This window comes from Arachis hypogaea, chromosome 7 (assembly GCF_003086295.3).
Source record: "Arachis hypogaea cultivar Tifrunner chromosome 7, arahy.Tifrunner.gnm2.J5K5, whole genome shotgun sequence".
NCBI classification, from domain to species: Eukaryota; Viridiplantae; Streptophyta; class Magnoliopsida; order Fabales; family Fabaceae; genus Arachis; species Arachis hypogaea.
In genome coordinates, this window is record NC_092042.1 from 44668105 (window position 1) to 44740193 (window position 72089).

At 34.8% G+C, this 72089-nt stretch overlaps 2 protein-coding genes and 1 pseudogene across 2 annotated transcripts; all 3 read right to left on the reverse strand.

The window, feature by feature from the left end:
* Positions 1-18900: 18900 nt before the first annotated feature.
* LOC112704069 (pyruvate dehydrogenase (acetyl-transferring) kinase, mitochondrial-like) lies at positions 18901-22185 on the reverse strand (annotated as a pseudogene).
* A 519-nt stretch (positions 22186-22704) lies between these two features.
* LOC112701428 (uncharacterized) lies at positions 22705-24941 on the reverse strand. The gene is made up of 2 exons (XM_025752186.1): positions 24566-24941; positions 22705-24383 (listed from the first exon to the last, which is right to left on the reverse strand). The coding sequence occupies exons 1-2, from the start codon at positions 24939-24941 to the stop codon at positions 22705-22707; spliced, it is 2055 nt and encodes a 684-aa protein (XP_025607971.1).
* A 243-nt stretch (positions 24942-25184) lies between these two features.
* LOC140174348 (uncharacterized) lies at positions 25185-29620 on the reverse strand. Its single transcript, XM_072198791.1, has 8 exons — positions 29518-29620; positions 29220-29306; positions 27828-27891; positions 27443-27567; positions 26927-27095; positions 26604-26820; positions 25887-26520; positions 25185-25774 (listed from the first exon to the last, which is right to left on the reverse strand). Exons 1-8 carry the CDS (start codon positions 29618-29620, stop codon positions 25185-25187), a joined length of 1989 nt encoding a protein of 662 aa, XP_072054892.1.
* Between the last annotated feature and the right edge of the window lie 42469 nt (positions 29621-72089).

Below are 72089 nucleotides of genomic sequence, written 5' to 3' on the forward strand. Positions count from 1 at the left end.
AGATTCCTTGAGGTGTCAGAGGAAAAGAAAAATAGAAGGAAGAGGTAGAAAATTCGAACTTATCAAGGAAGATGGAGTTCGAATTGTGCATTAAGGAATAGTGTTAGTCCATAAATAGAAGGATGTGAGAAGAGGGGAAGAAATTTTCGAAAATTAAGTAAAAGATTTTGAAAACATTTTGAAAAACACTAATTGATTTTCGAAAACCAAGGGTGGAAAAGAAATCAATTGATTTTTGAAAAAGATTTTGAAATTAGAAATAAAAAAGATATGCTTGAAAACTATTTTGAAAAAGATGTGATTAAATATATGATTTGAAAAGTTATGGTTTTAAAAAGATGTGATTGACAAGATATGATTTGAGAAACAATTTAAAAAGATTTGATTTTGAAAATTAATGACTTGGCTAACAAGAAAAGATATGATTCAAACATTAAACCTTTCTCAACAGAAAAGGCAACATACTTGAATTGTTGAATCAAATCACTAATTGTTAGCAAGTATTTTTGAAAATGGAAAGAAATTGATTTTGAAAAAGATTTGATTGAAAAGATTTGATTTGAAAAAGATTTGATTTTGAAAGATTTTGAAAACTTGGAAAAAAATTGGCATTAAAAACAAAATCTTCCCTCTTGTGCCATCCTGGCGTTAAACGCCCAGAATGGTGCACATTCTGGCGTTTAACGCCCAAAGCACTACCCTTTTGGGCGTTAAACACCCAGCCAGGCACCCTGGCTGGCGTTTAAACGCCAGTTTGCCTTCTTCACTGGACGTTTTGAACGCCCAACTTTTTCTGTATAATTCCTCTGCTGTATATTCTGAATCTTCAATTCTCTGTATTATTGACTTGAAAAGACACAAAATAAAAATATTTTTGGATTTTTAATGATGAGGAATAATCGAAATGAAACTAAAATCAAATAAACAATGCATGCAAGACACCAAACTTAAAAGTTTGTATACTATTGACACTAACAAGTTGAGAATGCATGTGATGAACAACAAAACACTCAAGATAAGAGAATTTAAAGATCAGGGCAAGTAAATCATCAAGAACAACTTGAAGATCACTGAAGACACATGAAAAATGCAAGAAGAACAGAAACATGCACTTGACACCAAACTTAACATGAAACACTAGACTCAAACAAGAAATATTTTTGGATTTTATGATTTTGTAATTTTTTTGTGCTTTTTCAAAAATTAAGTGGAAAAGAAAATAAAGATATCAAAATTCTTAATGAGAATTCCAGGAATCATGCAATGTTAGTCTAAAGCTTCAGTCTAAAGGGATTAGACATGGCTAGCCAAGCTTCAGCAGGACATTGCATTCAAGAGCTAAATTGATGAAAATCAATCAGCTTTGGTGATGATAAGAACGTCACCTTGAAACACTAGAATTCATTCTTAAGAACTCTGAAGAAAAATACCTAATCTAAGCAACAAGATGAACCGTCAGTTGTCCAAACTCAACAATCCCCGGCAACGGCGCCAAAAACATGGTGCACGAAAATTGTGATCATCAATGGCGCCATCAACATGGTACGCACAATTGTAATCCCAGCTCTTTATCACAACTTCGCACAACTAACCAGCAAGTGTACTGGGTCGTCCAAGTAATAAACCTTACGCGAGTAAGGGTCGATCCCACAGAGATTGTTGGTATGAAGCAAGCTATGGTCACCTTGTAAATCTTAGTCAGGCAGACTCAAATGGTTATGGATGATGTAGGAATAAAACATAAGGATAAAGATAGAGATACTTATGTAATTCATTGGTGAGAATTTCAGATAAGCGTATGGAGATGCTTTGTCCCTTCCGTCTCTCTGCTTTCCTACTGTCTTCATCCAATCCTTCTTACTCCTTTCCATGGTAAGCTGTATGTAGGGTTTCACCGTTGTCAGTGGCTACCTCCCATCCTCTCAGTGAAAATGTTCAACGCACCCTGTCACGGCACGGCTATTCAGCTGTCGGTTCTCGATCATGTCGCAGTAGAATCCAGTGATTCTTTTGCGTCTGTCGCTAACGCCCCACAATCGCGAGTTTGAAGCTCGTCACAGTCATTCAATCATTGAATCCTACTCAGAATACCACAGACAAGGTTTAGACCTTCCGGATTCTCTTGAATGCCGCCATCAATTCTAGCTTATACCACGAAGATTCCGATTAAGGGATCCAAGAGATAAACATTCAAGCCTTGTTTGCTTGTAGAACATAAGTGGTTGTCAAGCACTCGTTCAGAAGTGAGAATGATGATGAGTGTCACATAATCATCACATTCATCATGATCTTGGGTGCAAATGAATATCTTAGAACAAGAATAAGCCGAATTGAATAGAAGAACAATAGTAATTGCATTAATACTCGAGGTACAGCAGAGCTCCACACCTTAATCTATGGTGTGTAGAAACTCCACCGTTGAAAATACATAAGAACAAGGTCTAGGCATGGCCGTGAGGCCAGCCTCCCAAAACATGATCAAAAGATTCAAAGATCCAAATATTCAAAGATCTAAAGATGAAAATACGATAGTAAAAGGTCCTATTTGTAGAGAACTAGTAGCCTAGGGTTTACAGAGATGAGTAAATGACATAAAAATCCACTTCCGGGCCCACTTGGTGTGTGCTTGGGCTGAGCATTGAAGCATTTTCATGTAGAGACTCTTCTTGGAGTTAAACGCCAGCTTTTGTGCCAGTTTGAGCGTTTAACTCCCATTCTTGTGCCAGTTCCGGCGTTTAACGCCGGGCAGTTTTGAGCTGCTTTGGAATGCCGGTTTGGGCCATCAAATCTCGAGCAAAGTATGAACTATTATATTTTGCTGGAAAGCCCAGGATGTCTAATTTCCAACGCCGTTGAGATCGCGCCAATTGGGCTTCTGTAGCTCCAGAAAATCCACTTCGAGTGCAGGGAGGTCAGAATCCAACAGCATCTGTAGTCCTTTTTAGTCTCTGAATCAGATTTTTGCTCAAGTCCCTCAATCACAGAAAAACACACAAACTCATAGTAAAGTCTAGAAAAGTGAAATATTAACTAAAAACTAATAGAAATATACTAAAAACTAACTAAAACATACTAAAAACAATGCCAAAAAGCGTATAAATTATCCGCTCATCAATGTGTTAAGTGTTTTCAGATGTTATAGGGCAGGAACGGCTTGGAGGATGGAAAGGAAGCATGCAAAAGTGGAAGGAATACAAGAAGTTGGAGAAACTGCTAAGCTGTCCAGCCTGACCTCTTCGCACTCAAACGGCTATAACTTTAGCTACAGAGGTCCAAATGACGCGGTTTTAGTTGCATTGGAAAGTAAACGTCCGGGGCTTCGATTTGATATATAATATGCCATAGTTGCCCTGACGCCTAGGTGACGCGAACGCGTGATCCACGCGGACGCGTCGCAACTGCAAACTTCAATCCGCGTGGTCGCGTGGGCGACGCCTCCGCGTCACTTGCCCGCGACCTGTACGGACCATAAAGCGCTGGAAGTGACTTCTGGGCTATTTCTGACCCAGTTTTCGGCCCCGGAAAACACAGATTAGAGGCTATAAAGTGGGGGAATGCATCTAGTCATCACCATGCTCTCATAATTCACTTTTCATGTTTTAGATGTAGTTTTTAGAGAGAGAGGTTCTCTCCTCTCTCTTAGGATTTAGGTAGAGTTTTTAGAAATTAGAATTTAGGACTTCTCTTAGTTTTAGGAGTGACTCTCGATCCCAGGTTCAATGTTCTTTTACCTTACATTTATTTCTTATTTTCAGATATTTGAATGCTTATATTAGTTATGTTGCCTATTTAGCTTATGCCATATTCATGATGATTTTCTTATTTAATGTTATTTGAGGTATTTCAGTTTAATATTGCCTTCTTTTATTTATGCCATTGACTATTCCCAATCTGAAGACATTTTTATTCCAGTAGAATTAATTTACTTTTCCCTTTTTGGTCTTGGTTTAGAAATCAGTAACTCAGGAGTTATCTTAGCTTAACATAATTGATAATTGTTATCTTTGCTAATTGAATTGAATTTTAATAATCCCAACCTTTTCTTAGGAAATAAATAGGATTCGAAGGTCAAATTAATTAGTCCCTTGACTTTCCTTTGTTTTAGCAAAAGGTCAACTTAGTGGAATTAAGATTCAACTTTCATTATTATTGATAAGAATAACTAAGTCTGGACTTCCAATTTCTCATACCTTGCCAAAAGTTTGCTTTACAGTATTTATTTATTTTAATTGTCATTTAAATTATTTGCCATATTTATTCCTCATTCTCAAAACCCCAATTTTACCTTTTTCATAGCCAATAATAAGAACATACCTCCCTACAATTCCTTGAGAAGACGACCCGAGGTTTGAATACTCGGTTATCAATTTCAAAGGGGTTTGTTACTTGTGACAACCAAAATGTTTGCACGAAGGGATTTATGTTGGTTTATAATCTATATCTACAACGCGACTATTTTTATAAAATTCTTTACTAGCAAAAATCCTAACGTCAGTCATCCACGCGTGTGCATCGCTCGTCTCATGCACCAGTCATGCGTACGCATCGTCTACGTGTGTGCATCGCTGCCAGCTTCTCAAAACTTCAATTTTTTGTGTTCCTTCCACTTTTGCATGCTTCTTGTCCATCCTCTAAGCAATTCCTGCCCTATAAACTCTGAAAACACTTAACACACATATCACAGCATCGAATGGTAATAAGAGAGGATTAAAATTTGCAAATTAAAGGCCAAAGAAGCATGTTTTCAATCATAGCACAAAGCTAGGAAGGAAAATGTAAAACATGCAAATTATATGCATAAGTGTGAGAATAATTGATAAAATCCGCTCAATTCAATACAAAATAAACCGTAAAATAACGATTTATCACTAATTGGAATAAAAAGATGCAGCATTCTGTGCTTCAAACTTAGGATTTTAGGATACTTCTTATTAAAAATTTATTAATCGTAATCGTGTCTTCTAAGAACACATTTATTTAGTTAAAATAGCTTTGGATTGATTAGGCCATTTTAATTTTGTTTGAAGTACAATTTATCTTTATATTTTGGACTATTTAGATATATGTTGATCTTTTTATTTATAATCATTTATACGTTATTTATTTTGGTCTATTTATATATATATATATATATGTTGTTCTTTTTATTTATAATAATTTATACGTTATTATTGCAGCAATTGTTTCATTATTATCGCTTGATTGGATATACTTTTGTCTGAATTTCATTAGTGTTTTCAGGAACAAAACCTGATTAATAGCTTCACCAAAGGCCACAAACTTGTTCATCTGAGACAAGACTAGAACATTAGCTTACATATTCTTGCCTTATCCAGTAAAGTTTGCGTCCAGTGGTCATATTTATTCTTGCTACATAATCATCTTGTCATACGTTTCTTCCATTACTCATTTAATTCAATGGTTTATAAAGGGGATCCTAAATAGAAGAGCTTGCATTGCAAACTCATACATCAAACTGTATAGAGTGCAACTGAATAACTGCTATCCTCCGATGTATTTACACCAGTGACAAATCTCATGTAGGAATTAATCTCTTGATAAATTTAGTCCTTAACTCATTAGTCTCTTCAATTACCTTAAGCACATAATCCTGTTTGCCAAATTTTAGTTTATAATAGAATTAGACCAAAATAGGGCATTTACCATGATATATCAATTATGACAATGCTGCAGCTACTACATGTCGCACTTTTTTCTTTCATGTTATTGATTTATTTTTCCAGAGCCATATACTAAACTTAGGAAAATAAAAAAAATAAAGGGGGCTATTGAGAAGGAGCTATAATTGCTAAATATTGATAGGTATTACCAAAATCTGTGCCAGCTGATTGGACCAATTTTAAACAACAGAATTATGGTTATTTAGGTCTAGGATACCAGCACCAAATTGTGCAGTAAGTGAAATAGAAAGACCACTCCAAATTTAAATCTTAAGGGTAATATCAAAGCTTTCCCTTTTTGGTATCCTGCTTTATGGGAGTATATAGCTCATCAGTTGCGACCTCTATCTTTGCATTATCATTTTGGTATTTCAACAATATAATTGAAGACACCATCACCTAATCGCAATAGAATACCATGCCAAGGAGAAACCTGCATATTTTCACTAAACCATTTCAATGGGTTATGGGTACAAGGATACAACTCATTCTTACAACATTCTTCTTTCCATATCTAGTCATATAAGAGGTTTCACATTTCCTAATTTACTTGACCACGGTATGCAGAAATTATAAATGCAATTTTCTTGGTTGGAAAGTATTCAACGCATTTCTGTATAACATGATTCCCATTTTGATCACGTACACATCTCATAACATGTCCATCTTGCTCACGAACAAGCTGGGCTTTTTGTTCAAGTTCAATGACCTCAAGTGCCTGCATGGGAGTAAACCAAAATAAAAACATGACAATACTATTAAATTTGGAACAGAGACAAGGTTAAAAACTTGTTCAAAACTTAACAGTAGCCATTACCCTTCAAAATTCTTGTACAACTTTTTAAGGTAAATAAAACTAGTTACCAGGGACAACCAAGTAACAGCATTGTGGCTTAGCACTTGTGCAACAATGGAGTTTCCTGTAGCCTAAAATAAATAAAAGTATAATATGCTTATTATGCACAATTCTCACCATGTCCAATAAAATTCTTTGACAAAATTCCTTCTGTTTTGCCCCTTTCCATTCAAATGAAAATCTCTGATTTTGAGATTCTTTATGACTTAACCATTTTGATGTGTTATAAATTCTAATAAAGCAGCTGAAGAATAGATGATGCTGAAGCAGACATATTTTTCTCAACCCTCCGATGTAGAATACAGGGTAAGCAGAAAAAGAAAGAATATCCAATTAAAAATGTGGCCTTTCATCCATATTACTAAATTAATGCATACTAATGCCATAAAACTACAAGAATCAATATGAATTGCATACTTTTTGGATTACATGGCAGCCATATATCTGCAACTTAAAGGCAATATCTGACCACCTAGTCAACTAGCAAGTTCCCTCCTCTGCTCAGGGCTTCCATACTAAAAAAAACTACGTCAAGGGTGGTGACCTTAAAGAACCTCTTTTCATCATATGTCTCTGCCTTCTCGAAAACCTCGGCAGCAATGGAAACAGTGGAGTTCATAGGATTGCTAATCATGTTTACAAGGGCTTGATTGATAAAAAAAGTAAAAAACAAAAGAATTGGTAATCTTCCAACTACTTGTATACAACCAATCCTTTAGTACCAGTTCAATGGCCAGAAAGATTTTTTCAGTTCTAGAATGAATTTCTGGCAGGATTAGTATGTATATATGAAGCAAAATTCACAAAAGCATTGTAGTACAAAGAAGAATTGTATGAATTCTATCAATATCTGAACCTTATTCTATTTATAGAGAAAAATGGAGGTTTGTTTCTTGAGTTGTTCTACAGATATCAAACTTCACCAAATTTGGATTCCTAAAAAAAAGACATTATCCATTTTTTAAAAATAAAACAACAACAAAAAGAGAAAAGCTAGCTATCAGAATCGAACGGATGACCATCGCATTACAAATGCGATGCTCTAACCTCTGGGCTAAGCAAGCTCATATAAAAGAAAATGCGCATGCATATGAATTAAATAAACTAATAGGATCTTAGTTATTAACAGTTTGGAATTTGCTATTCCGAACATAATGAATATGTCATAATTCAATTTTTACAAATAGAATATTAAAATAAAATTAGAAAAAAAATATATTTCATTTCTTTTATTTATTATCATTTCGAATTTGTAATAATTCTATTACAGTTACAGTAATTATATTAATACATTAATATAGTAATATATATATATATATATATATATATATATATATATATATATATAATATTCTATAGCAGATAATATATATCATATAGGTCTCTTTATATTTCAAGTCCCATTTCTCTCCAAAGTTTATCCTATTAACTTACAGAAATTTCATTAACAACTAACAAGATCAAGAGAAGTTCAGGAGCAATTTTGCAACAACAACAAATGAATTAAAACTCTTTCAGAAGTTTTAGCCCACCTTAGAGTGTTCCAGTGGATACTTGACTTTAGCCAAATTGATTTGACCGTACAACAATAGTCACATTTTATAAGATGTCCACCAATGGAGAATATAATATTAAGAAAACCCAATGCATGAATCAGATATGATATAACATGACCCATGGTGTTAAAAGTATGCAGAATACTTCTAATTGTGAAAAAACTCTGATACTTTTTATTACTCCTAATCTATTGGTATTTGGCACAAAATCTACTTAAATGTCAATGACAAAAACAAAAATAAAAGAGAAAAAAAAGTAGCTACAAGAGTACCACAAAATAAGTAAAACAGACTATTATCCTTCTCTACATGACACATATAAACAACTACCAGCTAGGAAAGAAATATAACCAGGGACGGACCCACGTTGGTTTGTGTGGGGACAGTTACCCCATTAAGTTTATAGAAAAACAATAATAAGTATATATGTATGTTGATAATTGCTCTTATTATTATAATTCATTTGTCTCCTATACATTAAAAAAAATTGTGTAAGAAAAAATTGTTATTAAATATTAATACAATGATAAAAGTTATTATATCATATATATTCAAAACAAATAATAACAAAAATAACAATAATTCAATTAGATAAATTATCTAAAGTCAAATATAGCTTTTTAAATATAAATGAGATTATTAGTATTTAGTAGTTTTTTTTATATATAATATATATATTACTTACTTATTTATTTTTTATTATTTTATTTAATTTAATTTAATTTTGGTCTTACACTTACATATAATAATTATTTTTGTCGAAATTTTTTTACCATAAATATTAAAAATGGCAATTTTGCAATTAAATGCTAACAAATTATTTGAATATTTGCATAATATAAAAAGAAATATTATCTTATCTATACTTATATATAAAGAGAATTGTAGTTGTTTGATTTAAATTTTTATTTTTCTCCCAATTTTTTTGTCTCTCACACAATTTTTGTAAAAATGTAAAATTAGTTCATTCGAATTATATTCCTGATAGATTCTTTAATTATTGAACTATAATATCTTTTGTATTACATAAAAACTAATCAATAAAAATATAATTTGACAAATATGAAATAGCATTGGTATTAATAATAAACATATCACGCAATAATGTGCCAAAATATTAAAATGAGAAAAAATACTATATAAGTTAATATGTTTTTTAATGTGTTAATTATATTTATTAAAAAATTGACTAACTAATATCCTCCAAGATTTAAATATCTAAATACATTGATATTTTTTATTATTTTCATATATTATTTTTCCCCACTATTATAATTTTCTAGGTCCGTCATTGGATATAACTATCCTATTAATTTTTGAAACTAGCATGGATGTAATTTTCAATACTTAACACTTAATAATATTTTTTCTTTTTAAAAAAATTAATTAAAAAATTGATTTGCTCCAATCACTGAATCATATTCAATTACTAACCTAGGCGTGTATTTCATCTTTCTGAATTGAATTCAATGAAACTAGAGTAGGCAGAGATTGTTGGGCTTCCTCTTATTTTCGCTGCTATGTTGGAGTTTGTTGGGCTGCCTCATATTCCCTCTCCTTTCATGCTCGTTATCTTCCTCTAGATTCATGATATTGTTTTACAAGTGAAACGGGCTCCCGCCCAAAAATTTTTTAACTAGCATACCTTGCTAATTTTCAACTACATTTTAAGTTTCTAACATTCTAGTTCCCAAACTCAATGATCCCAATAAAAAATTAAAACCAATACAAAATACATACATTATATGACATACAAAAGCTTAAGAAAAAAATTGAAAATCTAGTGATTATTTTCTTATCACCATAAGCATTTGTAAAACTAGTAAGCAACAAACATCTGACTTGCAATATAAATACGTTAACATACTTTTTGAATACAAATTCGGATTGTCATTTTCGAAAATTATAAGTTAATAAATATGAATTAGATAAACAACACATTAACCAATAAAAAATATCTTGTCTGAGTAAAATAACTAGATTTAGTTGATTCCTTGGAAATATTCTATCATCATCAATATACTACTAATTAAAATCTAAATTTAAATAACATGTCAAAATAAACAGTTAATGCTACTGCATGCCGTTGAACATCGGATATTGTCCTTGTTGTACAACCTGTTCTCTACGGTACAAACAAATTTGAAAGAAAAGAAGTATAATTTCAGCGAATCAAAATTTGATATGCAATATTTAAGAAATTACTAGTCACTAAGTTTTAACAATTATTTTTGTCGTTATTATTCATACCTGTAATAATCACCGATGACTTTCATATGGTGGGATGGGAGTCTCATGGCTATTATTCAATCCTGAATTACCTATTTCAAACCCTAGCTATACATATGCATCTACTTTTGTATTTGGCTCTGCTGATGTCCCTTGAGAAGCCATAGGGTATTTGGAAAGCTCATATGAGAAAAGAAGGCATAAAGTCAAACTTGCTATCAAGTATAACTATAACATAGAATTTACCAGTTTATTTTAATTCAAGTAAAGCATAATGCAATTTTGAATCTTACTGACCTCTTCTGTACTAAAGCTAGCCTGCATGCCACCACCAATCTTATCACCCGAATTGTTATCGTCATTCCTCACAGGACAATTCTTCTTGACATGACCGGCATTGTTGCATTTATTGCACCTCCGTTTCCCTCTCTCTTTTTTTCCCTTGGGTTCACCTTTTGTATTGGCATCCTTGGACTATCTTCTCAAAAGAAGACTTTCTGGCAACTTTTGTAAACCTACCTTTTCATGGCATAAGACATCTGGCTGCAGAAAATGCCTTCACTACTCCATCTACTACATTCACACTCCATATTCTTAGTGTTGCGATCATACAGTACGGTGTATATATGTTGCCTTCTATCACTCTCCTTAACTTTTAACACAACAGTAATTGATATGTTTTCCTCATCTATAGCATCTAATGCAACCACTTCTTCAATCTCTATTTTTACTTTGCCAAAAATCTCCCTTGTGTAAAAATTTGCAGCACATAGCTCCAATGCAACTAAATGAGTTGTTATAACAGGCTCTTCATACACCGTCTTAAATTGAGAAACTAATTTATTGTGTCTATAATCCCTAAGAGCATGTTCAAGATTATGGCCCATCTCTAAAAGACTTTGGAGAATGCCAATAAACCTCTTGATAAAGTTGTTTATTTCCTCACACCTTGATGTTGTTCTAAATCCAGCACATAATTTATCTTGCAAGTAGGCGCTTGTCCAACTTTTTCTCTTTTGATATTCATCTAGTACCCAATCATTTTTCTCTAACCCATATTTTTTTATCATATTCTCTTAATATTCTTCCAATTCATCTAAATGCCATGGAGCATAGAAACATCTTCTGAAGTCATCAGAAAAAACCTATGTTTTTATGTTTGACGTTACATTTTTCTGAATGTGCCAATCAGATAATCGGCGAGTTGCATTTGGGAAGATTTCTTGAATTGCTGTCTTCATGTCCTCATCACCGTCTATGACCACAACACTAGGAGACTTATTCAGCATAACTTCTAGAGAGTTTTGCAATAACCATGTATATGTTGCCGTTTTTTCGTCCTCTATCAAGGCAAAGCCAAATATGCATGTTTGACAGTGATGGTTACAATCCGAGAAGATTACCAACAACCTTCTGTACTTATTATTTTGATAGGTTGTATGAAATGCAAGCACATCTTCAAAGCACTTATAATCGGCCCTACAAATGCCATCTGCCCAAAATAAATTCGCCAGTTGACTTTCATCAGTAGCACTGTACCTTGCTATGCCCATGGGGTCAACATCGGCTTTTGTAAGTAGATAGCTAATTGTCGCATTAGAATCTCCACCGATGAGCTTTGCACGATGATTGGTTTCAATGTGGTTATCCAGATCCTTCTTTGTGAACCCAACATTAGCATAACCCTGACTTGGCCTACCATTAGTCCCACTATTTTAGAGGTTGGTAGACCATTATCATGCATGGTGTTTGCCTGAGGTTTTTGAGCCTCAGTTAACCCACGGTGATTTGGAATTAGGTGTACCAAGCATTGGGGGACAAGATCGTGGTTGTGCTTCTCAACTAATTTTTTAATTCTCCAAGCTGAAGTTTTGGTGTCAAACTACACTGCAAGCATGGCTTTATAACCATTACGAGTCAGCACTTTATGCTTCCTCTTCCTATTCGATTTAGAAATGTATTTCTCGGCTCTCTTTCCTTCCTTGTTGCAAAAAAATTGCCTTCTGCGTTGTGTTCCATCTTTTCCATGCGTTGTATCACCCTTGCAAACTCCTAACCCGACACACCTTGCATAACACACATAAAAGTTTTAAGCAGCATCCGATGTTTCAAATGTCTGGTTTATAATATCATCAGCCGTCACAACAACACACTTGCTACTACTGTCACCGCAATCACAAGTGCAATTCACATTCTCTTCCACAGCAATCATCATGCAAACTTCAATGTTGTCTTGTGAACTAAGTAGTTCCGAATCAACATCCATTGCCCAAACTCGTTTTCTTTCTAATTCTATATATGTAAAAAAGCAAAAATTTTACCTCGTAAACAAGAACAGGTTGAAGTAGGAGATAGCTACATAAGACATCTTAACCTAAACTAAAAGAATAAACTAAAATGAAAGTTAACGAGAGCTCTGTATGCAACTCAAACTTTAAAGCAAAAGTTTATAAATTAAAACCTAGTTATGGAGAGAAAACGCAACATAACAAGAGCAATTGTAGCCCAAGGGGTATGAAAGTAACAAATTCAAGGTTCAATCTCTAACAAATTCAACTCATTAATGATTTTCAGCTAAAAAAGGATTTAATTAAGTAATTATTTGAGTAGAACAGCAACAAATTTAAATTTCAGTGAATGTTATCAATACCAAATTAATCTCAATGATCTTTCAGCAAAAAAAAATAGCTCAATCAATTTTCATCAACAAATTATTTAAGGTTCAATGAAGTTACAAATTCAATATTCAATCACTAACAAATTCAACTTAGTAATGATTTTCAGCAATACAAAGATTTAGCTAAGTAATTACTTGAGTAAAATAGCAACAAATTCAAATTCGACAATAGAATATTCAATAAAAATGGCAAAAAAGCTGGGCATGTTAACTCCTTATGGTAAACAAATTATTGTGTCTAGAAGCATTTTCCATATAATATTAAGGCCGATGTTTGTGTTTATATTATCAAAGCTTTTTCAAATTTAAGATAGCAAACATTACACGTACAATTTTTCAGATAGTATATGCATCAAAACAAAGGTTTCAAAGCAATCAGTTTTGTAATACTACTAGTAATATCCTATGAAAAATCCAGGGCAGCATTTTTAACATAGTAATCATTTGAGTAGAACCGCAACAAATTCAAATTCAGGTGAATGTTATCACGTCAAATTCATCTCAATAATTTTTCAGCAGCAAAAAGAACTAGCATAGTGTATTTTCACCAACAAATTATTTAAAGTTCAATGATGTAACAATGTGACACATTTGGGTTTAACAAATAACGTCACATATTTCATTCATTTGTGTTAAGCTCCTCTTCATACTTCATACCCAAGAACCTTTGACGCTGTGTGCATAACAAACACAAATGTATTCATCATAGATATATCTCCATAACCCCATGCATAAATTCCTTAACAACATTGTTAGTTACTCGCGCCACTACTTTTTCAAAAGTCCTTTTTAATTTCAGTTACCAGTTTTCTACATAACCCATTTAATTCTGTTTGATCCCAATTATATAATTATTAATAAAATAGTAAAAATCTCAATTTTGGCTTCAATCATTGATAAAGTTCATGGTTTTATGAACACTCATTGGTGACCTTCTCTCAATGTGATTATTTTCAGCAACAAAGAGACTAATTCATTGATATTTTCAGCAAAAAAATCAAAGACAGCAATAAAATAAAAAAGGGAAGAACAGAAAAATTTGTTAGAACTCACCAAATTGGGACCAGGTTGTGCGAAGGAAGTCAAGGAGTTGCTGAAGGCGAGAGTTAATGAAGGCAAGGAGGAAGTTTAGGGACCTGCTGCTTCTGTCTCCGACGACGAGGGGCGAAACGACGGCGCGAGACTGACTGCAAGGCGGTGATAAGACAGGGAGTGATGATGATGTCCAGTTCCAAAAGCTGCTGCTATTGCCACTAGCAACGTCGTGGGTAGGGAAGGCACGCGAGATCAGAGACCGTAGGAGAGCAACGACGAGCTTGTCGAAGACAGTGAGAGAAACCGATGCCGATAGAGGGAGAGAACTTGGGTTCGTGTCAATGAGGCATAGAGGCACAGTGAAAGATGAGAGAACTGTTGTGACTGTAATGCTAAGGGAGGAGAAGAAGATTGTGAAACCATGTAGTTTCATAGATATAAAGGAGAAAAAAGACCCGAACCATTTTATTTAAACCGGACGGATCTAACCGGGTTTAAAGTTTCTGGTTTGGAAACAGATTTCATTAAATGACTTTTAATAAACAACCAATCATGGAGTGACACGTCAGCAACTTAAAAAAAAAGTTGTTTCAGCCATCTTTCTGTGAGTCTCTTGCTAATCACAAAATGATTAAGCTAATGAATACTATTGTTAAAAAAGGTAAAAGGAAAAAAATTACAAACTCTTAGAATTTTTAGTGCATTTATATAATCTAATTAATTATCAGAAATTATTAAAAAAATAACAAATGAGACTTGTTAACAAGTATTTTAAAAATATTTTGAGAGATATTATAAATAGAAAATATACATATATTTTCAAGTTTTCAATATTTTAAATGCTCTGAAAGAGTAAAGCTTTGCATTTTAAGGATGTATTAGGTTTGTGATTTTTTATTTTTATTTTCTGTTTTTATTTTTAGTGTTTTCTGTTTTTTTTTTTATTTTGTGAAGAAAAAAATGAAAATAATAAAATTCTATTTTCTGTTTTTACTTTCTATTTTTACTTTTTCCTTCATAAAATCTAAAAAACATAAAATATTAAAAATAAAAAATAGAAAACGGAAATACAAACCAAACACACCTTATGTTTTTTAACTTTTTTAATCAATATTTTCAGGGTATTCTTTAGTTAATTTTAAAAAAGTTTTGAAATTTCCAGTTCATTTTTTTATGTACAAATTTGTTGCTTGACGGAATAATCATCAAGCAAGATGCAAATACACAGAATAGGTTTATTATTATTATTATTATTATTATTATTATTATTATTATTATTATTATTATTAGAATTTTCGGTAAACACGAACTATTAGATTTTTATTTGAATGATTGACAAAGATGGATATATGTATTTGAAATCTTGAACCTTATAATATATATTTTTGTTTGATTATGTTATTTGTACACTAAAATCAGTCACAAAAATTAGTCATTAGTATAAAATACATATTAAAATATAAATACACATTGAAAATAAATTAAACTACAGATTTCTAAAATGTAGAGATGAGAAGCATACCGTCGTGGGGCTGGAGAAGTGTTCTTGAAGGACGCAAGGTGATCGAGAAAGGCTTGATATGAAAAATTGGGTCTGGTGCTAATGTCCGCATCTTCTAAGATTCCTGGCTCCACCACCATTGCCCTTTAATGTCCCACAAGCTGCAACCACAATCCCACCGAATCTGCAAGTGTATTATGTTAGTGTTCTACTAAATCCTAATAGAAACTGGAACAGGAATCCGATTGAATCAATTTTTTCAATTTGATATATGCAATAAAATTTTTTCAATCAAACCAACAGAGGAGGAGGATGAAGTTGATTGGTGTTAGACAAAATCTGAAATATATGAAGTTGGGTCAGGATACAAGATTACTTATGGGTTCTTCTATTCTCTTACTTTACTGAGGCCTCAAAACACCCAAAATAACAGAGTATGGAATAGCATTTGAAAATTGAAATTACCTCATAAGATTAAGGCTTTTATGTAGAAGAATCTTCATGAAAAGCTTCTGGTGTTGCAACAAATTCACCGATCCCCACTACTTGCCCAAGATGCATGGTGAAAGATGAATCAATTTTTCATGCCTTGTTCCAATGTCCTCTGTCTTCAATAATCTAGAGAATAAGCTCAATAACTCCTGATCTATGGCAGAGAGAAGATGAGACCTTTTTCAACTGGTGGCAACGAGCCTTATCTTGGACAGCAGCTCAATTTGAGGGTAGCCAACAGATCCTCCTCATCGCGACTATGTGCTAGAGAATTTGAAAGGCGAGAAATCGAAGTGTCTTTGAAAAGCTTCTATTTCCACTTTACTGTTACTTTACTTCTTTTAAGCTAGTTGTCATCCAATCACATTTGGTGATAATTGGGAATACCCATTTTCTTTTGTACTTAGTTATGTTAATACTTTTATTTTATTTATAATAATAAAATAACATCTATCTTAGAAAAAAATAAATTAAACCATACACATATTTATACATAAATACATTGGTGGTTAACTTTAATAACTAATTTTAATATATGAATAGCATTTTTTATTTTTATTTGTAAATATTTTTTCTCTTTTTGTAATTTTTATTAGCATGCACAAGTTTATTGGATGGTTATTAAATATGTACTTATAGACAATTTATATATGGTGAGTTTTATGGTGCCTTTTATTATAGTGCTTAAATTATTTAACTTGCTTTTAAAGGTAAAAAATAAAATATTTAAAGCAAAAATTAAAATATTTAAAATTTATTAAATATTATCTATTTGCCTTTTTTAATAAGTTCGGCACAATCTCAAAAGCACCATAGTATTCACTTTTATATTATAGGAACAACAATCCATGCTTTTGGAATAAGATGTGACTATTTCATCTTTAATTTTTGTTTTTTTTTTTAATATTTTCATGAAAGAGCAACGTGATTTAAGGGTGGCATATTTAGTGAAAAACTATGATGCACAACTACGGACATAAGATACAATATGATATAGAATATGCGGACATACAAATTTTAAAATCTTATAAGATAGGGAACACAGCATATATATAAAATATAAAATATTTTTTAGATAAATTACAATGAATTTTTGATATTTTATTGGTATTAAAATATAAAATATTTTTTAACTGTTTTTAATGTCATCTTTTAATTATATAAAAGTATTTAAAATATTTTTTGTTTTAATAAATAATAATATATATTATTTTTAAAATAATTTCAAGAATACATGTTAAGAATAAGGTTGGACACGCTAACACGTGATGCCATATAGATATAGTTGTCAGAACCGAACCGATGATCAAACCGATTAGACTACTAGGTCACTTGATCACTGGTTGAACCGGTGGATTACCGGTTGACCCGGTCCTATGTAAATAAAAAATAAAAAATAGCCAAAAAATTAAAATTAAAATTTAAAATACATATTTTCACTAATATTTTAAGAATATCTAGCTATTCTAAAATAATATGGAACATGAACAATAAGTATTTTGTTAATTGTACTCTATCATAAATATTTTATTTTATTTTTATATTAAAATAACTATTATTTTCAAATTTTAATAATTTATTAATTAATTTATATCTATTGTACTATTATATACTATAAGTATTTATTGAAAAATAATATTAATAGATATTATATAATTATGAAAAGAAAAAATAAGTGAATTTATAATCATTGTTAAATAAAAATATAATTAATTTAAGAATGAGTGAGTTTATAACTAAAATTAAAATAAATTAAATAGAAGTAAACTATTTGATAGAAGATATCTATATGTATTATAATTTGCAAATATATTTATAAGAAGTATGATAGCTTAGTGCCTATGAATGGCATTTCTCTCATTAAGGAGAGGGGTTCAAAACCCCTTATACGGTTCAAGTATTAGACCGGATCGGTATAGGATTCGTTTAATCGATTTTTTGTCGAACTGATCGGTCCGGTCCGGTTCTAATAACTATGCATAGATGTGTGTCCGGAGAAGAATTTCTTATTTTTTTATTAAGACATGGTTGGACACGGCAGATACGCGTGTCGGACGAGTGTCGATGAGTGTCGTATCTGACATGCGAATACCACAACTCAACGAAGTGTTCATGTTTTATAAGTTAAAAATAAAAAATATGATGGCGTATTCAATTGAAAGAGCAATTCTTCATGCTTGTTTAGGTGGATTTCTAAGAAAAGATCTTGTTTTCAAGTTATTTTTTTAAAAGATCTTATAGAAAAGTAAAAATAATTTTATGTTTAGATATCTCATACCAAAGGATCTTTTTTTCTATCAATTATGTTTGGATATAATAATATAAAAGTAATTTTTTGTTTATTTATTATGTGAAAAATATTTTTTTAAAGAAAAAATCTCTTTTAAAAAAATGTAAATTGTAGCTTCTCAAAAAAATATTTTTTTGATTTTTCTAGTGCTTTTACTTTTACTACTAGAATTTTATTAAACACGCTAAAAAAAATCTTTCTGTAAGTTCCATATTAAAAAAAAATAGACAACACTTTCACCGGTTGTATATTCAAAAGAATAGGTAACACTTTCTACTAGTGGCTAGAGCAAAAACAATAGGTGAAAAGTGTGGTCTAAAACTCTGCTATGAAACATTGTTTTTCGAGAATAGGCAACATTTTTAAAAAATTGTCTTAATAAGCGTGGTCTTCAAAGCAAACACGTTGCTTTTGACCTAATACAACAACTGCATCTGCAGGCTACCAAAAACATTGCCTCGGACTTCAAAGCGTTGCTCTAGATCAAAAGTAACCGTTTTCAATTTTTAGTTACCTTTTTCTAATTGTTGTTTGGCAGATAAAAATGTTGTAGTGTACCCAGAAAAAATATAAACAAACTATAAATCAGTGTGACATGATCTTTACTTTTAATGAAAAAACTTCAATGAAAAAAAAATCAAGGCAGTGCGGCTGAGTGCTATACGCCTATAGACCTATTCACAAGAAAAATGCCTAGTTATCAATTACATAGCTCTCCATCGCAACTTCTTGTATAGGATAAAAGAATACGAAAACAGAGAGTTTTCAAGGCAGAGGTTCTTCTGAGTCTCCCAAACGACATAAATGCAGATATGCATCTGTGCCTGCAAGTAATACCCTTGAATTATGAGAGTTCTCAATAATGAAAAGCTAAAACAAAAGCTAACAACTAACTAAATTGCTGATGAATTCCAATCCAAAAAATAGAGATAAAAAAATTATAATACAAATGGATACTAAAATTTAGCCTCAAATGGAAATTTGGGAGTATATACAATAGAAAATATATAGTTGAGAAAATTCAAAGCCTCACTCTAAAGATTGTAGAAATGCTAGGAAAAATAAATTACATTACACATAGAAAGAATGAATATTGAATTGATGTACTATACATAATAAACAACAAAATGTGGAGAATTGAGGTCGACATAGTTGAGATAACTATATATGAAAAGTAAGCAGAAATGAGACATTATTACATGGAATTAAGTTCAACAATAATTCATCTTCAATGAAAATAGTTCCAAATTATGATAAAATGATGGAAATAAATAAGTCCACTAAATGAAAAATATTGTGAAGGAAAATGAAATGGGAGTAGCAAAATTTAATTAGTTAGTTAGTTAGTTATAGTTGAGCTATACAATACCATATCCTTCCATGGACAATATTTGAAGGTCACCACCAAAATACTTAGCATACAAGCGGCTAATTGGGAGGCCATGACCATAGCCAGCCATTGTGACAGTATTAGCAATTCCAAGGTCTGAATCTTCATCCAATAATGGATTTGTTCTTGCTGTGCTATACAGATATGTAAATAGCTTTGGAAGTCAACTTCTTGGTATGCCTCCTCCCTCATCTGATATCTACAATAATTAATAATTTAATATCATTCACACCAACCACTTAATAATTAAGACAAAGAACCTCATCAATAGCACCAATAGCATGCAAAAATTAAGGTCAAAATTCAGATAATAAATTTTAGCTTGTGGTACACCCTGTGACATGGGTTTTGCATTGGTGATCATCTTAGAAGTTTTGCTAAAGAAACTACTTAAGGAATAAACAAGAGAGTTTGTATGGTAAAATAAAATAAGTTCAACTGATCAATCATTGAATAGCATAAAAGTTTATAGCTCCTTCATATTCCCTAACTAGCATGCTAAGCAAATGCTTCATTTTTAACAATCATTTGGCAGTTGACAATAACATTGCTATTAAGCTAGAGTTAAGATTAAAGAATAATTTACAAATTAGATTAAGTCAGTTGAGAATCATCCCTTCATCATTAAGTGCACATTTTTGCTCCTTATCAATAAGAGACTTTTGCAAAGGCCACCACGTTTAATAATGCTTCCTTTCGCTTTGATTTGTTCAATTATAAATATTTCTCACAAATATTTCAGATTTCACTTGTTATATGTATATTTTAAACATTCAGTGTTTTAAAGTTTCATCATTAAAGAGAATAGATAATTTTTATTACTTTTATGTTAAAATTTTATAAAGTCGTATTATATCTTTGGAAAATATTGTCATTAACTTAATAACAACTATGCTTGGGGACAATAGCTATTCCTTCTTAGTTCTTATCTTAAAATCGTTATATTCAACTTTCTATGATCTTCTATTCATTAGTTTTTTAACAACCAGAAACATAAAATAATATCCTATTTTATACATACAAAGTTAGACTTCAATCATGAAAAGATGCAATGAAAAAGTCCAATTTGGAGAAATAATATATGATAACTCATGCATTCTCATAAAAAACATGTGTGACTAAGCATTATCCAGAAAGTAGGAATCACATTTTTCAGTTGAATTCATTGAATTTGGCTAAATACCTTTATGGTAACATCTTCTATTCCATCAGCAATAATGATTCTAATGGGAGGTGCAACTCTGTCATCATCCATAAATCGCTCTTGGATAGCTCGCAATGAATTCTTAACCAACTCAAATACCATATGATGCAAGTGACTTGGAACATACCTGATGTGAAACGAAAAAAGAAACAACAACAGCATTTCTATTGTATAAGCAGAAAATAAACAAGAAAATTGAATCCACCATTGAAGTAAGAAGGTAGTTACGAACGGAAAAGTAAAATCAGGATCGCCATATATTGTTACTTCTGGTGCGTTGCCATATTCGCGATAACACATAGCTCGTGCATCTTCAATGGCATTCCTAGTCACATCCAAAGGAGACATTTTTTTGTGTATACAACCAACACAATTTGGATTTGGATTAGGTTTGTGCAATTCTAAATGTTGCCCTGTTCCAACACGTTAAACATGAAAAAGGGACAGAGATAAACATACAATATTTTACTAGATTTTGAACCACTACCAAATTTGGAGCAAACAAAACTTAAAAGAAATTAAATATTTTTTGAATTAGAACTAACCAATAAGCATACGGATTCCAATTCTTGACAGGAAAAAACGGTCAAGGAACTCATGAATCTCAGTATGATCTTCAATAGCAGTATTTGCATTCATAGTTCTCTTTAATTGCGAAACACCCAAGGCCATTGTTGGCACCACATTGTCATGCCTCACCTTAATAGCCTTGATAATCTTAGTGAATTCTTTTTCATCACTCATGTCTTTTATCTCACGAAAAGATCTAAGATCACGGAACGAATCCAAGTACCAATCTCTAACCTAAAAATCACAAAACGCAGCACAATCAAAAATGAAATTGAAGATCAATAATTACCACAAAGTAAGAAACCCTATTATGCACAAATAATATATAACACTTATTAAATCTGCGACTTATTTTTGTTAAAATTGTCGTATTTACCTACCAACAAGATTCATATTGGTATAAATGCAACATAGAAGAAAAGTAAAAGCAACGATAGTGTAATGTGCCTTGAGAACAGCAGGTTTTTTAGATAAGCCACAAGGAAGATTCTCGAGCTCGATGGATCTTCGTGCAATTCTAACGGGAAGCTCACTGTGAAGAAACTGAGCAGAGAGGAGGAGGTTCTTGTCAGTAGGGTTGGACCCGAATTCCATCATGTACTTTAAGGTCACACCGTGTTGTTTCATGGATCCCCACTGGTGCACCTCTTCCATCACTTTCTTTGAGATTCTCATTGCCATGCATGGTAGCTCTGTAGTCCTGCTTCTTTTGCAACAAAAAACAAAAAATTTGCTCAACAATACATATGGTTACAATTATTTATAATCAGGGCTAAAAATAGTAATTATTACATGTTTTATAGTGTAATACTAGTTTTATCTCCCGTGCCAAGCACGGGCATTAAGATTATAATTGTAAATAAATATTATTCAATAAAAAAATGAATTAAATTATTTTCAAAAAAATGGTTGTGGCCAGCAAAGTTTATGATTGGGAACATCAAATAATCATCAATGATGATTTAATGGTGGTGGATTGGAGTGAGATTTCATAAAATGACTCAACGTTCTCGACGGATTACATGCTATCCAAAATTAAATAAAATTGCTAACCCACTAGAGTTTTCCTTTAAAAATAATTGTTTGTATAGATATGTATTATATAAAGAATAATATTTAATATGTAATTAAGTAAGAGAAAAATGTTCTTTATTTATTCTTTAAGAGTTAGAAGAACTGCGTACCGAAAAGATTACAAAAGGAGCACATGAGAGGTCAACTGATCAAGGGAGAATGTTAGGTAGCATCCCGGTAAAAACTTCTCTATAGACCACATTAATAGTATGATCTGAAACTTTGCTGTTAGAATCAACGGATAAAATCTTCAGTCCAAAATGCATGCTGACCCGAGAAAGCGCAACATAAAGCTGACCATGAGTAAAAATAGGCCTCAAAAGATAGATGCCAACGGTTGACAGCGTTTGGCCTTGGGACTTGTTTATGGTCATCGCAAAGCAAAGAGCAACCGAAAATTGGCGTCGAGTAAACCTGATTGGTAATGTATCGTTATTGGGTGACATGTTCATCCTAGGAATAAATACAACATCACCAGTATTACGACCTGCTAAGATGACGCACTCAATGATATGGTCACCAAGACGTTTAACCTGCATGCGTGTACCATTGCATAGTCCATTGGATTGGTCAATATTGCGAAGAAGCATCACAGGAACACCGATTTTAAGAACTAACCAGTGTTGGGGAATTCCTGAACAATTTAGCGCATTCAATGATTCGGTGCTCATTGTATATAATTCAGATTCCAGGTGACCATCTTCACTAATTAGTGTATCAGAGCTCAAGTATACCCTCTCGTTGCCAGGGATCAAAGACATCACATGATTGTTTACTTCATTAACGACATCAAGTGTTGGTGCTAATATACTCCTACCCTTAAAATAATCCACGCTAGAAGAATAGAGTAAGATGTCAGGATAAACGAACAACACCAAATCATGCAGACAGGGATACTCAACATTAAGCAGCAAGTTGTTGGGTATTCTGATCACTGATTCGCCATCGGCATTGTCTCCGATTAACCCGTCACCAACTTGAAGCAACCATGTAGCAAATTCCTTCAATTGTACACCATGGATATCTCGTGAACCACGGGACAGTCTCATGTTTTCAGTTAACTGCAACACTTGGTAAGATTGCCACAAGTTCGAAGCATTAATACACGAATGAACGATCTTTTCCCGAGAACCACGAGGAATCACAGGCAATATCTGACGGAAATCACCTCCTAGAACAACAATTTTCCCACCAAATGGGGCATGAAGAATATATCCACGATCAAATCGAAGAACATCCTTAAGGCATTTGTCTAGCGCTTCGAAGCAAAATTTATTTAACATAGGTGCCTCGTCCCATATAACTAATTTTGCAGATGAAATAAGACGCGCGAGGGGTGTGGCTTGCCTTATATTACAAATAGAGTCCTGGTTAACACTAAGCGGAACCTTAAAGCGTGAATGAGCAGTTCGTCCATTAGGCAACAATAGAGCTGCAATGCCACTGGATGCAACATTGAGGACAATATCACCCTTAGACCTTATCGAAGCAGACAGCGCATTCCATTGAAAGGTCTTACCAGTTCCACCATAACCACAGACAAAGAAAAAACCACCAACGTCACGACGAACTGCATTTGCTATTGTGTCGAACGCAATGCGCTGGTCTCGATTCAACCAGGAAATCAAATCCACGGCGACACTTGCCAATTCTGTCCTGTCGAAATTTAGCTCATCAGAAAAGATTGTGTCGGAAGGTTCAGGTAAACCAGCATAATCAAGAAACGGCATGTCAGGAAAGTCTTTCAAGCTCCGACCATTCGGCTGCAAGAGTTTTTCAATTTCGGCAAGCGTGATAGACTTAATCTCATGAACAGAATGCTGAAAACCTAAAAGAAAAAAAATGCAACGTAGTTACATAAGAAACAAACTGGACACGATGACGAAGGGAAAATAAAATAAATGCATAACAAACTGCAAGAGATGGAGAAGACCGGACGTTTTTGAATGGAATGGTATGAATTTATTGCGAAACAGTAACTAGATAGTAAAAGCAATCCGGAAACTTTACCTAAGTGATGTCTTCCAGAAAGAAGCGAGTTGTCCACGCAATGTTGCCAACATTTCTCCCACACCATGTCAGGACGCACAATGTTGTTCGACATCAAAAGCATTGCAAACAATCTCCTGATATAATTCGGCGATGCCCATGAGCTGGCTTCATTAAGTGCATCAATAAATTCCCTATCATCCTGCAATAACCCTAGGGCATAACAGGCATCTTTGAATGTATCGTACACAACCCCGCCAATGGAACGCACATCAGCAAATGTCTGGCACCCTTTTTGATAATTCAATAACATATGAAGGTAGTACTCCTCTCCATGCGAGTGAGGAATATGTGTGAGACGACCTATGACATTCCCTTGCTTCTGTGGCCTCCACATATACCCCTGCTTATCCCAGACAAAAAATCACGGCATCTCCGCGTAAGTCAGTGTACGGGCCAGATCAAAATTCTTGTTAGCCTTAAACCAACCAATAAATATACTATCCTTTGAGACCGCAGCGTCAATAACATTCTCAATAAGCTGGTGATCTTCGTACAAAACATTCTGTTCATTTGGAAGATGGAATGGAAGGCGGATGACGTTAGGCTCTTTGTACTGAATCTCAAACCCGAATAGCCGCTAGGATGCCTCACACGCTGATATATACCGACAATCATAGTAGTTTTGGATTTCATCTACAGTGACATCAGAATCAGCTGAATCATGCGATCGGAAGAACGAAGCTGTGACACGATCATTACCTTTGTGGACATACTTGAACAAATACTTAATAACAGACGTCTGGCAAGTATACTCAACATTTATGTGGCAGCCATACTTAAGGAGCAATGTTGCATTGTATGGGACAACAAATCTATTATCGAGATTAACATTCCTCTTGCTTGTTGAACGACCATTATCTGACCGTTTATACCTGGGAAAACCTGCACTGTCTATGGATGTTTTCTCACGGAAAGGTACTGGATAAAACTTGGAACACCTCCCATTAACCATACACGGGCTACTCATGTTCAAAACCCCACATGGTCCGTGAATCATGAATTTTTGGACTAAGCTGTACAGCTTAGGTTGTGTGTGTTCGTCGGGTATCTCAGCCGATATATGATGGTCGATATCCTCAGATGATCGAGGCTTCTCGGTTGGTTGAACAAACAATAAAATATGACAATGGGGAAGACCACGCTTTTGGAATTCAACTGTGTACACAACTGCAACAAAGAAAATGGGAAAAAGCAAAAAAATATGTTAGGGGGCAAGTCGACGTTGATGGGAAAATAACAAATGTGTTAGCGCGACATTGTAAAAAGTGAATGAAAAAACTCACTTCCTTTAGGCTTTCCGAATATGACCCATCCTTTAAGTCTTTCATCAAGACATCTAACTTGATTTTGAAAACCCTTGATATGATATCTGGCCTGTCACTTGGGTTTAATGAATCGGCCGCAACGCAATCTTTAATCTCGGTCCACTCTGGGTTACATGTGATAGTAATGAAATAGCTAGGGTATCCGGCATACCTGCAAATAGCAAATGAATCTTTGCAATTGTTGTACATGTATCGGGGACCACCGACAAATGAAGACGGCAAGATAACTCGTTTTCCAGTTCTTGCAGCCTGTCTTTCACCCTGTATGAGACACTCGTGTAGGCCTTGCGGTTGATGGGAACGAAACTTGCTCTGGTGGAACCTGTGATATTGTAATCTTTCCGCTTCTACCATAGTGTAACTATCAACCAAGAATTGTTGGAACAAACGTCTTGACTTGAGAAGCACTTGCGACTCATGTGATCTCATTTGGATTCGAAAAGACAAGAACTCCCTCATGCTAATTGTTTCTCGCTTATGTAACTGTTGCTTAGATCTTTCATCGGATATTAAGATATCACTCTGAAAACCATCTTCTCCGTACGGAAAAAGCAAGGGGTACTGTAGTGCAAGATATCGCTTATGTAACTATTGCAAGATATATTCAGAAGGTTCGAATGTGTCTGAATAACAACGTCCCTCGAAAGGTTGTCGAAATCAAAGTCACCTACAATAAGAGCAGCAACTTCAGACGCTGATGGCAGATTATATCTTCTACCATCAGTATTTCTCTTCTTGATAAGACGGAGCTGCAGCGGAGTCGTTGAATCTTCAGTGAACCTTTGCCTAGCATATCGGAAGCACTTAGCAAGAGAGTTGTGGGAATCAAGCATGCTGGTTAGATCCGCTACAATGGTATGATCTATAGCTTGGTGTTGATTAGACATGCTACATTAACCCAAAAATAAAATTAAACAACATAAATCCAGGTCATGCAAGAATCATATAATACAGACATTAAAATACCAAGATACCGTAACAACCACCTACTTACCCAATTGCATTAATCCGGTTCTGGACTTCATTTTCTGTATCATAAAAGTAGAGCTGAGCAAACTTGGGCTTGCTAGACTGCTGTGGCAACAAACTTCCAATTGAATGGTAATTTTGGCCACTTATAACAAACATGGGGGGGCGGAACCCTTGTTTAGTGTGTACTGAACCTTGCCAGCCATAGATGTGAACGAAAACATACCATTAAAGGCCCTGATATGTTTCTGGTAATGCAAAGCTCGTTGATCATCACCATTCAACAACACCCACAATAATGGTGGCGGAACCGGCAACAAAGGGAGAGTGACCTTTCCACTCATACAACAAATAGCAAATAATATTGTGTTATTGGCTCCACCTTTCGCAAGGCGCTCGTTCATCCACATTTTCGCCCCACAAAAAACACAACTTTGGGTGGGTTGCCCGATTGACCAAACATCTAGGGAACATTCAAAATATATAAAAAAATCAAGTGTCACATGAGTGTAATAATAGGTCAAAATATATATAAACTCACAATCATGTTCATTGAGAATGACACCTGGTTCAATAGAAGATGCATTGAAAGCTTCTGGTTGGTCATCGCTAGCCTGAGCCATATGCAAAGGTGAAGACGGAGAGAAATGCGAATAGCCAACCAGACTGCATGTTTGATAAGAACAAGTTATCAAATATCAAAAATAAGTAGCAAAAATTTAGAGGATTGTGATTAAAGGGGAGGAAATTTAGGGAAAACACCCGTGCCCAATGGTGCCTACAGGTGAGCCTCAGCAAAAAGGTGCCATGCCAAGGAGGAAAAACACCGCACCAACTTATACGGGGATATTGGTTAAGTCTTTAATTGCAGCATAATCCCCGGTTCCAGAGTTTCAAGTAAAATGGCACTTTCAGGCATTACTCACGTGGTAGGTGTTACATAACGATGTTGTTTGTCACGGGATGTTTCGACGTTGCATGGTGAGGAACCTGCAAGGAAAAAAGAGGTGTTATCCATGGAGGGAGGATGCAATACCGTGGTCTAGTGCAGATGCAAAGAAAGTAATTGAGTGTAAAAAACAAAACAGAACAGCACTGGTGATCCCAAAAATAAAGAATAATAAAAAAAGTCGTTGCTGTAAGTGTTTTAACTGTGAGATATAATACCGTTATAATAGAAAAAAGTAAAAAATACTTATTTTAATAATAATAAAAAATATATAAAATAGTAATGCCATTTTTAATATTATACGTCAAATATTTGTTAAGCAGGTACTAATTTAGTTCTCAGGATTGACTATGCTTGCCTAATCCTTGTTTTATGTGCGATTCCAAAAGAAACGATGAATTCTGAAAATAATAATTTTAAATCAGCAATAATGTTTCCAAAGTTAAGAGAAGGTCAAACGAAAAAAAAAAAACTAAATCTGAAAAAGTTAACAATATTTAGCGTGTCATACCATGATTAATCATGATAATGACCATAATATAATATACAAATTATATAAAATTGAATATATCATACATGGCATGTTCTCTATTCTTTATAATGACCGTATGCTTCTTTATAATATACTATTCTATCTATATAATGACCATAATGTAATATATATCTATAAATTATATAAAATTGAATATATCATACATGTCATGTTCTCCATTCTTTATAATGAGTGTATGCTTCTTTATAATATACTATTTTATATTCTATATTCTATATTCATATTTATAATATACTATTTTATATTATATATATATATATATATATATAGATATGTATTCATGAATATAAAAATATAATCTTAAAAATAAGAAATATATATATATATATATATATATATATATATATATATATATATATAGATATGTATTCATGAATATAAAAATATAATCTTAAAAATAAGAAAAAATATTAATGATTTAAGATGAATTAAATTTACTAAATAAAACATTCCAAATAATAGGGAAGATAAACGGTTTTAAATGAGAGAAAAAATTAATGATTTAATATAGTTAGATAGATAAGCATTTTTAATTCATTGGCTAATAGATGACTGAACATATTACGTAATTTAAAATTAGCCATTTACAATCAACACATTATTTTTAGACGACTTAATCTATTTCGATTAAAATTAAAATTATAAAATTAGAAATAGATAAATAGATAAATAAATTTATTTTTAAGAAATCGCTCCCTCATTTTTTAACAAGTTTAAATAGATGAGAAGACTAAACACGGACCATCATTACCGTACTCATTAAGAAATAATATATTGGAAAAGGCACCCAACGTATATTGAAAAGTCAGAGCTCACCTTGGCCTGTAGCAACAGCGACGAGATTTTTTGGGAGCAGGCCGATGTCCTGTTGGAGGGGCTCAGAAACCCCTGTGTTGGGGTTAACTGCAACAACAGGAAAGCTTAGATCAAAGTTAACAAATAATGCATAATCAGACCAGCAGAGCAGCAAGGTTAAGAGCACGCAGGATTGTCAGCAGAAAATGATATGTCTCCTATCAGGCGAAAGTATGGATAACGGCGAAAAATAAAAACTGTAGCGAAAAATTGTCGCCAAGCAAGCGGAGAAGTATGCATGGCAGAACGACAAAGAAACCATTCTCGGGGCCGGATGGGCTAAGCGACACGTTGATCCGGCGCCTCTTATGACCAAGCAATTTCATCCGTCGTTGTCGTGCGAGCCTGGCTTCGGGTTCCATGGAATCCAGGCAGGCAAACCGCCTGCCGAGGGCGAGGTTTGTCGGATAAATTTGTTTCAGCTAATCAAACTATTTGCAGACATGTTCAAAATAGGATCCCGGCAAGCATGACAAGAAAGTCCACATGCAATGACAGAGGTCTACATAGATTTGGGGATATGGAGGAAGAACAGGATAGGTATATCATGAATAATGTCAAAGTTCGACTATGAAAGGCACATGTGTTCAATCACTTGAATAGTCATTGACCATTAAGGAAAATAGACCACATCACAAAGGTATATATTTGTTTAGGTAATGTTTATGAAGAAGATTGTCATAATAAAATAATAAGACGAAAGGTAATTTTCACTTTATTGTACCCAATTATTGCCGAGAAGTATTCAACAGCATTATTCATTGGCAGTCCATAAAATTAGTCAAACATAGGTTGTTTTATCTATTCTGACTATTCAAGGAGTGTTAAATGAATAGGATGCTGAAGTTAATTTTTTATAAAAAAAAAAGGAAAATATTTTTAAGACTCCTACTAACAAAAACTGTATAAAAAGAACCATGAAGTTAAAGAAAATTTGGCAAGGACCATAGAGCAGGCAAAATAAAAGGTCTGGACTATGGAGGGATGAGAGGTTAAAGCGCACTGAGATGGAGGTCTAAGTTAAAGGATGCGCCGGCCCACCATAGCAATGTTGGCCCCAGCCACATGCAAAGCGTTGCCGGTGATAAATTGCAGTGGTCACGCTGGGAGGATCCTGCACCATTGCACTCACCCGTCCCAACCTGATTCCGCACTCATTACGGAACCTTTTTTTTTTGCAACCTCTGTTTCCATTTCCCGGATACACGCTCATTTGATCAAATTTTATCATTTATAATCATACCTTATGTTCCCTACTTTGTGGTTTTTTTAAAAAAGTTTAGAATACTAAGGAATCCAAATAAAATTTGACTTAGATTCAAACTGTAAAATATGAAGTTAAATAAAGAAAGAGGAAACCAAGTTAGCTGTGAGGGGAAAATGCTTATTACAGAGTCATAGTTATACTTACTTGTAACATAAAATAAGAGTAGTGGAACATGAAATAAATTAGAGAGGTTTTTTAGACCCTGTTTTGATATAGGCAAGAAAATAGAAGAAAAGAAAACAACATGCAAAATTTGAGAATTAATAAATAAAGATAAAAAGGTATATTCATGAATTTAATATTTAAAATTGAGAGCTAAATTTTTATTAAGAAGCAAAGAGAAGATTTTATAATTTTAATCGCCTAATAATAAAACAATAAAGATCTCGTAATTATTTTTGTTTTAGTGCATTTTATCAATATAATAAAAACTTATAATTCTATAGATTATTAATCTAATACATATATAATGTTTAAATGTAAATCTTTATTATAACAATGTATTTAATCAATTCAGAATAAATATAAATCAATAGTTATTAATTATTCATCATAATAGATTTAGGGGTAATATTATAAGTAGACAAACATATTATAAAAAGATAAAAGAAGTCGAGCAATGTGGTTTAGCTTAATATCCAAAACGGCCATTGGAACTCATTCTTCAGGCTCAAAAGCAATAGCGTGAATTCTGCATTGTTCGGGGAGAATACGAACTCTTGATTCATGCAGAGTTCCTTGGTGCATTTGGGTTAATATATTTTTTTATTGTTTTTTAGTGCTTAATTACAATTTGGATGCTACACCATAAATAAGAGTTGTTTATGTTGGCATAAATAGAAGCTCAAACATCTTGTTCTAGTTAACCCATGGAAGGATGAAGACTGCGAACAATCCTCCCACGTGGAGACATACAAAGTGCATAAACACTAATAGGAGTGTACAGAAAGAGTTGGTGACGGAAAAAGACATAATGCATAACATGTTAAACACACCAATAAGATTTTGATTACCAAGCAAAGTAGTGACATGAAACATAAATGGCATTACAAATCCTAATGGAAGCATAAAAACAACAACCGATAAACCAAAGGAAGCGGCAAAGCGCGGCAGCAATCATGGAACGAGGCGAGAAACCCTGCCAAGAGCTGCCATTATATATAACACCATGATCGACCAAAGTAAACCACAATGATGACAACGTCACAATGGATCAGCATGTCAACGTCTGAGTCACATTGCTAGTGTGAGGGTGGAAAAAAATGAAATGCATCAGTTACAACGTAAATTAAGTTGTTATCATGTTGATATAACGAAAGAGTCAGAGCGGTTTATTAAATGCTAAGCAGCTGGGGTTTTGCTGTTTTTATTTTAGACGCTCTGGTATGGAAGGATGAGGGCCTCATATGTCCCCTGCATCAGGGTTGGTGACATTCCCTGGGACGCAGCTCTCAAAGGCAGGGAGGAGACTCTTGGAGGCAGAGGGTGTGGCACGGGATGAGAAGTCGCCGCCGGATCTAATGCAAACCCGCTTAACAGGAGTATGTGTAACCACGTGGGCAGCCCCGTGACTAGAAACTGCATCAAAATTTGGGACTCGGAGTGGTGGTGGATCCAGGGACGCCGAGTATGCTCTCAGACCCAACCAAGTCACTGCTTCGAACAACCGCATCCGTGGTCAATTTCTGCAGTGCATCCTGGAACATATGATATTGAGATTGTAAAGTGTTAAGGAATACAAAAAGCAACAACATTTGAATAAGCAATGGTAATTGAAAGTCCTCTGTGGAGCACTCAACGACACACACCAATTTAATGTTCTTTTCTAAAGCAAGTGAGGAGATAATGTCTGGGTCAGAACATATCCTTGAAACGGTAATCACGCACGGCTGAAATTTATTTAAGCTATCATGCCTAACAGTAAGCTTGAACAGAAGTGTCCTCCCAATCAGTGCATTAAGCTCATCTGGGAAATGGTCTCTTCCATATCCCTGGTTGTTGAACAGAAAAAGCCAGTAAGTTGGCAGCTTAAAATATCACAAAATATCATAGCAAGAGCAAACGAAGTAAGAATAAATAACCCTAGCAAGCAGTTTGGTGCGGATCTCAGCGGCAGTTAGACCTAAGAACTTTGACGCACAATTCTCAAATAGAACAAAAGTTGCGGTATCTAATTCATCACCAACACGAACCTGAATACAGAACCTTTATCCGCATTTACAGAGCAACAACAAAAAAAGAGGGGCATGTTAATGCGCCAGCAAATAGTCAGTCCATATTCAACAACAAACACGTAAGTGCAACCGGGCTGTTAGATGGAACAAACCCCAAATTTAAGAAACGCATCCAACTGACAAGAAAAAGAAAGGCTAATGTTTGTGAGTTTAATGAATTAACACAAGAATAAACCAACCCCACATGAGGGGATACAAACCTGGGGGCAAAAACTGTAGAGTAAACATCGCACTTTGCACAATAAAATTGGTCAGTAAGTGCCTCCAGTCCCTGTGTGCATTGCCTGCAAGCCTTGTACCACCATGCATGATCCCTGTCAATGTCGATTACCGTTCCACATGTGACGAAGGTTGATTTCTGGGAGTAGAAAATAGTCACAATGAAATGAGCGGTGTATCACACTAAAAAAAGGAGTCATGTATTTAATTGTTTCATGATGGTAACCAGAATGAATGTATTTAAGTTGGTGTCGCAAAAAAGCCATCGAGTTCAAAGCACCCAATGAACACACCTCAAGAGTTTCCTTTATTTGATGTATGGTAGCATAAGGGGTAAGGCTGAGAAAATCTTCAGATGGAGAATGCCTCACTACCCGGCCAATAACTTCAACGCTGGTGCTGTGCTTGCTACCAAGTCGAATCAGCCTAGCATCAATCAAATTAACAACATTACCATGTCACAAACAATACAGGAACAGTAAAAGTTGATTGGGAAACAAAAAAGGTGGGGAACAAATAAATAAAGGCTTTGTTAAAGAAACAAACTTTTGACGGAATTTCTTAACCACTTCAAGATCAGGATTAACCATGAGCCTTATGGTGTAGTTTGTGTTGGTTATAGTCATAACACCTGAAAATAAAATGAAATCTGATTAGATAAATAGATGGTTAGATATAAAGAGGTTCGTATATAGTGGGGCACTGTTAAATATACCATTGTAGAACTTCATCTTGGCAAATTGGAGCACAATTATAAATTCAGTGGCCTTGTTCGCATCAAGAAGAGTTATCAATTCAGAGGCATAATTTTCCCACAAGGTGCATGAAAGCTTCTCACTGCCACTTTTGGGTGCACACGCATTTTTTTATCGGGTTTTACATAGCACAATGATGGTCATTAGATGACACAATTTGAGGAAAGTTTCAAATGCAACGTGGGCAAGGTATATAAGTGTCTATGCATAATGAGATGAAAATACTTACCTCAGATCATCAAGCTCGATTTTCATGTAATGTGACTTCCGATTCCTATATTCAAAAGGAATCAACTCACTCTTTGCGGACAGTAGACCAACAAAATCTGCTCCAGGAGTAAGTAGACAGTTAGCAAGGGCAAAAAGATGTTATGCTAGGTAAATGACGTAGATGTGAGTGGCACAATGACAACATCAAAGTGCATACCAATAAGATATAAGTCATCCTTAACGGATGATAAGATTTCCTTGGTTGCCACGAAATCAAATGACTCAATTGGAATATCCATGTCATCAGCACCAGACACCAATGTGTCCCTCTTAAATATGATCCGCATGCTATGCTTGGTGGGTCTGTATTTCTGTGTATTTGAGTCCATTGCGAAGTTGCCCACAACAAACACCTTTCCCTCCTCAAGGATAGGTTCAAAAAGCCGGTAATGGACAGACCGGATGAAACAATGGATCCGAGTTCCCTGACAACGGTGCAATTAAAAAATAATGAGATCAATGATATCAGGAAGATGAGAAACTTCTGAAAGGAATACCATACATGACTCAACAAAAGGCAGGAACCTACATCTTTGTCAATGACAACCAACTCCATTAAAGGTTGCGAGTAGCTCTTTTCATATGACGGAACCTTCCACATCCTCAAAATTCTTACTTTAATGCACCAGTTCTTCTCTGAAATGAGAGAAAGGTCTTTCACAGAATCAAATTTCTGATCCATTTGGTGGATTGGATTTGGGTCTCGAAGAAGCACAAGAAGAAAATATGAGTCCAGCAGCTGAGTAACTACAGAGAATTGTAGATGCTAATTAAAAAAGTAGACACGAGGAGAAACAAATACAAAGGAAGAAATCACCATCAACTGAGACGGAAGTACAAAAAGCAAAAATATTTATAAATATAAAACTAATAAAGTGTGTTAAGTATATAACATACACTAATGTTTTTAACATTAATGAGTGGGGGTTCCACCGAAGCCACCAATGAAAATCTATTAAACACGTGTTGTGCCATAGCAAAGGACATGTAAAGATCACAACACCATGTCCATAACCCAACAATAACAACAGTGTAGCCCATGTTTCTAACTATCACATGCCAAAAAAGGAAACGGTCAATGTAGAAATTGGGAATAAACACATAAACACTCAGGAGATGTCACGGAGTGTGCATTACTTGGGTATTGCAAAAAGATCAACTTGCAACGAATGTGGCACGATGAAAGTCAAAGCAATAGAAACCAATATAGTGAAAATGGCGGCAGAATGGCATGGAAAACAAAAAAAATAGATCACAGTGCGAATAATGAATGGAATAAATATGTGATATGTGATGCATGTATGATTAAATCTAAGGAAGTAAAGGAAAAACTTGAATGCATGTGCATGTAGCAGTAGCAATAACAATATCAATCACAATAAACATATGTCACATGAGATAAGGACATCTTAGAACGAACCAGTATTAAAAATGCAGATAAACTCAGTGTGCAAGGATGTTGGAAAGAAGAGAAGGCTTTATAGAGCACCAGGTCCCAGCATTAACCAATTGCAATTTAGCAAACTGGAAACGGGACTGCGGTCGGCATCGTCTGACGCTGGTTAGACAACAGTTTACTTTAAATTGAAAATAAAATGAAATTAATAAAGAATAAATAATAAATAAATTTACAGAGACGACGAAATAAACCACTATTGTAAAAACTAGAACCCTTACTCGATATACATCTTGAAAGGTAGCATACTAATTCGGCCGAGCAATTAAACAGTTTAAGACTTTATTTTTAAGATTTAAAGATTATAGATGTAAAAATTAAAAGATTTAAAGAATTTAAAGAAAGTAAAAAATAAACATTATTTAGTATGTGTCAAATATAATATTATTGTACAGTTATAGAATTATAGAATTATTATACTATACTATTATAGTAAAGTATTATAGTATATAGTATATACAATTATACAACTATACAATAATAATAATAATAATAATAATATAATATAAGAATAGTATAGTATAATATAGTGTTATAGTGTTATAGTTTTATAGTATTATAGTATAGTATAGTATAGTATAGTATTATACAACGTGAAATCTGGAACCATTATACAATCTTAACTCATTAAATCATATTAACTATATTACATATTACATATTTTATATTATATTAGACAATTGTGATAATAATATTATAATATCAGTGTTATTATACAGTTGTTATTATAATATTCGTGTTATTAGAACTATGACCACAAGTATTAGTATAGCAATAACAAATATAACTAATATCTAATTACTAATTAAATGCCAAATGAAGATTTACTTGAAGATTTACTTAAGTATTAAATCCAGGAAAAAGGTGATTAAATAATAGAGTAAATACCAATTAATTAGGAAACGAAATAAATAAAAAGCTAAATAATTGACTAATAATAAATACTATATAACAAATAACCTATAAATAAGTTTGGGGCTGAATAGCTTGCGGGAAAGGCGTTACCCAACCGAATAATCAAAGCTTGTGTTTGATGCTTTTAATTGAACTGAGCACGCCACAGAGGAAAAGAATTGATCCATAGAGAGCAAAGGTAACATGTTAAAAGGATTTGACCGTTTTAGGTTAAAGGGAGGAATGGATGAAAACTTATTCAGTTAGTCAAAAATGGCTGCTCATGTGTCAACAGGGGAAGTTAACAGCAATGACAATAACGCGTGGATAGATTCACACGGAGAAAAAAATTGGATCAATTGCAACATAGCGAAGATGTGGCGGTATTTTTTTAACCATTATACAACTAATTCGATAATATCCATAAACGTCATTATAACACTACAATAAAGAGATCTGACCCCTGATAATGTGTAGAAGAATTAATGTATATGCATTGTTATGGGAAGAAAGAAGCATGAAGGCTTTTTTATGTCATGTAAGAATAATGCATACAGACCACCCAAAAAAACCATTATTGAAAAAACAAAAAATTTTCTAGGTATAAACTAAATAATAGACATATTAGTAAAAGGTTTTGTAATATGAAAATACAAAAACAACTATTTAATGGTGTAAAATAATGGAACCAAATGAATTAAAAACTAACTGGTTAAATGGTTTTTTGAAGGTAAAGTTTAATATAAAAAGACTAAACCTTTGGTTAATGGGTGATTTAAAGAGTGAGAAAAGTTCTTTAATGCAAGATGGATATAACATTACTTAAAAGGAATGAAAAGTTGTCAGAAGTATCAAAGAACTAATTTTTTCCAAACCATCACGGGGAGTCATCTTCGATAAACCCATAGGGTGCGACAGTGCGGTCCTAAATCCTATAATAAAGTATAATACAGTGGCTATTATATGAAAGGGGATAAAAAAATAAAATGTTTGTCATCAGTCACGCAGCAGAATCCTATTCAATTACATAGGCAGCATTGTCCAAGTGTTTGTATTCAAGAACGAAAGAACTTCTGACTAAATGTGATTAAATTTATCTTATCAATATGGATAGTAAATCTTAAGTATGCTAATTTAATGGGTTAACCCACAGCACATAATAAAATGCATATTGCACATTGATGAAACACCAAGTTCGATATTTGATGGTGGGAGCACAGTTTTCGGCTTCAGGGAACAAGGCATCAAATACATAGGACATGACAATAGCACACGCCAGTTCTTAAAGGAATAAACCATTAGCCTAATGGCGCTTCCAGTACGTAGCATGTGGTGCTGACTAAAAGGCCTCCACCCCTTAGCGAAATAGCACACTCGAGGCCGACTTGGCTTCGAGCGAACGTGGACCTTGTAACACACACCAGCATCATCGACAACGTCGACTTGATCAGGTTTAATCCCAAAGGCCCTTTGAACAAAACCGATAGGAAGGGTCTACAAAACAAATGAGAGAAAATGGTCTCAAAGTGAGTTAGATGCTGTTACTTCGTACATGTAGACATTTAGGACAAAAAACCCACATCAACCAAACACGGACGCATCGAAGGGCTGAATAAATCCTTACCAAAATATACTCCGTAGCTTGGTATTTTAAAATCAGTTTGTCGACAACAACAGCTTCACGGTTTGGGAGCATACTGTGAAGTGCTCCGGGGCAGAAATTTGAGTAATGGCCAAGCATTGAAGCAAAGGCGCGATAGTCAAGGGGTTTGGCTTCATAATCAGTAGCAAAAGTAAAATAAATATTGAGAAGCAACGAAAGCATGGGCAGATTTTGTATGGTGGAGGCAAATTGGATGGTGTATGTATCACCCATGGGATATATTACTGATGGCAAATTAGAGTGGATTGAATGTGGTAGCAACAAATCCTCGTCCTGAGACAAAGCGGGCACAAAATAAGCAGCAAGATTGCCACAAGCATTCCCTAATAGTTCATGTACGGCTAAAGGATACATGGGTGAAACCCCAGCAGCTGGGAGGGGCGCATTCACCTCTAGCACATGGAACATAAGGAACTCAGCATCACCCAGGTAGGCCATAAAGAACCAGCATCTTCCCTTAATGGTAAAGGCATTAATTAATTGTGGAAACCCCGCCACTATCAGGCAAAGAGCAGGAGTCTTGTGGAGCAGCATGGTAAACTGACGGCCAGAGGAATCGACAAACCTAACCTCATCTGGCAGTTCAGAGCGAAATTCACGGTAAAAAGTTGGGGGAAGAGCAACCGTGGCCTGGAAGCAAAATTTATGGTTACTACAATGATTTTTTAATTCAATCACATATAAATTCTGAATGATACGCTTAAGGGATGGAAGAAAGAGACGCACCAAGCAAGAGTCCAAACAAAAAAAAATGCATCTGCGTGCAACTACTGAGAGGAATAAGTTAGACATGTTCCTGATGCATATAACGGGCAGAAGCAAAAGGAGAAGTCACCCCATTAGCCAGGTAAATAGAGGAAGTCACGAACAACACAGGAAATGAACGATTGAGTTCTTGAAAAGCAAAGGTCAGGTTTCCAACGTACCCAGTGTGAAACAGGCAATCAAGAGTGACCCAGCCAGACGGAGACGATGCTTGTGGGAGGTTGCGGAAGAAAACTAACCGAAAGGAGCTCCAATCTCGTGGGCAAATGAACGGAAAACGACCGGGAAGAAATCAAAATTAGCTTTTTTGGCCGATGATAAGCATTAACCACGAAAAAGTTATTGAAAATGCAGAAGAAAAGATTAGCAATTCACCTTTTGTTAGAAGGAAACCACCATGCGAGCAAATGAGATTGAACGGCAAAAGATGAATAAGCAAAATTGAAGCGAGAAGGAAGTAGACAATGCTCTTTTTTTATTTAAGGGAATAGGAGAGAACAACGTCAAAGTCAAAGAAGTAGATGGAATTATTGAATGGAATCAGCTGTTAGGGTTTCTAGCTCTAACAAAATTAATTAAACGGCCGAACAGACCAGAACCGTGCATCGAATGTAGTGTTAAATATGCATATATACAAATAACACAAAAATAAAATATATATATATATATATATATGTATATATGTAGTATATAATATTACTAATACTAATAGTAATACTATACTAATATTTATATAGTCAACTATTACTAACAGTTATTTATAAATAAAGTATACAACGTACATTATATGTATATACGCAGGCATTTACATGAACATGTGATCAAAATAGAGAATAGTTTATATATATATATATATATATATATATATATATAATATAGATATGGAATAGTATATAGTATAGTATATAGTATATAGTATAATATATAGTATATAAGAAGAAGGTATTAGAAAATGTATAATAATGATTATAAAGCATAGACAATAAGACATATAAGATATATATGACTTGATAGTATAGTTATAATATAATACTAATATAATACTAATAGAATAATATAGAATATAGATGTGTTGATTCTATTATAAGGTATAAGGTATAAATTATGAAATTTTGATTTATGAATTTATCAGTTAAGAATCCAGATATCAATTATCAATGAATATCAATCAATGTATCTCACCTACATAAAATTAACAACGAAATCAGGAGGGTACATTGTTTACATAATTAAACAGATATCTACAATCTACAATTGCTATGATTTATACAATGATGTATATTACAATTCTTGTCCATGCATATGCTTGGATATTTATCAGCATGCCGACCATCGATGAAAACACGGTGGGGACGAAACTAATACGCAACTAATTCATGTGGCAGATTGCATGATAATAACAAATAATATAATAATATAACATATAATATATAACATTATAGCATTATCGTATAATATATATTAGGTCGGTAAGATACATATATATATATATATATATATATATATATATATATATATATATATATATATAAGAAATTATAAAACACCAAGCATAGTTACATATGAGCCTTTCTCAAACTGCAAAGGTTTAAAAAAACAGTGGCACACACGCCCGATAGTGAATTAACAAAGGAAAAGAAACAAAAGAGGCTGGAGGGACTCCCAAACTACAACTGAAGAGAAGGCGAGGGGTCGAGACTAAATTTGGAACATGCATTAGATATGGTAGGAGAATCATGGGTCAGAAGGAAAGGTCGAGAACAAATCTAACGACGAATCCACTCGGAGAAACTGGCAGCATCTGCAACTAAAAACATGGTCAGATTATTCTAGTGCTTAGATACCCATTGAACTGAGTGAGGAAGAAAAATATTTGTGGGAGTGAGAAAATTTCCCTAACACGATTGGATAATATTAAAATAAGTTGGTCGTTACCTCCTGCATGTGTCGGACTAAGTGATCGGATCTGCGAACGAAGATCAACACGGCCCACGGGACTCGCGTGTGACGTAGTCGAGGCAACATACACAGGACAGCCGAGGCTATTGGTTGAGATCAACGGGCTGCCGAAGGCGTTGTTACAAACAGGAGAAGTCGGGGGAGTGTATTCAATGAAAAATGGAGCTATAACGTCGCCGGTATGCATCACATCACGAGAAACGACTCGGGTTCGATGATGATTAACACCACTGCTTGCTAGAGCAACAAAGCTGCTCTGAGAACGTGGCTTTGGGTACACAATGCGGGATCCATCAAGGTTCCTTATGGACGTGCATAGAGTGCTGTCACCTTCATAGTAGGCGCGCAACCAAGCCCCATGCCTTATGTTGTACGCGGCAACCATGGAACGAAAGCCCTCGGAAAAAAAAAGCATTGTTACCAACCTTGTCTAACATGACGCGAAACTCATTACCATGGTTGTCCTTAAACATCATGAAATCACCAAGTTCATGACGAAAAGCGCGAAAAAAAGGACCAGGGACCGGAACTCGTCTCTGAAAAAGATATGGAGAGAGCATAGACAACCTCAGAAAAACTCGGTGTGTGTATATATATATATAGTTATCAAAGACACACCTCGTCATCATCAAGAAATTAAAATAGCTAAATAAACCTACGTGCATGAAGAACTCTTTGGACTCAGAGAATATCTCCATATATAAATAACTATTTAAATATACAAAAAAATGGAAAAAAATTAAAACATAAACATTTATTTAATTCAAAATAAAAATTAAATTTTTAATCCTAATAGTCAGAACTTCCCAAGTCATGGACATGGAGACAATATAATAAACATGTGAGAAAAACTTTGATATGTACCGTATTTTTTCATGTCACGTGTATATATATATATATATATATATATATATATATATATATATATATATATATATATATATAATAATGTGCTATAAATATTGATAAATTTCATTATAAATGTAGGATACAGATTAAAAGATTGGGAGAATATATGGCATGCGGGCATTCAGCCAAAGGAAAAAAAGGCTACGAATTTGACAACCACAAAAGATCACGCTTCAGTTGACTATCTTCATATTACAGTTACAGTATGTGAAATAGATAGCAAAAAACGAATATATGTTTTATTAAGATATGAATAACAGAGGTATTGAGGCAAAAGGAAACGTACGGCCACGGGATCCAATGCAAGGAAGAGAAGCCTATAAAAATCAGGGTTGGGATCACCGTTTTCACCGGAGTCAGCCGTTGGTCAAAGGCACATACCTCACAAAAAAGAGCAAAAGTGTCAGATGCTATGTACGGACAGCAAGAGCTCATTTTGCCTTAGCTTGTAAATAGAAATCGCTATAAAAGGAACGCATAGGCTTGTGCGTGTGAACATAAATAGAAAGCAACATATATATTGGTGACTCACCCATGGTCCACCAAGCCGTAAATAAACTTTTGGAACATTTTAGAGAATGACCGCATGGCTAAAAACAAAAAACAACGTTGGGGAAAACAGCGGAATCCTGTGGAGTGGGGGGGAGAGTGTGGAATGTGGTGGGTTGAGTAAGTGATGTAAGGTGGAGCGGGAATGCATGTATATATATATATATATATATATATATATATATATATATATATATATGTGTGTGTGTGTGTGTGTGTGTGAGAGAGAGAGATACGATCATGCATATAAGTGGGGTTCTGAATGGCCTATTCAAATATTTGTATTAAGTTAGTCATATTTCGTATCTTTATATTTATGTATTTATATCTATATATCTATCTATTTATATCTATTTATCTGTTATCTATTTATCTATCTATTCTTGTATTTACAAAGTAAGTAATATAATATATAGTAAGCGGTGCCTAGATAGGTGTGAGGGTAACAAAAAAAATACTAATAATATAAAAAATAGTAATGATAATCGTTGATGCAGTTGATCAAAGATAGAGAGATAAATTATAATTATAAATGACCAAAGCAATAATAATTGTTGAAATTGGCCAAAAGATGAGAAATAAAAAAAAGAAAAATTTCTTCGACTAAAGTTTTGGAACAAAAAAAAATTGACAATTAAATAATTAATTAAATTAAATTAAATTATTATATCTAACAACGGAAGAAACCCAGTGAGGTGAGGAGATGGTGTCATAATTGATGGTATTGTTATTGTTATAAGATACATGGGATCCGTAGACGTGGGAAGGTGTGTTATTTGGGCCACCAGGCCCGGATATCGAAGGAGAGATTGGATTACCTATACTAAAGGAAAGGATTGGCATAAATAAAAAATTGAAGAATTAATGACTAAAGCAATCCCTGAGTGAGGTGGGTATGACAGATGTGATCACTATGAGTTTTTTCATGATAACAAATTGCGCAAGTTAAATTCAACACTTAAGCAAAAGGTAGTATGACTAATTAACCGAATAAAAGGAGAGACCAAAGTTATTTAGATGTTAACAATGCTAGGAAACCAAAAAATTAGGGCGCAGTTGTTCAATAATCAAAGCAAGCAAGCGGTGTTCATTAAAAAACTTTGGGCCCCCTGAAGCATAGTTAATAGAAACCCAGCTGATGTGATGATCAGAGGGCTTATTAAATAACCCATTAGAGATATTCAGCATGTAATACAAAAATAAATAAACATGATAATGACCAGCATATATATATATATATATATATATATATATATATATATATATATATATATATATATATATAATTGGTGCACGAATTTGTAATCCGCACAACTAACCAGCAAATGCACTGGGTCGTCCAAGTAATACCTTACGTGAGTAAGGGTCGAATCCCACGGAGATTGTTGGATTGAAGCAAGCTATGTTTATTTTATTTGTCTTAGTCAGGATACCAATAGGATTCTTTAGCCTCGTATTTTAATAAAGAAAAGGGTATAAAATAAATAATTATTACTTTAATAATGGAGAATAAAAGCGTTACTTGTTGTGCAGTAATGAGAAATATGTTGGAGTTTTGGAGATGCTTTGTCCTCTGACTTCAACTCTTCCTTGAAATCCTTCTCCACACGCAAGTCCCTTCCATGGCAAGCTCTATGTAGGGTGTCACCGTTGTCAATGGCTACTTCCCATCCTCTCAGTGAAAACGTTCCTATGCTCTGTCACAGCACGGCTAATCATCTGTCGGTTCTCAATCAGGTTGGAATAGAATCCATTGATTCTTTTGTGTCTGTCACTAACGCCCAGCCTTCAGGAGTTTGAAGCTCGTCACAGCCATTCAATCCCAGAATCCTACTCGGAATACCACAGACAAGGTTTAGACTTTCCGGATCCTCATGAATGCCGCCATCAATCCGGCTTATACCACGAAGATTCTGATTAAGGAATCTAAGAGATACTCATTCAATCTGATGTAGAACGGAGGTGGTTGTCAGGCACACGTTCATGGATTGAGGAAGGTGATGAGTGCCACGGATCATCACCTTCTCCATGATTAAGCGCGAATGAACATCTTAGATAAGAACAAGCGTGTTTGAATGGAAAACAAAGGAATTGTATTAAATCATCGAGACGCTGCAGAGCTCCTCACCCCCAACAATGGAGTTTATAGACTCATGCCGTCAAAAAGTATGTAATTCAGATCTAAAATTGTCATGAGGTACAAAATAAGTCTCTAAAAGTTGTTTAAATAGTAAACTAGTAACCTAGATTTACAGAAAATGAGTAAACTAAGATAATTGGTGCAGAAATCCACTTCTGGGGCCCACTTGGTGTGTGCTGGGGCTGGGACTAGTGCTATTCACGAGTTGAGGCCTTTCTTGGAGTTGAACTCCAAGTTATAACGTGTTTTGGGCGTTCAACTCCGGATCATGACGTTTTTCTGGCGTTTAACTCCAGACAGCAGCATGTACTTGGCGTTCAACGCCAAGTTACGTCGTCTATCTTCGCGCAAAGTATGAACTATTATATATTGCTGGAAAGCCCTGGATGTCTACTTTCCAACGCCGTTAAGAGCGCGCCAATTGGACTCCTATAGCTCCAGAAAATCCATTTCGAGTGCATAGAGGTCAGGATCCAACAGCATCAGCAGTCCTTTTTCAGTCTAACTCAGATTTTTGCTCAGCTCCCTCAATTTCAGCCAGAAAATACCTGAAATCATAGAAAAACACACAAACTCATAGTAAAGTCCAGAAATATGATTTTTGCCTAAAAACTAATATTATTCTACTAAAAACCAATTAAAACATGCTAAAATCTACATGAAATTACCCCCAAAAAGCGTATAAAATATCCGCTCATCACAACACCAAACTTAAACTGTTGCTTGTCCTCAAGCAACTAGATAAATAAAATAGGATGAAAAGAAACTAAGAAACAATAATATCTCCGAGTTTCAAGTGAAGCTCAGATTCTAATTAGATGAGCGGGACTAGTAGCTTTTTGCTTCTGAACAGTTTTGGCATCTCACTTTATCCTTTGAAATTCAGAATGGTTGGCATCCATAGGAACTCAGAATTCAGATAGTATTATTGATTCTCCTAGTTTAGTATGTTGATTCTTGAACACAGCTACTTTATGAGTCTTGGCCGTGGCCCTAAGCACTTTGTTTTCCAGTATTACCACCGGATACATAAATGCCACAGACACATAATTGGGTGAACCTTTTCAGATTGTGACTCAGCTTTGCTAAAGTCCCCAATTAGAGGTGTCCAGAGTTCTTAAGCACACTCTTTTTGCTTTGGATCACGACTTTAACCACTCAAAGCACATGGACCTGCATGCCACAAGCACATGGTTAGGGACAGCTTGATTTAGCCGCTTAGGCCTGGATTTATTTCCTTGGGCCCTCCTATCCATTGATGCTCAAAGCCTTGGATCCTTTTTACCCCTGCCTTTTGGTTTTAAGGGCTATTGGCTTTTTCTGCTTGCTTTTTCTTTTTCTTTCTATTTTATTCCTCTTTTTTTTTCGCACAAGCTTTTGCTTTTTCACTGCTTTTTCTTGCTTCAAGAATCACTTTCATTATTTTTCAGATCATCAATAACTTTTCTCTTGTTCATCATTCTTTCAGGAGCCAACAATTTTAACATTCATAAAATTCAATATCAAAAATATGCACTGTTCAAGCATTCATTCAGAAGACAAAAAGTATTGCCACCACATATAATTAATTAGAGTTTTTCTTATTAAGAACTCGAAAAAATATTGCCTCTTTATTCTAAAAATCTACTATTTTATTCATTTTTGATGATGATGAGAAAAATAAATTATAACTTAATTGGAATTAAAAACAAAGTAGAGATACTAATTACTACTACTAATATATAACTTCTAAGGTAAATTTCTAATAAGAACAGTTATCACAGAGTTAAGGCAAAGATTAGAACTCAACGACCTGTATTTTGGGAAGTGGATGTTCCTCTAGTCTGTGGGGTGCCTTCAAGAATTAATTTCTGACGCTTCAGCTCCCTTAAGTTCACATCCTTGCTCTTCCTGTTCCCTTAGGTGCCATGATCTTAATGAGTTTTAGCTCAGTGATCATGGCAAATCACACCAAACTTAGAGGTTTGCTTGTCCTCAAGCAAAAGAAAGGAAAGGAGAGGAATAGAAGGAGAGGCAGTTTCGAAAAAAAAGATAAGATTAGTTGAGAAAGATATGAGAAGAAATTAAAAAGATTTGAAAAAGAATTGGATTGGAAAAAGATTTGTGTTTATGAATTAAGATACATTTGATATTTTTGAAAAAGGGATTTTAGAAATTAGGGTTTTTAGAAATTAGGATTAAAATTTTTGGAATTTGAAGGATGATATTTTGAAACATGTTTATGCAAGAAATCATGAATTGAAACATAAAAATTAGAAAATTTGTGAAGAAAAACGAATTTTACCTCCTCCCCACCATCCTGGCGTTAAACGCCCAACTGGTGCATGTTTTGGGCGTTTAACGCCCAATTGTTGCTTCTCCTGGGCGTTCAACGCCCAGCTGATGCTTCTTTCTGGCGTTGAACGCCAGGAAGTCCTTTGTCACTGGGCGTTTTTCTGAACGCCCAGGACGCTGTCAATCTGGCGTTAAACGCCCAGAAGGTGCTTCTTTCTGGCGTTCAACGCCCAGAAGATGCTCCTTTCTGGCGTTTAACGCCCAGATGGCTACCCTTACTGGCGTTGAACGCCCAGTGGGTGCTTCTTTTGGGCGTTCAACGCCCAAAATGTTTCTTACTGGCTTTTTCACGCCAGTGAGCTTCCAAATTTCCCTGTAACTCTGTGAATTCAATCAATTGCTATTAAAACCCTTTGAAGATACTTGGACTCATACCTGTAAAAAAAGGAAATTTATTTAATTAGTAAATAAACTTTGTAAATGGCTGGGTTGCCTCCCAGCAAGCGCTTCTTTATTGTCTTTAGCTGGACTACCACTGAGCTCTAATCAAGTCTCAGTTTTGAGCATTCTTGCTCGAAGTTATTTTCAAGATAATATTTAATTCTCTGTCCATTAACAATGAACATTTTGTTAGAGTCATTATCCTGAAGCTCTACGTATCCATATGGTGATACACTTGTAATTACATATGGACCTCTCCACCGGGATTTTAATTTCCCAGGGAATAATTTGAGCCTAGAATTAAATAGCAGAACTTTCTGCCCCGGCTCAAAGACTCTGGATGACAATTTCTTATCATGCCATCTTTTCGCTTTCTCTTTGTATATTTTTGCATTCTCGAAAGCATTGAGTCTAAATTCCTCTAGCTCATTTAACTGGAGCAATCGTTTTTCTCCAGCTAACTTGGCATCAAGGTTTAGGAATCTGGTTGCCCAGTAGGCCTTGTGTTCCAGTTCCACTGGCAAGTGACATGCCTTTCCATACACAAGCTGGTATGGAGAGGTCCCTATAGGGGTCTTGAATGCTGTTCTGTATGCCCACAGAGCATCATCCAAGCTCCTTGCCCAATCCCTTCTACGGTTAATTACCATCCGTTCTAGGATTCTTTTGAGTTCTCTATTTGAGACTTTAGCTTGCCCATTAGTCTGTGGATGATATGGAGTGGCCACCCTGTGGCTAACTCCATAACGAACCAAAGCAGAGTAAAGCTGTTTATTGCAGAAATGAGTGCCCCCATCACTGATTAATACTCTAGGGGTACCAAATCTGCTGAAGATGTGTTTCTGGAGGAATTTTAACACTGTTTTAGTGTCATTAGTGGGTGTTGCAATAGCCTCCACCCATTTGGATACATAATCCACTGCCACCAGAATATAAGTGTTTGAGTATGATGGTGGGAAAGGTCCCATGAAGTCAATGCCCCATACATCAAACAACTCAATCTCCAAGATCCCTTATTGAGGCATGGCATAACTGTGAGGCAGATTGCCAGATCTTTGGCAACTGTCACAATTAAGTACAAACGCTCAGGAATCTTTATAGAGAGTAGGCAAGTAGAAGCCACATTGGAGGACTCTTGTGGCTGTTCGTTCACTTCCAAAATGTCCTCCATACTATGATCCATGGCAGTGCCACAGAATCTTTTGCGCTTCTTCCTTAGGCACACATCTACGGATTACTCCGTCTGCACATCTCTTGAAGAGATATGGTTCATCCCAAAGATAGTACTTTGCATCTGTGATCAATTTCTTTGATTGCAGCCTACTGTACTCTTTGGGTATGAATCTCACTGCCTTGTAGTTTGCAATGTCTGCAAACCACGGCACTTCCTGGATGGCAAAGAGTTGCTCATCCGGAAAGGTTTCAGAGATCTCAGTGAGAGGGAGGGACGCCCCTTTTACTGGTTCTATTCGGGACAGGTGGTCTGCTACTTGATTTTCTGTCCCTTTTCTGTCTCTTATTTCTATATCAAACTCTTGCAGAAGCAACACCCATCTTATAAGTCTGGGCTTTGAATCCTACTTTGTGAGTAGATATTTAAGAGCTGCATGATCAGTATACACAATCACTTTTGATCCTACTAAATAGGATCTGAATTTGTCAATGGCATAAACCACTGTAAGTAGCTCTTTTTCTGTGGTTGTGTAATTCTTCTGTGCGTCATTTAAAACACGGTTGGCATAGTAAATGACGTGCAGGAGCTTGTCATGCCTTTGTCCCAACACTGCACCAATGGCATGGTCACTGACATCACACATCAATTCAAATGGTAATGTCCAGTCTGGTGCAGAGATGATTGGTGCTGTAACCAATTTAGCTTTCAGAGTCTCAAATGCCTGCAGACACTCTTTATCAAAGATAAATGGCGTGTCAGCAGCTAGCAGGTTGCTCAGAGGTTTGGCAATTTTTGAAAAATCCTTTATAAACCTCCTATAGAATCCTGCATGCCCCAGAAAGCTTCTGATTGCCTTAACATTGGCAGGTGGTGGTAATTTTTCAATTACTTCTACCTTAGCTTGATCCACCTTTATTCCCTTGTTCGAAATTTTGTGCCCAAGGACAATTCCTTCAGTCACCATAAAGTGACATTTTTCCCAGTTTAAAACCAGGTTAGTCTCTTGGCATCTTTTCAGAACAAGTGCTAAATGGTTAAGGCAGGAGCTGAATGAGTCTCCAAATACTGAAAAGTCATCCATGAAGACTTCCAGGAATTTTTCCACCATATCAGAGAAAATTGAGAGCATGCACCTCTGAAAGGTTGCAGGTGCATTGCACAGGCCAAATGGCATCCTTCTGTATGCAAATACTCCAGATGAACATGTGAATGCCGTTTTCTCTTGATCCTGGGGGTCTACTGCAATTTGATTATAACCTGAATATCCATCCAGGAAGCAGTAGTATTCATGACCTGCTAGTCTTTCTAGCATTTGGTCTATGAATGGTAAAGGAAAATGATCCTTTCTGGTGGCTGTATTGAGCCTTCTATAATCAATACACATACGCCACCCTGTAACTGTTCTTGTAGGAACCATTTCATTTTTTTCATTATGAACCACTGTCATGCCTCCCTTCTTATGAACGACTTGGACAGGGCTCACCCAGGGGCTATCAGAAATAGGATAAATAATCCCAACCTCTAGTAATTTAGTGACCTCTTTTTGCACCACTTCTTTCATGGCTGGATTCAGTCGCCTTTGTGGTTGAACCACTGGCTTGGCGTCATCCTCCAGTAAGATCTTGTGCATGCATCTGGCTGGGCTAATGCCCTTAAGATCACTGATGGACCACCCAAGAGCTGTCTTGTGTGTCCTTAGCACTTGAATTAGTGCTTCCTCTTCCTGTGGCTCTAAGGTAGAGCTTATAATTACAGGAAAGGTATCACCTTCTCCCAGAAATGCATATTTCAGGGATGGTGGTAATGGTTTGAGTTCGGGTTTTGGAGGTTTCTCCTCTTCTTGAGGGATTTTCAGAGGTTCTATTATCTTCTCTAATTCCTCCAAATCAGGCTGAACATCTTTGAAGATGTCCTCTAGCTCTGATTCGAGACTCTCAGCCATATTGACCTCTATTACTAGAGAATCAATAATATCAACACTCATGCAGTCATTTGGGGTGTCTGGATGTTGCATGGCTTTGACAACATTCAACTTAAACTCCTCCTCATTGACTCTCAAGGTTACTTCCCCTTTTTGGACATCAATGAGGGTTCGGCCAGTTGCTAGGAAAGGTCTTCCTAGAATGAGAGTTGCACTCTTGTGCTCCTCCATTTCTACATGAAATTACCCCCAAAAAGCGTATAAAATATCCGCTCATCAATAATGCATAGTAAATAATATATGTCGACGGTTCAGAATTAATTACGGGCAATATTGGGAGCACTTTATACGCAGGAATGAGACAAAGTTAAAAAATTTGAAGGAGAAAACGTTCCCGCCTTTGGAGTATAACGCGACGAAAATTAATAAGAAACAGGTACTCAATAAATGCAGATCATGAAATGAGATCAGTCAGCAACCAAGTAGTCTGAAGACTAAAAATAGCATTCATAATAACTTAGTTTAATTACACCTGACATAAGTAAGACTAAAAGAAGATAAAGTATCATTAAATGTAATTCACAGTAAGTGTTGAATCAAGTATGGAAAATGAAGTTCATTAACTCCAGGTAGGAATCTATCTTGTCACGAGAGATTCGCAGGGTTGAACAGGATGGATAGGAAAGAATAGAACAGACCTAAACTAATTAATTGCGTTGAATCACCAAGCATATTGAAACGGAATCAAGATGAGATGAATGGGGAAGTCGAATGGATGTATCATACATGGAGAGATGTATTGGAACCAAGCAAAAAAGGTACGGGGGCGTCATAGTCAAAAAAATGAGCATTGTGTCAGATTTCAAAAGCGTTGATGTATATGTAAATGTATTTGCAATGAAAATGCTGGGCTAACAGATAAGCATAGAAGTAAATAGCAAGTGAATAAATTTGGGAGACAAAAATTATCAGGAGCAAAAGAATATACTTGGCAGCCAAAAATAAATCGGAGGACGCGTAGAGGCATTGGTTGATTGCATCTACTCAGTTGTTAACCAGTTTAATGATCAGCACCAAATCTAAATAGCAAAAGTTACATTGCCAATGTTAGCTTAGTGGGGGAATTCAGCAAATAGCAAGTCATGGCCCAATAAGCTAAATGTATTCAAACCAAATCAGATTGTTAAATAGGTAAAGATATGCAACCTAAATTAGATTAGTAGGGATCATCAACGGTGCACCTAGATTATGCATTGGATAAAGGAACATTTAGTTATATAAAAGCATGATTGTATAAAATATAGACTGATCAGAACACAATCTCAGAAACAATAAAACTGACATGTTGACAATAGGCAAGATTATGACGTGCACAAAAGTGAATAGATTGGTAGACTGGTACCTCATATGCCTCAGAAGCTTGGCGACAATAAACAGCACTGCCACCTTCGAGCGAGTACAACGGATCCATGAGTTCAAACACTTCACTGCATGGTTGATGAGTAGAAGCCCAAACTGTGCTTCGATCTCTTGCCAAAGCACACATTGCCTTAGTCCCAATAAAAAAAGACGCACTGCAACAACAAGACATGTAAAACTTTATATGGGCTAAGAAGATCTTTAAAAACTTAGAAGAGAAAATCAAAACAGAGAACACATGAATTCACCACATACATCTCTCTTTCTTTTAGCGCATACTATCATTCTATAATTACCGTCCCTATGCAAGTTTGATCAACATTTAAAAAAATATTACCAAAATTCATATTGTGTTTGTTAAAAATCTGTTAAAATTTTTTAATTTAAAAAACGAATAATTTTTTTTAAACTATGTTGTATATCTAAAATCTAAATCTTAAATCTTAATTTAGGATTTTTAATTTAATAGACAATAACAAATTGTGTTATTTAAGAAAAAAATGGATCTTAATCTATATTGACTCAATAAAAAGTGGTTATCTATGTTTTTTCCCCGGAATCACAGTCACGGTGGATTTGTAATTGTAAAATAAAGATATAACTACTTACAGAGACTGGACTAATAAATCCATAGAAAATCATTGTTGTGTTAGATGAGTTAGTTGACAAATGTCAATTTAACGATTCTTTAATATGCCAAATGCCATATATATATATATATATATATATATATATATATATATATATATATATATATATATATATATATATATATAATGCATGATACGATGAAGAAGAAAAGATTAAAATAAGCCTTTAATTAATAATTGCATCACCCTAATCCTTACTGCAAGAAAAGGATAACCTGTGATTAACTATTAGTGAGGATGAATAATATTTGATGGTATTATTATCACTATGATCATTATAGGCAAAAAGCACAGTTGACTAATAACCTGCGCAGTGAGAAGGCCACAGTCAAGGAAAGCAGCGCCAGGAAAGCTCATATCCTCGAAGTTCATTAAGTTAGCATTGCCGTACAAAAGCCGGAGCTGCAGCGCAGAAGAGGTTGCTCAAAAGTGAATGGTATTAACAGATGCGGTCAACCAAATTAGTCAGAATCAACAAATGGGGTAGTCCGGCATTAGTTGGAACAAAAGATTTTTCCATGCATGTTGTTGGAAAATACCAGATCTTGAAAAACACAAACACAGCATAGCATCAAAACCGTCAGAGGGGGTTAAATTTGTGAGAACATTGGAAAAAATAAAAAAAGTAAAAAAGAAACTAACAATTGAAGGGATGAATCAGGAATTACCGAGGTTAAATGCAAAATGAAAGTGTCTTGGCCACGGTGAGGAGCAAGAGCCACAATAACGGCGAAAAGACAGTCCGGCGGTCCGATCTCAGAGAGGCATTGCTGTGCCAAGCTGTTAGCCGTGAGCGACGGCCGAGACAAGGGTTTCAAGCGGATATGATATGAACGGGGGGTTGTTGCAGTAGGGTTATGTCATGTCTTATGTGTGGGCCAATGCTAACTCAAACCACAGTTTCAAATGCAATAGATTGGGCCCATCTGAGGACAAAAGGCCGGTTATGCCTAAAAGAATCATGATGCATCTATTGATGCATTTGGATTGAAATGGCGGGTTGAAAATGGCAGCCCAACGGAACAGGCGGGCTGTGACTAAGTTACGATATATTGCAAAGAGAGGAAAAGTAACCACAACACAATGTACTTGGCCAAACCAACCATTATCATAACCATCAAATCCAGGTCTAGCATCACCAATAAACAATACCCAACACGTTACATGATAACCAGGGAATAAAAAACGGGGATTATAAAAGATAAATAAGACATGAAACATTGATAGATCAAGATACATGGAAACAAAAGTACTAAATCATATCAAACCCATGAGCCCCCGTAAAATGATGCACTAAACTCGGGTGCCAAACCTAAATACTACAGTTGTCAAACCACTAACTTGTTCAGCAAGTGCATACAAAAAACTAACGGAACCAAAGAGGAAAACACAACGCGTAAAAGAACAACACGATAATCAGCAATAGTCAGACTTATATTGAAAACCCCATGCACACCCTGATGAAAACAACTCCCGGCCATGTAATGCTTCCAATAAACTTCACAACTCCATCGTTCAGACCAATAGAGCAGAACTGGGCAACCGAAACAACCTCATCAAGCGACGCCGCAGCACCGTCGAACCCGCAGACACAGTGGCTGATCCCGAGGAGATCGCGGCCTATCTTCAGAGAGGGTGTTTCTGTCATGTTTGTGACCCCAATAAAGAGATGTCTCTCCCACGCCATTGCGCCAACATGGCTAAGGTTGATGGTCATGACATGCACTCCAAATCTCAAAGCAGACCGCTCATATGTTTCCAAATCCACATAATCATCGTGAGCAATCAAGGTGGGATGATCCACATATGCGCCTGCGCCTATCTCTATCTCATCCCACGCAGAGTCCATAGTTGCAAATCGAACCACGGAGACCGGTGTCTTCGTGAATCTACCTTCACAGTTGACCCAAAAACCTAGCTGCTGACCACGGCATACCCACTGCTCAGTCTATCGATCATTGGCGGGGTCCGGTTAGCACTACTCCACCGACCGGTTGTCGAGAGATACATCTGCACGTCGTATCCAGGACTTGCCAGATTATGCTTCGTCAGACTGAGAATCTTATAAGCATCACAACCCACCATGCTGAGAAAGGCATAAGTAGAGCAGTCGTCACGGTGGTTATAGTGGTAACCGTCAGACCCGGGATCAGCAATAACAGACCTCCAAGAACCCAACGGATCCCAAGTGATCAATGAACTCGAACGGCCGTCTGTTGAGAATCTTGCACATACCTTGCCGGAGTCTATTCCCACTAGGGAAAACCATGTCCATTCCAGAGGAGCCGCAACCGGAATGGCTACATGAGTTTCAAAGACAAACATGGAAAGCCTCCCACAATCAGCATCTCTCAGGGGGTTGTCCAAGTGAAGAACCACCGCATTCCCACCAACCGATTTGAAGCGAGTCACCATGTTATTCGCCCGGTTCAATCTGTCGTACCAATCGCGCGACATACACCTCCCCTTCCAATCATTTTTGCATCAGAACGAAGAAAAATCTTCAAAATCACGTCGGTTGGCAAGGCAGGAATGTTGAAATTGGCCTCATCGCTACCATGCCCAACGTGGAAGGGACGATCATCCTCTTCGATTCTTGCTCGGGACATTCCAAATCGATAGTGAGATTCCTTCCTAGACACGAAGGTGGAAATTCTCTGTAAAAGGTAAAGGTATTTCTCTAGTTGGTGTGGGTTCCTCAACCGTGAGTGTCGCTCTACTTAAATGCACAAACGAAAGCATACAGTAGAACACAATGGAGAATGACGAATATAAGTTGTAAACAAAAAATAAGAAATATATATTATGATTAATACATATAAACAAAAACTTTAAAAAGAAAATATACATGCAACGATTAGTATATTTTATATTATTAATATTATTATTATTATTATTAGTATTATTATTATTATTATCATTATTATTATTATCATTATATATTATACAATTAATATAATACTAATAATAATAACAATATAACTATAAGTATATAACTATATTATATTACATAACTATAACTATAACTATAACTATTTGATTTAACATGAATTTATTACATTATATTACTTTATTACATTTTATTATATTACATTATATTATATATTATTTATTATATTATATATTATTTAACTATAAATATAATATAAAAATTATAAATAAATATAATACATATTATATATATATATATATATATATATATATATATATAATATATATAATATATAACTGTAACTATCCTACAGAAACATATACTTTAGTGGGTCAGTGGATACATATATATTAGTAGATATATTTTTTTGTGTACCATACTTTGATTGAAACCGAAAATGAATGACAGCAGGAAACAGATAAGAATTGTCAACAGTCAAACGCATGAGCTGGTTGAATGGTTTAAAGCAAAGGAAGACCGCGAAACACCTGTGTTGAAAAAAAAAGGATTCACCCAGTATACTTGGGGTTGTGACACCTGGACAGCTGAAACCGGATTTTAGGATATTAACTTAGGATAATTTGGCTGTTTTATGAGTAAAATTCGTTAAACGGATTTATTAGCTAGCAGCCTAGCAGTGATTTATTATTTTTAATGAATTGCACATTCTAAAATTTTATGTTGCAGCCAATGATTGAATGGCACTAATTAGATGCTATCTATAATCAATAGTCTAATTAGATGCTATAATCAATTATTAAATACCGGCCTGCTACACATACAAGCAAAAAGGCCCTACAAGTATTACAAGTTTTCAGCCCAGATATCATTCACACGCGCAGTCATTCACTTTGAATGGAGCGTAAAATACACGCGCACCACTCAATGGTTGCGCTTCGCGAAAAGCGCTCCTCAATGGCGCACCCTTCCACTTCTCCAAGCCGAAGAAAACACAAATCGTTCATTTTCGAGCAACATTGCAAACTGCAGAGATAGAACTCGTCGCGAAGATTCGAACTCTCCATCAACACAACATAGAGCTCTCCATCAAAAGACGAAGTTATAATACTCAAGGTACGTTACGTTACTATTTTACTCATCTTGTATATTTTCCAGATTTCGAAATCGAAGAACTAGGTTATACTGTTCTTCTACGTTCTTCTAGGTTTTACTGTTCTTCTTGTTCTAGGTCTCATTTTACAGTTTTTAATGTTCTACTTGTTCTAGGTTTTACTGTTATTCTTGGTTCTAGGTTATACTGTTCTTCTTCGTTGTTCTAGGTGTTACTGTTGTTGTTGTTCTAGTTCTTCTCGTAACCGATTTTTGGGAGTATATTGCGTAATTTGTTGGGTGTATATGGAGTAATTTGTTGGGTGTATATGGCATAATTTGTTGGGTGTATATTTATGAACTGATATAATGTAATATAGTCAACAGTTGCAACTGTTCTAATATTTGCTTGTCCATGGGTGTATATTGCTTGACCTTGTATATTAATGCATGTTTGAGTGATATCTGACTGATATCTATGGGTGTATCTGACTGATATCTATGGGTGTATCTTACTGATATCTATGGATGTATCTGAATCATATCTATGGGTGCATTTTTCATTTCAGAAAAAATAGCAGGCAGAAACCAAGCTGCAAAAAATGTAAGAACAAATATATGTCTTAGATGAAATCAATTTTATGTAATAGAAATATATCTGACTATAATTTTGCTTTGTTTACAGCAAACCAAAGACCTTAAGTGTGCAACCCATTTGTTAAGTGAGAAATTCAGAAATATGAGTGAGGAAAAGAAAACAATTATTAGGGATTTGGGATTTGGTAGCCTGATGCACATCCCACCACTAAGGGTGCATCACCAAATATTAAGGGAGTTGGCTAACTCCTTTAAATTAGGGGAAAATAGACTCGAAACGGGCTATGGTTCATTTAAAGTAACACCAAAAAAATAGGGGTTGCGCTTGGCATCAATGCGTCAGGTAACTCGCTACAAACATAGGTGTATATGAGCCATATTCAGGTGTGTTTCAATTGATTCTTGGGTGTATTTGAACTGATTTTCATACTATGTTGTTTTTCTTTTTGTAGGAGATCTATTTCCTCAAAAAGTCAATTATAAGAATCTTTCTGAAGACGCTAAAAAATCTGACAGATGAGATGATGGCTATTGCCGTTGATAATGAATAGGGGCGCCTCATGTTCAAGAGGATTTTCATCCTCTATATACAGATGGCATTCCTGTTACCAACGACAATAAATAAAATCTCACCTGTGCACGTAGTCCCAATTTTCAAGATGAACACAATAACAGAGCGGAACTGGGGAGGACATGTTTTGAATTTTATCATCAAGGGCATAACAGATTACAAGGTGAAAAAGAAAAAGACAATTGATGGCTACCTTTTTTCAAAAAATAAAGACAAGAAGAGGGCAGAAAGACTTCTAGAACCCTGGATTGCCAACTGGAGTAAGGAGCAGTTGGTTGAAAGAATGAGAGCAGAAATGGAGGATCATATGGTAGTGAACAAAATATCTTGGGTGTATTTTATTTACCTAAATTCTGCTAACTAAAATTTCTAATGTTTCAGAGGATTGTAAAGATGGCCGACACAAAGGAAAAATGAAACAAATAAAGAAAAAAGAAGAAACCAAAAAAACAAAAAAAGGAAGGCAAGTTCAACATCATCATCATCTGAGACTGAAACAACTGAAAGTGACCATTCTACCTCTGAGTCTGAGACTGAGGAAGACTCAGAGGATTCAACAAGAAAACAACCCAACCGGAAAGCCAAAAAGTAAGTAACACACTTGGGTGTATTTTGTTTATCAAGTTGGGTGTATTTTGTTTATCAAATTGGGTGTACTGTGTTCATTTATTTGGGTGTATCTTGTGCATTCATTTGGATGTATTTTATCCCTTTTATTATGTTTTTAAATAATGATTGTTTGCCTTTCAGAATAGAGTCCAAAAAAAGAAAGAAGATTTAGGAGGATTCTGATTCAGAATTTGAATCAACTGATGAGTAATATTCTGAAATTATTACTCCTTTTCTTTGGGTTTATTATCAAGATTTCATGTATTAACAGAGTGTCTCTGATTAACTTATAGAAGTGAAGAATCATCACCAGTGGAGAAGCAAAAAACAAAGAAAAAGACTCAGAGAACACCAAAAAAGTAAGCACTTCTTTGGATAGTATTCTGTGATCAGATTAATTTTGTATTTCTGATTCATACTTATTTTTTCTCCCCAAGACACAATCCAAAAAGAAAAAGGTCATTGTGCAGGATTCATCTCCTGAGCAAGCTCAATCCTATCATGGGTACAGTACTTTCTAAGCTATATTACCGTCTATCATCAAAATTATATTTGTTAACATGTTCTTTTATGCATGTACTGTCAGATCTGAAATTGGAACTCAAGAATTATATGAATTCTTAAGGGAAAAAAATGAAAAATCTGCTGCACAGGGATATGTCTTGTTGGGGTGTATATTTTAGATTTTAGGGGTGTTTTATTTGCTAATAATTGTTTCTTGTTTCGCAGGGAGAAACAAGCTGACCTGCGATCGACCAAAGGTCATTATGTCTCATCTGAAACGTAAGAATCTTTATTTGATTAAATCTTGTTATCATGATTTAACAGTATGGTATTTTTTGTGAATAACATGTACTCTATTATGTTTAGAATACCGGACGTCAACTTGGGAAGTGATGATCCTTCCTCTCAAGGACACATAGAACAAACAAACTGGCAGAGAGCATGTAATTTCTCTTTCAAATAACCGTTGCTTTTATTCTTTTATTACCTTCTACTTCTAATTCTGTATATATATTTTTTTAGAAAAAAAAAGCCCTTTATTGTCTTATTCGAGAAAAAAAAGGCAGGAAAAAAAGTAAAAACTGCAAGTATGTAAGTTCTCAAAAAATAAAGCCTGTCTTTCTTTTGAATTATTCGGGTGTATTTTTGACTTTCTTGGGGTGTATTTTAGGTTGAGTCTGTTTAAAGAGAATATGATAGTTGTGAGGGAAGAGACACAATCTGAAGGGCTTGCAATGTGAGTTTTTCAAAAATATTTCAACCTTATAACATTTTTATTTTCAAAGTCATTCTTAACCTTTTATTTTTCTTCTTGTTTAGAGTTCCGATTCAAGTTTGTCTACCACTGTCCCAAACAACCTCTATGCCGGAAAATGAACAAACACCTGAGACAGAAAATGAACCAACCCCTCTGCTACAAATTGAAGGAACTAAAAAAAGGTAATAAATAATGTTGGGTGTATATTTGGTTATAGTTTGGGTGTATATTTTCACGATTGATCCAGGACTAGTTTTTTTACATCATGATTAAATTTATGTACTGTGCAGCACTCCTAAACCCCCCAACAACTTGAAGAAAGCACACCCACGCTTCCCCCAGCTCCATCTAAAATGTAAGTTCATCAAAGTAAAATCAATGTTTGGTTATCATCCGTATATTGTTATTCTTATAATACGTTATACATGATCACGCAGTAATCCAGCCCCAAAAGACGCTGTTGCGCTAATGATGATGGCACGGACAGCATCGTATGTTCATAAAGGAGATCCATTGCCATCATTCAGCCTTGGCTTGACTAATTCAAGCCAAGAAGAAGCAGCAACGCAGGAAGGGGCATCAACGCAAGAAGGAGGGATGGAAAAAACTCTAGAAACCCCAAAGCTGCTAAAACAATTAGGGGATTTGGTGGAAAAAATAGCAAACAGTGGGGTGAAAGCAGAAAGTAAAAGTCCACAAATTCAAAAGGAGAGTGGCGAAGAAAGTTCTAGGAAGTTTGAAACTTCTGCGAGAATAAATTAAAATACGGCTGAGATGAAAGAGAATTGCTACATCTCGAGGGACACGATTGAAGAAATACGCAGATGGCAGCACTAATGAGTTTGACAACGTGTGCACTCTGATTGCCCAAGATAAATACATTTTGACAAGAATGCACCTTGCATCACTCAAAGCAGAAAGTTATATAGAAGCTGAGGTAATATTAGAATAACATTAATGTTTTTACACCAAAGTTAACTACAATGTTTATTAATGTAAATTGATTTCGGCATATTTTTCTAGATTGTATCTACCATGTGCCTCATCCTCAACCAAAAAAATGATGAAAGGTTTCAAGAAGAAGTCAACTGTCTCCCCCCTGATATTGTGGTAAGTGTTACTTCTACAAATTTTGGATGTATTTTCTGAATTCCTTAGGGTGTATTTTCTCTGATCAACTAGGTCTGTTTTGTATTCATTTAGGTGTATTTTTTACGTTCAATTGGGTGTAAGTTGTGTATTCATTTGGGTTTATTTAAAGTATTCAGTTGGGTGTATTTTCAGTATTTCATTTGTTATTTCACAATTGTTGCATAACATGGCCATTGCGAAGCATCCAAAGGGGGAACTCATATCACCTAAAACCAATAAAGAATTCAGGGTGGAAGACTACCCAATGTTTATTTCCTTCATAGATGCAAAAAAATTAACATCACATCGATATGTAAGTTTTCAATTGTAAAATTTGTTAGTACCATTCTTTACTTATATGCCAAATAAAATAAAACACTGTTGAAATGTCGCCATGCTTCAGATTTTTGCACCTGTTTGCCACTCAAACTATTGGTGGTTATGGCTGATTGATACAAGAAAGTGGAGATTTTATATAATCGACCCGTATCACACAAAATGTCCAGCCGATGAGAGAAAGGACCTTAATAAATTCATTGTAAGTTGGCTATGTGTTCTTTATTTTAATAGTTAGGTGTATTTCAATTCAATATAAGGTGTATGTATGTTTTGCTTTGGGTGTAAGTATGTTTTCCTTTGGGTGTATTTCCTTCGGGTGTATTACTGATTTGTTTAGTTTTTTAAGGGATATGTAATTTCAAGAATGAGAGTATATGCTGGCGGGGCACCTTTGAAGAGAAAGGAGAATGAAAAGGAAATTAGAGCACCATACGTTAACATCTCAGGCCAAAAGACAAGGTATAAATTTGTGACTCTGAACATTAAACTTTCCTAAATGAGATTTGTAATTTATTTTCTTCGTTTTCAGCTATGACTGTGCTATTTACGTTATGAAGTGGCTTGAGTTAATTGAGCCCGAAAACATTAAAAGGGCGAAGTATGAGTGGGATAATTGGACACAGGTAACTGTCTTTAAAACTATATAACTCTGTATTACTTTACTGAATTAATATTGTTATTTAAACAGAATATACTTTTTAATTGTAGGACGAGGTGGACCACTATAGAGTAGAATATGCTTCCCGGATACTATTCAGTGAAATGAATAAAGACAGAGCTGAAGCAATTAGAGGGAGTAATGCAATATGACTGTCCCAGCCATCCTCAGTATTATTGAGTCCATTTTGTCAGATAGATTCTAATGATATAGAAACTGAGTAATGTAACTGCTAGCTAGTTTGTAAATTGAACACATGGTGTAAAAATTTGCCAATTATAAACAACTTCTATTCAATGAAATTTTTTTCCATAGTTAAACTGTCTGTGCTGTTAAACTATCTGTGCTGTATTCAAAAGCTCTGTATTACAGGTGGTAAAATATGAAGAAAAACATCAAACCAGATATAAACACAAATTATAAAATTGTACACCCAAGGAAAGTTTAATATACACCCAAGATTGCTTAATATACACCCAAACTTCTATCCCCCTAAACCCTAAACCCAAAACCCTAAAAATCCTAAAAACCATAAAACCCTAAACCCTAAAAATCAAAACCCTAAACCCTAAACCATAAACCATAAACCCTAAACCCTAAACCCTAAAACCCTAAAACCCTAAACCCTAAACCCTAAACCCTAAAACCCTAAAACCATAAACCCTAAACCCTAAACCCTAAAACCATAAACCCTAAAACCATAAACCCTAAACCCTAAAACCCTAAAACCCTAAACCCTAAAACCCTAAAAACATAACCCTAAACCCTAAACCCTAACACCCTAAAACCCTAACTCCTAAACCCTAAACCAACGAAACTACTATACACCCAAATCAGTAATTTTTTAATATAAATAGCAGATTGTGAAGTGTGTGTGTGTGTGTGTGTGTGTGTGTGTGTGTGTGTGTGTGTAAAATGGCAAACACAAGAAAATTCACAAATACACCCAAAAGAACAGTTCTTTTACACCCATATTCTGTAACTATACACCCAAAGAGTTATCCGCTGCTGGTGGTACCCTGAACTGATAATTCATAACACGTCCTTAATATTGGCTAGAATTTGAATGCACCACTGATCCAGCATCAAAGAGGTTTAACTGAATATAACAAACTCACATATTAGCTAAACTATTAACGACAAAATCAAACTCAATTACCACATATTTAAAAAATAACACTTTTACCTCGTTTGAAGCTTTCGTTTTCTTCTTCTTTGAGGCATTTTTAATCTGTTTGTCCAATTTTGAACCTAGCCTATTTTTTGGACATCCTCTTGTTCGAATCCTTGGAGGGCTCTGAAACTCGTTAACGGATTTCAAGTTGGCATTTTCGTGAGATAAAGAAAATGTCCCCTTCCTTTTGGCTTTCAATTCTTCCATCTCAACCATGAGGTATCTACGCACGGTGCAGAATTGTAGTCAGCTCCTCCGATTCTGATGTAAATTCGCAAACATTTTGCGAACGAAAAATCAATTCGTCAAACCTCTTGCTTCTTGGCTCCAACAGTGGCTCGTCGTCGCTGCTCTTGATGTGTGTGTGTCGCCTCTTTACCTTCTTGCTCCATCGTTCCAGTATATATCTAGGTGACACTTGGCTTACATGTTCAAAGCTTAACACGCTTAGTGCGTGATGGAACAATATCCCTCTTGACTCGAATAATAAGCCTTGACATTTTAGCTCCGCTGCTACTAAGTCGTAAGTAACCACAAACTTGTCGAATATTGAGTTGGAAACTTGTTCTCCAACTTCGTATACTAAATAGCCTAGAGCAGAATTCGTTAATCTAGTGATGCAATTCGCCTTTTCTCTGAATTGTGCTTGGACTTCCCTAAACTTTTGATGAGTGTACACATCTTGAAACTGAGCTTCAATGGAGGATTTGGTTGCACACGGTATCACCGTATGAAAATCTGCAGCATCTGATTCTCTCTCTGCTTGCTCCCTGCTTCTGAGGCAATTATCGTATTTTTTGACAAATTGAATAAGCGAGTTGTTCCGGGTAATAAACTTGTTAAAAAATGAATGCATGCTCTCGCTCTTTTGTGTGCTTCTCATCCCAACCCAGAAGTGGTGATCCAGATAGATTGGAACCCATATATGACGGTCTTCATAGAGATCTGCAGAATACACCCAAAAACAGACTATAAATACACCCGAAAGAAATTAAAATTACACCTCTGCTACAGATTTTAAACAAACATTACCTGAAAGCCACTTGTTGTCCACAAGACCAAAATTAAGCAAAAAATCATTCCAATTCCTATCAAATGAGTCTTTACTATGAGAGTTCTAAACAACTTAGCTCATTTCTTGTTCAATTTCTTCATGTCCTTTGTACCCGTTTAATTTGCTTAGAATCTTCTTCATGATGTGCCAAATACACCAACAGTGAATTGTTGTTGGCATACAGGCCTCTAAAGCCCTTTTCATTAATGCGCATTGATCTGTGAGAAACCCTTTCGGAGCATTTCCTCCCATGCAACAAAGCCAACATTGAAATAACCATTTGAATGATTCAATTTCTTCATTTTTCATCAAAGAGCATCCAAGAAGTGTTGACTGACTGTGGTGATTCACCCCGACAAAAGAACCACAAACCAAATTATACCTGAAACAAATTACCATAGTGCAGAATGAAAAATCATTACGTACACCCAACAAATGCTTTATATACACCCAAAAACATCCAATATACACCTCTGTCGCGGATTCATAAAAATACATTAATTTAGCATCATAAACAGGGACAGTTTGTTACCTGTTTGTATTGTAGGTGGTGTCAAATGAAATAACATCTCCGAAATACTCAAATGCAGCTCTACTTCTTGCATCGGCCCAAAAAGCCAGCTTAATCGATTGATCCTCCTCGAGTTCAAGCTCAAAAAAGAAATTCTGATTCTTCTCTTTCATTATTAACAAATATTTTCCAAATTCCCTTGCATCTTCTTGTTCAGAAACATTACGCACTTCTCTCGTAATGTAATTCCTCACATCCTTTTCAATAAAATTTAACTCGCGATGACCCCCGGCAGCCGCAACAAATGATTGGTAAGTTTTGCTTGGTCTAATACCAACCTCCTCGTTATTCTCTATCGTACGACGAATGGACATGCTTAGTTCCCTGTGCTATTTGAGCATCTCTGCTTTACTTGGATAGCAGGGGTGTGAATGATCCAGCACAACCTTTGAAATGATCCAAGCACCAACCTCCTTCAATGAGTGTATATAAATTCTTACATGACAGTTTAAACCAGTTGTCGGATTCGTCTTCTCGGTCGAAGATATTTTAGATTTTCATTTTCCTTCTCTGCTACATGTAATCAATTGATTCTTAATCTCATTTCCCTTTCTATTTGTGCTACGAACTCTTGTAAAAAACCCTGCAGCCTTGGCATAGTTTCTGTAAAATTTTCCAGCATCTTCAAGGGTGGTAAAGGTCATTCCAACCTTGGGAACAAACTGGTCATCAACAACAGAGAGAGGCTGCAGAATACACCATGTCAAAAGCAAAAAATACACACAATCATGTCTGATCTAATACACCCGAACGACAACAACTCAACTAAAATAGGAAGAAACTGGTGATCAAGAACAAAGAGAGGCTGCAGAATACACCAAGTCAAAAACAAAAAATACACCCAATCATGTCTGATATAAGACACCTGAATGACAACAACTCAACTAAAATAACAAAAAAAGCAACCTGAATGACAACAACTCAACTAAAATAACAAAAAATCCATAAACTGTAAATACACCCACACTTCCCCCAAAAATACACCCAAAAAATTCTAATCTACACCCGAGCATCTGCTATAAATTGCATATAATTAATCAAAACTAATACATTACATTCAATCCACAGATTTATGTTCACGCGTTTGTTTCACAGTCAATGTTCACAAATTATTTAGCTACACAATGCTATACAAATAACTGCAACAAAAATTCAGAGTAATCGTATGTAAATCAAACCTCAGGAACTTCGTTAAATTCAAATTCATAATCTACTTCGCCCTGATTCAGCTGACAATCTGAGGTTGAATCACCCATTATCTTCAAAACGTGTTCAAACTTTGATTTCAGAAAACAAAAAATCGAATAGAAAACGAAGCTAGGAACTAACATTAATGACGAAGAACAAATTAGTGAGAAAGGATGGGAAAAGAACGATCGAGAAGATAGAAAAAAATGCGCGAGAAGGAAAAAGAAGAAATTTGGGAAGAAGGAGAACGAAGAAGGAAAAGAAATCTTTTAAAATTGGAAGTTATATATTCGCGCAATCTGTTATATAGCGCATGAAAGTTACCTAACACTAGAAGTGCGTTTTGGGATTAGTCGTTAATTGGACTTGTAAGGCTTACAAGCCTTAATCGCTTGTATGCGAAGAATTTCTGTATTAAATAATAGTGTTTTTAAAGATTTCAATGGCTTTAATAAGACTTTGAAATCATCATTGCACTACTAGTAATAGTTAACTAGATTTAGACTTATGCAATGCAAAAATCTAATACTATAAACTTTCTATACATAGTCTTTTACATAATTAAAAATAATAGAGGAGATTTTGATTTCGTAATTAATTATAAAATAATCTATATAATTCTTAAAATAAAAAATTATATTATAATAATAAAGTCTATAATATAATAAAATGATAATAATATAGATAAATCATCAAAATTATCCAAATAATTTTTTTGATAAAAATATTCTAAATTTTATTATTAATAAAAATATCTTTAAATTATTTAAAAACATGACAATAATGTATACCTGTTGTATTACTCAAATTTTTGTTAATGTTTAAAAGAAAATGTGGGTATCTCAACGTCGCAATTGTAACGTCAAATAATATTAAAAGGAATAAAAGCAACAAATAAACATATAAATGCAAGGTGTCGGTGGAAAAATAAATTGCAGAAATTGAAACAAACAAAAAATTAAAAAGAAGATGAAAGAAGAAACATGAACGTAAAAGAGAAGAAGAAATAAAAGTAGAGGAATTTTATTAATAAAACTGGGAAAAAGGAAAGTACAAGTGTTTGAGTTCAGAGAAATTACTTAAGATTCCCAATTTTACTCTGTGATGCCAAGGTGCTGAGAGCGTTTTGAGTTTCTAAGTGTTTTCCAAGAAGAACTGAACTGCCTACAATATTTTCCTAAAGCTCTATTTATAGATTAACCTAATGTCAGCTAACAGTTACCATTTGTACATCACTTACAGAAAAATTTGAATTTCTTGTAACTGTTCCCGCACCTCTTGTGAATTTCAAAAATTAAATAGATAGCCAACTGACAAATGATTTAATTTAATTTAAAATATATATAAATATTATATATAGAGACATATAGATATAAATATTATATATAGAAACATTACCAAGTAACTAATTATTTCTTTTGATAATTTTCTTATAAAAATTATTATTTTGTCTAACATAATTCCCTCCAAAATTTTTTCACTTTAAGTCATACAGTGATTGAAAGTGAAAAATTTTGTTGTTTATAATAATAAAAGAAGTATATACAAACGTATGTTTATTTATTTATTTATTTTTCATTTTTTTACTTATATATATATATATATTTAAAGATATATAAATGATAACAATAAGTGTTGATAAGAAGGAAATTTTGAGACATCACATAGAAAGCACATAAGAGTGCTGTACTCTTTTCCCTTTTCTTTGTTATTTTGTTTATTTATTTATTTATTTTTAAATTGGCTAAACAAAAGTAAAATAACTCAGTACTCTTATCTTCTTGTAATACATGTGAGAGAGAATACGTTAGTGTTAAGCTTCTTCTTCAACTCTGTGCCTTTCACTCTCCCCAATTTCATCTACTATGGTGGGCTTCCTCTGTTCACAAGGATTTGATTATACTTAATTCTTCTAATATTTTAGGCAAGAACTTCTTCCACTCCTCCATCTTCATTCTAGAAAATCAATTTTTGATGTAAAGTGGATGGAATAGCACCCATTTCATGAATCTAATCACGTCCCAAAAGCAAGTTTAAACCAGCCTTTGAAGGAAACACAACAAATAGAGTTGGCCTATTGACAGAACCAACCTCAATTGACAGCAGAACCACACCTCTAACAAAAGAAGTCCTTCCATTAAAATCTGTTACCCCAATGCTACTTTTAATCAGATCTTTTTCAGTCTTTCCAAGCCTTCCCATCATTCTTTCAGGCATGAGATTAACAGCAGCTCCCTCATCAACCAAAATCTTATTGACTATCCTTCCATCAACACGAGCCTTGATATGCAGTGGACGCAAGTGTTCCTTATCATTTTTAGCAGGATTCTCAAATAATCCTCCACCACAAATATTGTCATCTAGCAATAAGCATTCGCTTCCAGGAAAGACATCATAACAATCATCTTCTAATAACTCTACTTCCTGGACTTGACTATACTCCTCAGGCAGTATTGACACCACAGCTATAGGTTGCTTAACACCAAATATTGCTTCTAAGCTATCATCAAAATCAGTGTCAAAATTATCAGTAATTAAATCTTCATCCTTTTTCCCTTGTTTTCAACCATTACCCTCTTCCCAGCAAGATTCTTCTTTATATTTTTATTGCATTTAGGGTTATTAGAAGAATTGCATGTTTCTGCAGACTTGGCCATGGTTGGCAAAGGAGGAAAATCTACTCCGTGTCCCTTGTATGGATCCAAATGAACATACTCAGGTATATTCTCTTTCTGCTCAAAAGTTGTAAAGGAGAATATTTTGGAATATTTTGACAATTTGGCCAAGGAGAATAATTAGGAACCTGCTGCATGCTAGGATTATAACAAGAATAAATTGGCTTTGAGGGAATAGGCACATTTTTTGGAATATATATACTACCTCCGTCTTGTGCATGATTCATGTTCCATAACTGAGACTCATAGTACATTGGCTTAAAAGGTCTAGACTTCACCCATTTATTTTTTCCTCTTGCAAAAGCAGTAGGTTGATTCTGCACATTTCTCACATTCTGGACCCATTTATTGTTTGAAATTTTGGTGGGAGAAACTCTTGTCTTTTGAGAAAATCCATCAGGTTTTCCATCAATCATGACCATAGTCTTCATCTTCTAGTTGACGGGTTGTACCCCAGTGTTGTTGAGCACTTGTTCAAAGGAGTTTGACCGCCCAACTTTTGTTTTTCCTCGGCTATCTTTCGCTTTAGCTCGTTAGTTTCATTTTCTTTTTCAGCAATCTTCTTTCTTAACTCAGCCTTTTCTTTCTCTTCAACTTTGTACTTTTCAAACTCTTTTGTAGCTTCCTTGTCAAAAATAGCATTGCACTTTGGGCACATGGCGATGGTGCTATCAGATTCTTTAATTCTCAACAAAAAATCTAACAAATCCTCACCAGGACAAGGATAAATTGGCTTCTTGTCTTGCTCAAAGATCCTTAGGTCTTTATTTTCATCTTTAGCACTAACCATTATGGCATCAACTTCTACCATGTTGACTGACAAGTTGAATGGCTCAACATAATTTGAGTCAGCAGCAAATGGTTTAGTGTCCACCTTCATAGTAGTTTTATCTTCAAACTTCAACCTTCCCTCCTCAATTGCTTTTTGTATCAAATCCCTGAAACGGACGTAATTATTAGTGGTGTGTGAGAACACCTGATGAAACTTACAAAATTTTTTATTCTTTATTTCATCAGCTGAAGGCATCTTTTTTCCTTCTGGTAAAATAAGCTGCTTATCTTTTAATAAAACTTCAAATATTTGATCTGCCTTAGAAATATCAAAAGAATAAGTCTTATTTTCAATTTTGGAATATGAAGAAACTTTTTCTTTTCTTTTAACAGGCTTCAAAGATTTACATACATAAGGAGGACCCCCACGCAATTTAGCAATATAAACCTCTTTCTCATCTGAATTACTACTATCGGAAAAACAATCAACATATACAACCTTTTTAGAACCTTTTTTGAAATTTTTTTCTTTTTTAATTTGTTCTATTTGTCTTACTCTTTCAGCTAACTGGGAAAGATCTAAAGTATGTTGATTGACAAGTTTCTTCTTAACTCCAAATTCTAACCCATTAGTAGCCATTTTGACAACTTCAGTTTCCAGAATTAGAGTAAAACACTTATTTCTCATGTTTCTAAATCGCGCCAAATAAGTATCAATGGATTCTCCTTCTGCACGTTTGACAGGGAATAAATCCGTAAAACTAACTTTCAATTCACCTCGGAAAAACTGATCATGAAAATTTCTTTCTAACTGTGCCCAAGAATGAATAGAATTTGGTCTCAAGTTGGAGAACCATATAAATGCATTTTTTGTTAAAGAAGAAGGAAAGTATCTCATCTTGAGATATTCATTAGAAGCTACTTCCCCAATTTTAACAGTATATCGAGCAATATGCTCTACTGTAGACTCATTTTCTTCTCCAGAAAATTTTGTAAGGAATTTTGAAATTTTCCAACCCCTTGGGAGCTCTGCTTGTTGGACACATTCAGGAAAAGCAGATACAAAATATGGCCTATTTAAGCAACCAACATTAAATCTCAAACGGTTTAAAACTTGTTCAACATTTCTTGCTAGATTATAATGCCCCCCTAAGTTGTTTTGCCTAAGTCTTTCTAACATATCATCAGCATTTTGACCATGTCTAGGCATATGAACATCATAATTAGGAATTGCTCCACCGTTCTGATTGACATTATCAAATCTTAAACCCAAGTTGTCATTTTCTTCTAAATTTACCACAGTAGCAATCCTATTGACTTGCCTATTTAATTTTCAATTCTAGTGTTTGTATTTTCTAAAAGAGGATTTAAAACTGTCACCATTTGATGAGTTAACATGTTTACTAGATCATGGTGGCTTTCATCCATCTGTTGCCTAATATTTGCTAAAGATCCCACCGTTTGACTAGGTTGATTAACAGGCATTGCTCTTGATATGTCAGGAAATACAGGTCTGGAATTTTCTACCCTAGTGACAGTGGATGTAGTAGAATTAGATGCACTATTATTTCCTGTATTAATAGAATGTGAAAAATTTTGTTGTGATATGTGTGAACCTGACGCCCCAGAAACAGGTACATTTGACATGCCATATGGATTTTGATAAATAGGATTTTGAAAAGTTAAGTAGAGAGGCACAGACAATCCTTGTGTCACCAAGGAGGGGACATACCCCGGTGGCAAGCCATATGGCGGCCACCCCACAGTATTTATGTGAGTTGCATTTAACCCTGTATGGGCATGGCCAACGCCATCATGCCTCACTGACATCAAGGTAGGCTCTGCGTTTGAAATCACAGGAGAATTTTCGGATTCATTTCCTCTCATCTCATCACTAGAAGTAGAAGAAGATGCTGCAGAAGTATTTGACATGTCAACTGACGCTGATTTCCTTGGCTCTGGATGCACGAACTTACCACTACGCAACCACATGCAAACTCAAAAACTCCTGGTTTTCCTTTTGACAATTACAATCTATTGACAACGTCCCACCGGGCGTGTCAACTTGTTTTACTCAAATTTTTGTTAATGTTTAAAAGAAAATGTGGGTGTCTCAATGTCGCAATTGTAACGTCAAATAATATTAAAAGGAATAAAAGCAACAAATAAACATATAAATACAAGGTGTCGGTGGCAAAATAAATTACAGAAATTGAAACAAACAAGAAATTAAAAAAGAAGATAAAAGAAGAAACATGAACGTAAAAGAGAAGAAGACGTAAAAGTAAAGGAATTTTATTAATAAAAACTGGGAAAAACAAAGTACAAGTGTTTGAGTTAAGAAGAATTACTTAAGATTCCCAATCTCTGTGATGCCAAGGGGCTGAGAGCGTTTTGGGTTTCTAAGTGTTTTCCAAGAAGAACTGAACTGCCTACAATATTTTCCTAAAACTCTATTTATAGACTAACCTAATGTCAGCTAACAGTTACCATTTGTACACCACTTACGGAATATTTGAATTTCTTGTAACTGTTCCCGCACCTCTTGTGAATTTCAAAAATTAAATAGATAGCCAACTGATAAATTATCTAATTTAATTTAAGAGACATATAGATATAAATATTATATATAGAAATATTACCAAGTAACTAATTATTTCTTTTTATAATTTTTTTATAAAAATTATATTTTGTCTAACACCTGTAAACTGAAATGTTCTACATTAATGAAAAATAGTGATGCGACTAATAGACCTTTTTATATGGCAAATGAAATCCTGATATTAGCAAGTAGATCACGTCATGTTTTTTCATTAACGAGCATGTCTCTTATTATACTGGGCATTTTCTGACACATTTTTAATTATTTAAAAGCATTTTTATTGATAACAAAATTTAAATTTTTTTACCAAAGTCAGATAATTCGATTCATGAAATGAAAGAAACATATAGGTATCTATATATGGGACAAATAAAAGAAATAAGGAACTCCCAACGCTCTACTATAGAGGTAACATCATATAATAATCTAATAAGAGAGATAAAAAAGTAAAGTGCTCATCAATTAGGAAGTGCAAATTTGTTGAAACTCTTTCTGCAACTTCAAAGTCGATACCATTATCTCTTCCACACCAGTTGATACATTATCAAAGATGAACCTGTTTCTAGCCTTCCATAAGGACCAGCTCAAAAATCACCAGCATCATTCTCTGAGAGGAGCTATTGGGTTGGGTACGCAAGGCTCCCATTCTCAAGTTCCACTCAACATAGAAATCAGAGTCTTCGGTGCTC

Excerpts from the sequence above, each read along its gene's own strand:
- LOC112701428 (XM_025752186.1), bottom strand. The coding sequence starts at position 24,941 with ATGTGGAGGCCACAGAAGCAAGGGAATGTCATAGGTCGTCTCACACAT. Across the intron at positions 24,384-24,565 it reads TTCTGGAAGACATCACTTAG|GTTTTCAGCATTCTGTTCAT; the intron begins GTAAAGTTTCCG and ends TTTTTCTTTTAG.
- LOC140174348 (XM_072198791.1), bottom strand. The coding sequence starts at position 29,620 with ATGGAACCCGAAGCCAGGCTCGCACGACAACGACGGATGAAATTGCTT. Across the intron at positions 29,307-29,517 it reads CCCATCCGGCCCCGAGAATG|TTAACCCCAACACAGGGGTT; the intron begins GTTTCTTTGTCG and ends CTGTTGTTGCAG. Across the intron at positions 27,892-29,219 it reads CGCTGTTGCTACAGGCCAAG|GTTCCTCACCATGCAACGTC; the intron begins GTGAGCTCTGAC and ends TTTTCCTTGCAG.